This window comes from Mustela nigripes, chromosome 8 (assembly GCF_022355385.1).
Source record: "Mustela nigripes isolate SB6536 chromosome 8, MUSNIG.SB6536, whole genome shotgun sequence".
NCBI lineage: Eukaryota > Metazoa > Chordata > Mammalia > Carnivora > Mustelidae > Mustela > Mustela nigripes.
The window spans coordinates 46,887,969-46,960,057 of NC_081564.1; the positions used below are offsets into that span (position 1 = coordinate 46,887,969).

Sequence of the window (72,089 nt, forward strand, 5' to 3'; positions counted from 1 at the left end):
TGTCCAGTATTTTTAGTTGTTCTCAGTAGGAGATCTGGATCAAACCATCAAGACTGCCATTGCAGGAAGTCTCTGGGCATTAAACTGTGACATTGTACTGTTTTAATAAAGTATAAAGATAAACTATGCTTACTGTAAAAATTTTAAAATACAAATATAAAGTTTAATACAGTAACTTCTCTCTCCTTACCATGTCTCCTCCTTCTCTTTCCAATCCTTGGACTCCTGCAAAGAAAACCACTCGTGTCAACTTGATGTATGCCCTCTCACTCTTTTCTCTATAGATTTAAAGAAATATGTTTGCAGATACATTTAAAAAACATTTAAGTGGGCTCATCCTACATTTTTATTCTCCCTAATTTCTCTCTTACAGAATAAACGTTTTAGCTCAATGATTAATAACAAGAGTCAACATTTTTCAGGTGCTTATCTGTGATAAGTAATGCTTTCATAGGTTATTTGATTTGCTTTTTACAACAACCTTGTGAAGTCAGTATTTTTAATCCTCCTTTTATAGGTCAGGAAAGTAGGTTTTAGGGAAATGAAATATACCTACCCAAAGCCACACGGTTAAGTTGGGCTTTTTAAAAAATGTATTTGATTAAATTAGTATCATCTTAATTCCTGTCATTAGCAGAAAATAAAAATTTTCTCTTTCACAAGGCAGAAAATGAAAAAAACACAAACACCATTTAGAAAATTACTTATTTCCTTGACTTAAAACGACGTAAGATATGTGAGAGAGCGAAATGAAAATTTGCAATTTGGAGCTAAAGTGAAGAGGTTGAAATTTAACTTACCACTGGTGCTCTGACGGCTTGCGAAAACCGAAATATCTTCGAATTTCTCTCCGTGAAGCCCTAGCCTTGAGTGTCATTTTTAAAACCGGAGTGATTGGACACCATCCCAAGGGCAACACTGTAGTGGGAGGACTGGGAAGTGTGCACTAAGCACTAATGGTAGCAGAGGAACGCTGCCATCTCACAAGCACAGCCATGCCCAGGCAGGCGGAACAAAGACTTTTCAGTGGCACCGAGGGGGGTGGACGCCAGGGCTGCCAGAGGGCATCTCGCGGTAAGAGCACGAGCACTTCCGGGAGGCATCGCGAGGCTCTGGGCAAGCACTTCCGGGTGGCACGTGGCAGCCGGCGAGACTCTTCACGCGCTTCTCCAGAGCTAGCGTCGTTGGCGCCGCAGGAATTGGCGTCGGCCTGTGCCATGGCATCTCGGTATGACCGGGCAATCACTGTCTTCTCCCCAGATGGACACCTTTTCCAAGTGGAATATGCCCAGGAAGCAGTGAAGAAAGGATCCACCGCGGTGAGCGATCAGCTTCTCCACCCTTGCTCCCGGCCGTGCCTTCCTCACCCCGCTGCCCCAACCCAAGGCCCTGATGGAGGGGGGTCAGAAAAGGAGAGTCTGCCGCTTGTGAGAATCGATTCCTAATTTTTATCGAGAGAGAGGCCCTTTCTGAAATTAGAAATACGCCAATTCTGAAAAATGGGTAGATTTCGTAGGTGTGCAGCTGCTTTCGAAAAACTATAGCTACAGACACAGAACTAGGGTGTGAGTGGAAGCCTTGATTTTAGAAGAGACAGTAATGCTGTGTCTGACAATAAGGGAAGAAAAAACTTCATCCGCTTGGTCACCGCCTTTCTGGATGCATATGATCGGCTTCCTCGGGAATCCACAGATGCTTGGAAAAGTAACAGTTCCTTCACGTGGGTACTGTTGTTTAATGGTGATTACATTAAAAATAGGACATGCCTGCCTCCTGAAATAGGGACAAATCAATGTAAAATTGAATCTGTTGGCGAAGAAATGGTCAAAAACGCTAAGCCGGTTATCACACATTTCCTCCTGTTGAAAGTAATTGTCCTAAGATTTTCCACCACATATTTGGCAGCCTTTTAGAGGCTCTAAGCCCCAAGAATCTGTGTTCTTTTGCCACATTTCTTTTTCTTTGTTGTTCAAATAATGCTGGAATTCTTTGAGAGATTGTACCCTATTTTACATTTAAGTATCCATATTTCTGAAAACTTAAATATTCAAGGTAGCAGTAATACTCCTGACAAGTTTTAATTACATTTAATAATCATGGTGATTTAGGGGCGCCTGAGTGGCTCAGTGGGTTAAGCCTCTGCCTTCAGCTCAGGTAATGATCTCAGGGTCTTGGGATGGAGTCCCGCATTGGGCTCTCTGCTCCTCGGGGAGCCTGCTTCCCCACCCCCATTGTGATCTCTGTCTGTCAAATAAATAAATAAAATCTTTTTTTAAAAATCACGATGACTTATAAAAATTAAAAAGGACAAAATTGCCATAGTGACCAAGGATCTATTACCCCAGATCTTCTAAATCCTAACTTATGAATTCAGAAGGATACAATTTTTTTTTTTTTAGGTTTTATTTATTTGTCAGAGAGAGAGAGAGAGAGCGCACGAGCACACAAGCAGAGGGAGCAGCAGCCAGAGGGAGAGCAGCCTCTCCACTGAGCAGGGAGCCAGATGCAGGGACCTGATCCCAGGACCTGGAGATCATGACCTGAGCAGAAGGCAGATGCTTAACTGACAGAGCCACCCAGGCATCCCTGAAGGATACAAATTTTTTAAATCTCTCGAAATGAGAATACACCGTGCATTTCTGAGTCTAGCAGTGTCTCTATTTTCCTCACTTTCCATACCAACTTAATTATGGAAGGAAATAATTTGCTTTTATTATAAATCTATCAAATGTAAAGTGGTAAAAAAAATAACACTAGAGGGCGCCTGGGTGGCTCAGTGGGTTAAGCCGCTGCCTTTGGCTCAGGTCATGATCTCAGGGTCTTGGAATCAAGTCCCGCATCGGGCTCTCTGCTCAGCAGGGAGCCTGCTTCCCTCTCTCTCTCTCTCTCTGCCTGCCTCTCTGTCTACTTGTGATTTCTCTCTGTCAAATAAATAAATAAAATCTTTAAAAAAAAATAACACTAGAAAGAATCTTATCATTTTTAAACTATTTTTCTATTTAATTGGGCCCTCTAGTTTTGCTTCTGTTTTATAAGTAATTTTTTTAGAATTGTAAATTTAAGAAAATCCTGATGTAGCTTAAACCAAAAGGGTACCATTTTGATAAAAACAAAAAGTTATATAATCCCCAGCAAGGCATGAAGCATATGGTTAGAAGATAATGCCCAAGTTTTAGAGCCTAAAATAAAGAAAGTAATGGGAGAAGACTGGGGTATAATAAGAAGCCACACTGGCTCATTTAAAATGTTTTAAGAATGCTATAGAACTGATTGATAGTTCCTTTGTAATGAGCTGTAAAAGGGTATGGATATAAAAATACCTATAGTGGGCATTTTTAAAGATACATTGAAAGGATGAGACAGTTTTTGTCTCAGGTTTCTGAAATTATAATTTGCATCTTTGTATGGAGTTGTTCATTGTGTTTCCTTGAGGGTGCTATGACCTTTTATGTGGGGTAAAGTTTATAATGGCACTTGTTTATTAAAATATGTTACAAAATATTCTGCCTATAAGCAACATTTGTTATGACGAATTGCAAATAACCAGTTTTGACTAGTGTGTGGATGCAATATTATTTAGTAATACAAGAAGTTATGAGTAACTATAAGTTACTTATAGTAATACAAGAAGTATACAATTAGAGGCTTGGGTTCTACTTCCTTCTTGGTGATTATCTTATAGCATGAAGTGAGGCAAGAGGCCTCTTTACTTTTTGCTTTAGTTCCCTTTTCTGTAAATGAAAAATATGTTTTAATAACATTTGGAGAGGTAATACCTTTCTTCTTAGGAAAAAAAACAATGAATCCTTTACAGTTTTCCCATGAAAAAGATAAGATTTATTACCATTACTCATTCTGTCCTTTCCCTGACCCCAAACTGTTACTGCCTCCCTCTTTACTGCTTTTTCAAATCTTAGCTTCACGTTCTGGCCATCACTGTCTTCCATAATCCTTATCCACCTTCTTTAATTAAGGGGCAGCTTCATGGTTTTACTCACATATGTTTGTCAGTAGAGGAGAAAACACCTTTATTTATGCCACACTCCCTCTTCTGTATCCTCCAAGAAGCTCTGTACATTTCTTCTCCTTGATGAAGCTTTCTGGATCTGCTCCAGCCATTGTGACCCTTATTCTTTTTCTGAACTTAAAATCTGTACCACATAGCATTTTAGAATATCTATTTGGTTTCATATTCACTTTAATTTCAAGTATACTTAATGGTCTTCTCACAGCAACTAGATAATAAGATCTTTAAGAATCTAGGTAGCATAGGAATGCCTGGGTGGCTTAGTTAAGTGTCTGCCTTCAGCTGGGGTCTGGGATTGAGTATCCTGTTGGGCTCTTTACTCAGCGGGGAGGCTGCTACTCCCTCTAACTGCAGCTCCCCCTGCTTGTGCTGCCTCTCTCTCTCAAACACACTTTCTCTCTCACTGACAAATAAATAAATCCTTAAAAAAAAAAAGTCCTAAAAATCAGGTAGCATAATTCCACTTGTATTTTTATCACACGATATACTACAGTGGAGGGGCAAGGTAAGAAGTAAACATTTAAGTAATATTTAAGTAATATTTCTTTTGTACCAAGTATTTTAGTATGTTATGTAATGTTAAGGATAGTATTTAATCCCCAGCTAGAAAGTGATGGAGCCCATCTTCACACTTAATTTTTTCTAGTTCCAAAGCCTCTGCTCTTTGCATTGTATCATGCAATTTAATATTTGTCTAATAATTAGCTATCATATCTTGAATGTGGAAGCCAGGTATATATCACACAAGCAATTAATTTCTTTAAGCTGTAGTTTCTTTAATAGTAAAATAGGTACCAAAATAACACCTGCTTTGTAGGGTTGATGAAAGAATTAAATGAGGTAATAATATGTGTTAAACATCTTTCACGGTGTCTGGTTCACAGCAGATATTTAACAAAAGATAGCTCTTATTATTTACTATCCCTTCATTTTACTTTTCCCTTCACTTTTGTCTGTGATTTTTCCAGTGCATTCATTTATTATTTCAGGATGTTTTTGTTGAACACTGATGTATGCCAAACATACTGCTGGGTCCTAGGGTTTCAGAATAAATAAGACTCACTCCCTATCCTCAGAGATCTTAATATCTGAAAGGCACATTAGATGATTAAGTAAATAGTCTCAGCAAGGCCTAAATGAGTATTATGATGGGGAGAGAATGGGGCAGTATATGGAACTCGAGGTGTTAGGAAGATTCTCCTGAGGAAGTAATATTTAAATAGACACCTGAAAGATTGAAAGTGGGAAAAAGGAAGAGTATATGTTAGACAAAGGAAATAGCATGTGAAGACCAATCAGCAAAAGACAACTATATTCTATGAATTGGAAGGCATTCCAGATTACTGAAGCAGTGTAAAACCAGGAAGAGATAAAGCTAGAAAGAGGGGCTGGATCATAGAATGACTTTAAGGAAATAAGAATATCTGTTGTCATTCTCTAGATTTTTACCGATTTATCCTTCTAGTAACAGACTGCATTTAACTAACCACAGAGGTATTTGTGACCCAGGTAGAATAATGCATAGTTTCTGTCCTCCTGGACACAATGATGACCATGTGACTGAAATCTAGCCAGTGTAAGTCCATCCTTAGGACTTTTTAAACTAGGGATAGTGGTAGCTTTTTTCCTCTGGGACAGCTGTTGGGATGTGTGTCCAAGATTGCCAGTGGCCATTTTTTTTTTTTTTTTCCGTAACAGAGAAAGCTTCTCTTTATTAAGAGAGCAAAAGGCCAATATGCAAAGAGTAGATATTACAGTACCTAGATCTTTCTGTTCAGGTCCAGTTCTGTGCTGTCTCAGTTTGCTTAGTGAGAAATGCTCCTTATTAGTACAAGCTTTTAAGTAGAGGAATGGCACATTCAGATTTTCTTTTTTTCATATTTTTATTTTTCAAGATTTCTCAGACTCCAGTGTGGTCAGTGGATTAGATAATATCAAGACTGGAAGTCGGGAAACCACGTAGGAGTCTTTGAAGCAATCCAGATGAAACATAATACTTTTTACTATGGTTGGGACAGAAAGGAGAATAAGGCAGATTCCAGAGAAACTTAAATGGTATAGTTGAAACAATTTGCTTATTTAGATGGTATTGGGGCAGGGGGTGGGGAGAGGAGAGTAGGAAGGAATCAAAGATAGTACCTCTGCTTCTGGATTTAGCCTCTTAGTAAATGGCCCTGCCGCTTTTTTAGAGCATATGAAGCTCTAAGTTTGGCTGAAGGATTGAGGTTCAGACTTGTTGAGGTTGAGATGCTGTGGAAACTATAGTAGGTAGCCTCTAAAATGACCTCCAATGATCCCCACTTTCTGGTGCTCATGCCTTTGTGTAGTCCTCTCCCCCTTGCATGTGGGCTGAATCTAGTTACTGGTTTCTAGGAATCCAGATAGGCAAAAGTGATGGGATGTCACTTCAGAGGTTAAGTTACAAAGAGATGGTGACTTATGTCTTGCTCATCCTCTTTGATTCTGACTTGCTTATTCTTATGGAATATAGCGGCCATTTTTAGTTGCACCATGGAGGGTAGCAAGGAACTGAGCAAGGAACTGAGTCCCAGCAATGAGTGAGGAACTGAATCTAACAACCATGCAGGTGAGCTTGGAAATGGATCCTCCCTCATGAGCCTTGAGATGAGTGTAGCCCTGGAGGGCAATTTGATTGCAGGCCTGAGAGAGACCCTAAGCTAGAGGATAAAATGCCCATACTCCTGACCCACAGAGACTGTGAGGCATGAGTATACATAAATATACATGTTTGGAACTCAGAAGATTGATATGGACTAGAGATAGTAATTTTGAAGTGCATCATTTGTCTCCCCTTCTTAAAATATATGTTGAAGGTGAAGTGAGTAAGTATTCTTGAGTACTCTTCTTCTCTTGAAAAGATGAAATGTAGACCATAGACTAATGGACTGTGTAGAGCATAACCTACAACCTTGAGGGACCATTACCTGTGTGTGGTCTACCTTGACTAAACTCTGGGAGGAGTAGGGGTAGAAACCATGTTGCCATCCGCTGAAGGATGATGACAGTATTGGGGTTTGAAGAGATTCAGAGAGGGATGGTATTGAAGTGAAGTAGTCTTTAATAATTTGTTTAAGATAAGAGAGACTTTAGCATGTGTTTAAATTGTTGGTGAGAAAAGGCCAGTAGAGAAATTCAAGGTTTGTTTGTTTTGTGTTTATTTTATTTATTTTTAACTTTTTATTATGGAATATTTTGAACACACAAAGATATAAAGGGAATACCGTATTGAACCTCTGTATACCCATTACCCAGCTCCAACAATTACCAACATTTTACCAATCTGTTATATCTTTCCCCAACTTTTCCCTCTTTCCTGCAGAATAATTTTAATTGATTTTTTTATTGAGATAATTGTAGATTCACATGCAGTTGTAAGAAATAATACATAGAGATTTGAGGGCACCTGGCTGGCTCAGTTGGTAGAGCATGCAGCTTTTGGTCTTAGGATCATGAGTTTGAGCCTCATGTTGGGTGTAGAGATTACTTAAATATATAAACTTAAGGAAAAAAAAAAGAATACATAGGACTTCTTGTGTACTTTATCCATTTTCTGCCAATTCTAAAAACACTTTGCCTCGATCCCAAAATTTTTCTCTTGTAATTTTTCCTAAAAGTTTATAGTTTTGCATTTTACATTTAAATTTATTATCTATTTTGAGTTAATTTTTGTTTATAGTGTGAGATATAGATTAAAATTCATTCTTCAGTGGAGTATTTTTTTTAAGATTTTATTTATTTGACAGTGAGATAGAAAGAGCACAAGCAGGTAGAGTGGCAGGCAGAGGGGGAGGGAGAAGCTGGCTCCTCACTGAACAAGGAGCCCGATGCAGGGCTTGATGCAGACCTCGATCCCAGGACCCTAGGATTATGACCTGGGCTGAAGGCAGATGCCCAACTGACTGAGACACCCAGGTGTACCTTAAGTGGAGTATTTCAAAACAAATCCCAGATAACAAGATATTTCATCGTTTCAATAAAGTTGTCTCTTAAGACCGTTATCATTCCTGATGAAATTAACAAAAACTCCTTTATATTTTGTAATAGTCTACATTCCGATTTTCCTCATTGCTCACAAAAAGTCGTTCTGTAATTGTGGTGAGTCTGAATCTAAAGTCCGTGTACTGTGCTTAACCCTTAGGTATCTGTTTCATTCTTGAACAGGATCTCTTTTTTCATGGCTTTGACTTCTTGAAGAGACTATGTTAATTGTTCAGTGGAACGTGCCACTTTCTAGATTCCTCTGATTGTTTCCTTGCCCTCAGAGATACTACTATTTGGAGAGACAAGTATAATAATAATTATTTTTTAAAATTTAAAACAATTTTTTTTTTTTTTTTTTTTGACAGAGAGAAATCACAAGTAGATGGAGAGGCAGGCAGAGAGAGAGAGGGAAGCAGGCTCCCTGCCGAGCAGAGAGCCCGATGCGGGACTCGATCCCAGGAGATCATGACCTGAGCCGAAGGCAGCAGCTTAACCCACTGAGCCACCCAGGCACCCCAAAACAAATTTTTTAATAAAATAAATAAACAATTGTAAATGTGCTGACTGAAAGAACAGAATTGGTTGTTATTTAAAGAATAACATAGAAGGACTCCTTGAGGTGAAATTGGAATTGAGACTTGAAATAGGAAGAGAAGCATTCCAGGCAGAGGGAATATTACATGTGAAAGTTCAGAAGAGGGAAACAGAATTGTGCTTGGAAAAAGTCTTCAAAGAAGGTAATGTGGCTGGAGTTTAGTGAATAACAAGGACATACCATCGGAGAAGTAGGCAGGAGCTAGATCATGCCCAACTTTATAGCCACAACTAAAGAGTTTAAAAAGATTTTCTAATTGCAGAGGAGTGCTGTGGGAGAATATTTAATGTAGAGTAATCTGGCCCTACTGATGTTTTTAAATCCTCACCCTGGCAGCCTTGTAAAGACTGATTAGCAATACAGGATGGGGATGGGAGAATGGAAAGGAGGGAACAAAGGTAGAAAGTGGGAAACCTATTAGACTATGCAGTCATGTATAGTCCAGGCAAGAAATGATGGTTCCTTGTATTAGAGTGTTGATGGGGAGCTGGATAACTTTTGTAGGTAAAATGGACAAAAACAAGGTAATTGATTGGAAATGGATGGTATGAGAGGAGGGGCTATAAAGGATAACCCACTTTTGGCTTGAACAGAGGAATGGATGGTGACTCATTTTCTCAGATGATTTCTTCCTGCCAGTTTTATAGAGATCATCAGTAGGCCTGAGCAGTGGAAATGTAATCAATACAAAAGGACTCACAGTGACTCCCAACCCCCTGGCTGAAACCAGGCAGGCCCATCAAGCAACTCATCTCAAAATATCCATAGGCCATACCTAATCAAAGGGCTACTTACAACCAGGCACAGTTACCAAAAAAGGGAAAATCCCATACATCCCCATATCTCCTCACGTTCCTTCTTTATTTATTTATTTTTTGTTCTTATATTTGAGAGAGAGAGAGAAAGAAATCTTGAGCAGGGGGGAGGGCCAGAGGGAGAGAATCTCCAGTAGACTCTGTGGACTCTGTGCTGACCATGGAGACTGACACAGGGCTCAGACCCACCTCCCTGAGATCATGGCCTGAGCTGAAATCAAGAATTAGATGCTTAAGGGCACCTGAGTGGCTCAGTGGGTTAAGCCTCTGCCTTCAGCTCAGGTCATGATCTCAGTGTCCTGGGATCGGGTTCCGCATCAGGCTCTCTGCTTGGCAGGGAGCCTGCTTCCTCCTCCTCTCTCTCTCTGCCTGCCTCTCTGCCTACTTGTGATCTCTCTCTGTCAAATAAATAAATAAAATCTTTAAAAAAAAAAAAAAAAGAATTAGATGCTTAACCGACTGAGCCACCCAGGCATGTTTTTCTGTATTCATAAATTGTATTTGTAATCATCTTGTTTAGAATTTTGGTATCAGCTTTCCTTTTTTTGTTTTGTTTTGTTTTTTGACATGAGATTTCCTAAGTGAAAAATCATTAATACTTTTCTTTATTTAGAAAATGTTTTATTTGCCAGATTTTAAAATTGTTATATAACTTTCCAAAACAGAGTTAGGAACATTTCCATTTTCATCTGTACCATGGAATAATTTTTTTTTAAGATTTTTTGAAGATATATTTATTTATTTGTCAGAGAGTAAGAGAGGGAGCACACAAGCAGGGGGTGGGAAGCAGGCCGAGGGAAAAACAGGCTCCCCACTGAAACAAGAGCCCTTAGTGGGACTCAATCCCAAGTTGAACTGACTGAGCCACCTAGGCATCCCATGCATGGAATAATGTAAATAACATAGGAGTTACCCATAACAGAAGATCAGGAAAAATTCATCCGTGAACTTCCTAGGCATGAGACTTGTTTTTGAAATTATTCCATGTTTGTTAGAGAGACTGTGTTTTCTATTTTTTTCTTGAGTCTACGTGGGCAGTTTTTAATTTTTCTAGTTTGTCATCCTTTTCACTCACGTTTTCACATTGATTAATTTAGGGTTATAATTTTTAAGTTCCTGGTTTTTCACAGTTGTATATAATTTTTTACACTTTGCCCCTTTTGGCTGGATTAACTGAGACATCTCTTCATTATTACTTAAACTGTCTCTTGGCATCACTTATCAATTTTATTGTTTTTTCCATAATCATTAATTTCTGCTTTTTCCTTATTTCACCTTGTAAGCTTAGTTTAAATACTTTTGTTCCTTTTTGAGCTTCTTGAATTAATTCATACTTAATTTTTATTTCATTTTATAAAATGAAATTATGAATTTTCTTGTGAGAATAATTTTACCCACATACAAAAGGCTTTGATATTAGGATTTTTATTATAAACATTTTCTAGGGCTCCCGGGTGGCTCAACTGGTTTAGAGTCTGCCTTCAGCTCAGGTTATGATCCCTGGGTCCTGGGACACAGCCCCACCTCAGGCTCCTTGCTCAGTGGGGAGTCTGCTTCTCCCTCTACCTCTGTTCCTCCCCCGTGTTTGTGCTCTCTCTCTCTCTAAAATAAATAAAAAAACTTTAATAAACAAACAAACATTTTCTAGATACTCTGTGTTGGAAGTTTTAATTCATAATCCCTGTAGGTTATAAAGTTCAACATGAGTCTCTTAGATGAAAGTGGGAATGTTGAGGGAGAGTTGTTGATTTTAGAGAGGGTGATTAGGGAAAGGCCTATCAGGTTAATTGACAGACTGCAGTGAAATGAGGGAACGGTAAGAGCAAAAGCCTTGATAAGTTGTCTTAAATTTTATTTAATTGGAAGATGTAATCTCAGGTCTAGTTCTGTATTTAACCTATTCTGTATTTCCACTTCAATGATACTAATTCAGAGCCCACCTGTTTGCATAATTAGTACTAATATCACACTTGGCTACGAGGCAATCATAAACACAAATACCTGTATCAGAATATTTAGATTACCAGTGTAATACGGAATTTAACTTCTCGTCTATTACTCTTGAACCCCTGAGAATATGGGCATGTTTCCACAGAAGTCCCAGTTTGAGAACTAGTATTCTTATACATTATTCTTTAGACATTTTCCTACTTCATTCCCAAGGGAAGGGATAGAGGGAGGAACAATAGTTATTCGTCTTGTTGTATTCATGTTTGATTAGAGTTTTTGTTGATCAGTAACTGTAGTGAAGGCATTTGGTCTTTCCCTTGGCTGCGTATAGCCCCTGAGCATTGTCCCTCCAGATTGTGAGATACATGGGAGAGCTTTCAGAAATTTATCTACTTAATTTTCCATACTATTTATGCTATCAGTACTCATATTGCCCATTCTCTAAGCAATCCATATGGATTACCAGCATTTTCTTTCATTTTGGTTAAAATTGTTCTGTATCTGTCTTCAGGTGTATTGCTTGAGTTCAGGACATTCATGTGGTTTCAGCATTGGTGGTATATTCTTCCAATTTCCACCTATTTTTCCTCTTTGGTTTGTGTTTGGAGAATGGACTTCTAGTAATCCTGCACCTATGCAGCGGTTTTCTTAGAAGTCTACTTTTCTCAGTTTTACTGAATGGTTAAGGAAAAGTCTTTTCCTCTAAGTCATGTGTTGGGATAACTTCATTTTAATGTTAAAACTGACAATTAATTATGTTTTTTTTAATTGTTTGACAGGTTGGAATCCGAGGTACTGATATAGTTGTGCTTGGAGTAGAAAAAAAATCTGTTGCCAAGCTTCAAGATGAAAGAACTGTAAGGAAAATTTGTGCCCTTGATGACCATGTGTGCATGGCCTTTGCAGGTACTTATAGAACTACAGTAATAATACAGAGTATCATAGTGTAGTAGGGTAACACAGTTGGCCCCTCCTTCAGTCATCCTGCTACGCTTATGCAACACATGGAGATATGCTCCATTTATTTATTTATTTATTTATTTATTTATTTATTTTAAGAATCTATTTATTTGACAGAGAGAGATCACAAGTAGGCAGAGAGGCAGGCAGAGAGAGAGCAGGGGAAGCAGTCTCCCCACTGAGTAGAGAGCCCGATGTGGGGCTCGATCCCAGGACCCTGAGATCATGACTTGAGCCGAAGGCAGAGGCCCAACCCACTAACCCACCCAGGTGCCCCCATTTCTTAACACAAACAGTATATCATATCTTTTCTGGAAGATCACATCTATATAAACATGGATTTTGATAATTAGTTTTGATAAAGCAGTAATGTTAAAAGATATATACAGTACCTTAATTATAACTTCAGGTAGCTGTGTTTTCTTTTTAAACTCTTTATTTTGAAACAATTACAGGTACTCAGAAAGTCATTTTAAAAAAGGGGGTGGGGGGCGCCTGGGTGGCACATTGGGTTGAGCATCCGACTCTTGGTTTCAGCTCGGGTCATGGTCTCTGGATCGTGGGATCAAGCCCTTGATCGTGGGATCAAGCAGTGCGGAGCCTGCTTAAGATTCTGTCTCCCTCTACCTACCCCTCCTGCTTGTGCACTCGCTCTCTCTCACTAGCTCTCTCTTTCTGAAATAATCTTTCAAAACAGAACAAAACACAGGGAAGTATCCTTTATACTGCGTTTCCCCCAATGGTAACATCTTCAAAAACCAGTAAAATGACATTGTTACAAGCCACAGAGTTTATTCAGATTTAAACAGTTTTATATGCATTTATTTGCATGTGTACATGTGTGTGTAGTTTTATTAGACTTATCACATGTGTAAGTTCATTTAACCATCACCACAATCAAGATACACAACTCTTGCATTAACCCAAGACTACCTCATGCTATTCCTCCTCGTCTCTAACCTCTGGTAGCCACTAATCCATTCTCTTCTCCATCTCTATAATTTTGTCATTTTGAGAATGTTTAGTGAATAGAATCCTGTGATACATATATAACCTTTTCATCTTAGCTTTTCTTGTTCAACATAATTCCCTTGCCATTCATCCAAGTTGTTGCATATATTAATAATCACTTGCTTTTTATTGCTGAGTAGTGTTCCATGATATGGATGTACCACACTTTTGTTAACAACTCACTGGTTGAAGGACATGGATTATTTCTAGTTTTTGCCCATTAAAAATAGAGTTGGTGTGAACATTTGTGTGCAGGTTTTTGTGTGAACATAGGTTTTCCCTTTTTTGCAATAAATGCTGAAGAGTACAGTTGCTGGGTCATATGATCATATGATAATGCATGCTTAGTTTTATAAAAAGCTGGCAAATTGTTTTCCAGAGTGCCTGAACTATTTGCATTCCTACTAGCAATGTATAAATGATTCATTTTCTCTACTCCTCAACAACCTTTGGTGGTGTAACTGTTTTTAATTTTAGACATTCTTGTAAGTGTATAGTGGGTTTAATTTGCATTTGACTCATGGGTAATGATGTGGAATAGATTTTCATGTGCTTATTTGCTTTTGTATTTTAGCAAACAAGGCATGTTTCTTGTGTGTGCGTGCACATGCATTCATTCCTTTTTTTCCCCCTGAAAAAAGACTTCACTGTACATAAAGAAAGCTAACATTAGCGACAGAGAAAGGAAGAAGGGTGGGGAGCCCAGGCAGCCCAGGGAAACAAGGGAATATGGAGACAAAGCCCTTATGGAAAAGGAGACACCTGGGAGAGAAGGAGAGCTGAGGGTGGGCCAGGCAGGGAGAGGCCCCATTCTTGCCTGGTGTGGGTCCAGGGCAATGTCAAGGCAGGCTCTTGCTTCATCACACTGGTCCTCTTCTGGCCTCTGTTCTATGCTCCCTTCTGTTCCCTGAGCCCTTTTCGCTTCCCACCAGAGCCAAGAGCCTGAGGCGAGCCCCACCTTGCAACTTTAGTCTTTCCAGGGCCTCCTTTAGTCTTTCTACTCTTTCACAGGGCTTGGGGCTGGCACTGGGCCAGCAGCTCCTGCCAGCAGATATAGGTGTAGGCAACATGGCCTGGGGGCTCTCCTGGATATGGGTGCTAATATGGAGGCCCAATTGCATGCATAGCAAGCTGCAGTTCTCCCCACTGGTCTGGGATGGGGAGTCTTGGCAGCTGACCACCACCCTAGGCAGTATCAGAAGCTGTGGCACAGGTGATCTAGCTCAGCACTGGCCTTTGGCTCTTGCTTCTGGTAAGGTGGCAAGGTCTCAGAGCCCAGGTACTACCAGAGGGATTATGGCCTCATGAGGCTTAGGATCTGGCTGAGCAAAGACAGCTGGGCCTTCTCTTGCCAGACAGGGAATGTCTCTTGCTAGTCCAGGATCTGGGCAAAGACCACAAGGCTAAGCTGGCTTCACAGCTGTCTGCTCCAGAAGGTTACATCCAGGAAGAACTTCATGAGTGCCAGCAGTTGTAATGGTGATCTGACACATTGCTCAGGGTACAGCACAGCTGCTGGAGCTTCCCTGGCCACTCCTGGATGTTCTTGAAGAGCAGGAGCAGAAACTGCTGGAGATTGGTCTTGTGTGGCAGGCAGAGCCGCCGCCCCCTGCCTCCCACACCAGCTCAGGACAGAAGCTCAGTTTGGCCCAAGAGGTCCCCATCAGTGGAGGCCCCTGTCTATGCAAGGGTACTCAGTGACAGGAACTTAATAGAGATAGCTCAGGCTAATGTCTCAGCCAGTCTCCAGGGGGCTGTTCTGCTGCTCACTCCAGCTCAGGCTAGTGTCATTTTTAAACACTCTTCCACCATGCTGACAGGGCCCCTGCAGTCCCAGAGCAGGATTGTGGCCTCCCAGTCTGTGAAATCCCTCCATGACCTCTTGCAGTGAGGGCCACAACCAGTGCTTATCTCCATCAAACTGATGGAAGAACCTATCCATACTAAGATCCCATAGGAAGCCAAAGGCTCCTGAACAAGTTTCTGGAGGCCACATCAGCCGCTGGAAGAGCCACTGGAGCAGAGGCATCAGGCAGTCAAGGGTGCACAGGTAGAGGTTGGTCATGAGGCCACTGTGCGGGAAGGATAGCTGCTGGGCCACAGGGCATCTGAAGAACAGTCCCTTCAAGGAGCTATGTGGCTTCAGGTGTGAACAATCCAGGATACAATGCAGGAGGTGACACCTGGGTAAAAGCACTGTCTCACTGGGATGTACTGATAGGATAAGGCTTTCAGGTAACAGTAGGCTATCAGTAGTTAAGTTTTTGAGGAGTCAAAAGTTATATGCAGACTTCAGTTGGGGGAAAGGATTGGCATCCCAACCCTTGTGTTGTTTAAGGATCAATATTCTCCTAAAAAACCCATGCGTCAAAGAAGACATCAAAAGAGAGGCACCTGGATGGCTCAGTTGATTAAGCATCTGCCTTTGGTTCAGGTCATGATCCCAGAATCCTGGGGTTCCCTGCTCAAAAAAAAGCCTGCTTCTCCTTCTCCCTCTGCTGCTCCCACTTCTTGTGCTCTCTCTCCCTCTGTCAAATAAATAAATAAAACCTAAAAACAAAGACAGGAGAGAAATTAGAAAATATCTTGAGCCATGAAAATGAAAACATATCAGACTTATGGAATGCAGCAAAAGCAGTGCTAAGAGGAAAATTTGAAGCCATAGCTGCTTAATTTTTTAAAAAGAAGAAAATTTTCAATTAACTAGCCTAACATACCCTAAGAACTAAAAAAAGAAGACCAAACTAAACCTAAGGCTAGCACAAGGAAGGAAATAATAAAGATTAGAGATACAGAAAACAGGAGAACAAAAAACATAAATCAGTAAGACCAATAGTTTTGTTCTTTGAAAAGATCACCAGTATTGGCAAACCAGTTGGCAAACTAGTTGTTGCCTATGAACAAAAGAAGACTCAACTAAAAGCAGAAATGAAAAAGGAGACATTATACTAATGATTTTACAGAAATAAAAAGGATCATCAGAGGGTACTATGAACAGTCATAAACCAACAAATGAGAAGAAATTGACACATTTCTTGGAACATACAAATTACCTGGTTACTCAAGAAGAAGTGTGTGTGTGTGTGTGTGTGTGTGTGTGTATCTCAACAGATGTATAATATAATAAGTAAAGAGTGAATCAGTAATCAAAAACCTCCCAATAAAAAAACTCCATGACTCTCTGGTGAATTCTACCAAACACTGAAAGAAGAATTAATACCAACTCTCAAAGTCTTCAGTAAATTGAAGAAGGAATGCTTCCAAACTCATTCTATGAGGCCAGCATTACCATGATACCAAAACCAAAGACACTACAAGAAAAGAAAACTACAGACCAATATCCCTTATAAATATTGATGTAAAAATCCTCACAAAAATACTAGCAAACCAAATACAGCATATTAAAGGAGTTATATACCATGACCAAGTGGGTTTATTTCTGGAGTACAAAGATAATTCAACACATGAAAATCAATATAACTATACCACATTAACAAAATGAAGGACAAAAGTACATGATCATCTCAATTGATTCAGAAAAAGAATTTAACAACATTCAATATCCTTTCATGATGAAAACACTCAATAAACTAGGAATAGAAGGAAAAGATCTCCATATAATAAAAATCATTTATGAAAAACTCAAAAAGAACATCGTAGTTACAAAAGACTCAAAGCTTTTCATCTAAGATCAGGAATTAGCCAAGGATGCCTACTTTTGCCATTTCTATTTTAGTGAAAGTCCTACCCTGAGCAATTAGGCAGGAAAAAAAAAGGCATCCAAATTGGAAGGGAAGAAATAAAACCAGCTCTGTTTACAGATGACATGATCTTGCATATAGAGAACTCTATAAAGAGTCCACAATAAAGGGGCAACTGGGTGGCTCAATCATTAGGTGTTTGGGTTCAGCTCAGATCATGATCCCAGAGTCCTGGGATCAAGCCCCACATTGAGCTCCCTCTCTCACTCCCCCGATTGTGTTCCCTCTCTCACTGTGTCTTTCTCTGTCAAATAAATAAATAAAATCGTATTAAAAAAAAAAAAAGTTCCATACAAAAAAAACCTGTTAGAGGTAATAATTAAATTGAACAAAGTTGGAGCAAATAGTATCAACACAAAAAATTCAGTTGTGTTTCTGTACACTGATGGTGAACTATCTAAAAAGGAAATTGAGAGGGGCACCTGGGTGGCTCAGTGGGTTGAGCCGCTGCCCTCAGCTCAGGTCACGATCTCAGGGTCCTGGGATGGAGCCCCACATCAGACTCTCTGCTTGGCGGGGAGCCTGCTTCCCCATCTCTCTCTGACTACCTCTCTGCCTACTTGTAATCTTTCTCTCTGTCAAATAAATGAATAAAATCTTTAAAAAAAATAAAAAGGAAATTAAGAGAAATGATTCTACTTAAAGTAGCATCAAAAAGAATAAAACACTTAGGAATAAATGTAACCAAGGAGACAAAAGACTTGTACACTGAAAACTATAAAACGTTCCTGAAAGAAATCGAAGAAGACACAAATAAATGTAAATGCCCCATTTATTTAAAATCTCAAAATACGTTTTTTTTTTAAAGATTTTATTTATTTATTTGACAGACAGAGATCACAAGTAGGCAGAGAGGCAGACAGAGAGAGAGGGGGAAAGCAGGCTCCCTGCCGAGCAGAGAGCCCGATGTGGGGCTCGATCCCAGGACCCCGGGACCATGACCTGAGCCGAAGGCAGAGGCTTTAACCCACTGAGCCACCCAGGCGCCCCTCAAAATACGTTTTAGGTTAAGTTCCACACATAAGAATTTTAGTCACATCATGTGCCCAACACTTCCTATTTAGTTCCTTATGCAGCTCAGTCAGTTAAGCATCCAACTCTTGGTTTCAGCTGGGTCTGTAGAGTGGTAGAAAAATATTTGCAAAACTGTATCTGATAAGGGATTAATAACCAGAATATATAAAGAATGTGTGGAACACAACAGCAAAGAAGCAGACACCTGAATTCGAAAATGAGCAAAGAATTTAAATAGATATTTCTCCAGAGATAGATACAAATGGCCAATAAATCCATGAAAAAATACTCGATGTCACTAATCATTAAAGAAATGCAATCAAAACCCCAATGAATTACCACTTCACATCCATTAGGATGGCTATTACCAAGAAAACAAAATAAGGATTAACAAGACTGTGGAGAATTCCAAATTTTGTGGACTGTGGGTGAGAATGTAAAATAGTATAGTCACTATTGAAAACAATATGGTGGTTTCTTAAAAAATTAGATATAGAATTACCATGTGATCCAACCATTCCACTTCTGCATATATATCTGAAAGACCTGAAAGCAGGGACTCCAAAAGGTATTTGTATACCCATAATTGTAGCTTATAGGTAAAGATGGAACCACAATAGGTAAAAGATGGAAACAACACATGTATCCATCAGTGGATGAATGGGTAAACATAATATGCTATATACGTACAATGGAATACAGTTAAGCCCTAATGAAGGAAATTCTGACACATGCTATGATATGGATGAACCTTGAAGACATTATGGTAAGTGAAATAAGCAGTCATAATGGGATAATTACTTTATGGTTCCATTTATATGAGAATACCTGGACTAGTCAAACTCATAGACACAGGAAGTAGAATGGTGGTTGCCAGAGGGAGAGGGAGAATGGAAAGTTATTTCATGAGCTCATAGTTTCAGTTTGGGAAAATAAAGTCCCAGAGATGGATGGTGATGATTTTCCAACAGTATTCTTAGTTCCACTGTACTCTTTTTAAACTTAGAAATGGTTAAAATGATAAATTTTATGTTATGTACACTTTACTACAATAAAAGAAAAAAAAATTTTTTTAAGATTTTATTTATTTGACAGACAGAGATCACACGCAGGCAGAGAGAGAGAGGAGGAAACAGGCTCCCTGCTAAGCAGAGAGCCCTATGCGGGGTTCGATCCCAGAACCCTGGGATCAAGACCTGAGCCAAAGGCAGAGGCTTAACCCACTGAGCCACCCAGGCTCCCCAAGAAAAAAATTTGTAAAGAAATCATCTTAGTATAAATGATGTGAATGCTTTAACTTCTGGTATACCTACTTTTTTGACTTAATATAAAATTTTAATATGAGTATGACTTTTTAACAGAGAAAATAAGCATTTACTAATATTCTTCCCCATATGTTAATTGGTTTTTGTAATTGGAAAATGCCTAAATGTCTAATACTGGTGAACTAGCATAATCAAACATGGTATAGGCTCTAGAACCATACCAACCCGGTTCTAAGCCAGACTTCCTTGCCCACTACACCTGTGACTGTGGGCAAGGTACTTAACTGTTCCTTGCCCTCACTTTAATCTTAACATGAAGCTAATGATAGTGTTATCATTATTGATTTATTACAATAATTAAATGAGTTAATACATACGAAGCATTTTTAACCCACTGAGCCACTCAGGCGCCCCCATATGAAGCATTTTTAACAATGTCTCGCATGTATTATTAATATTACCACTACAATTACTACTACTACCATGTTATCATTCTTACTATTTAGGAGCAGTTTAAAAAGATCATAGTCCACAACTAAATGGTCAACTAATCTCCAGCAAAGCAGGAAAGAATATCCTCTTTCTTTGAAAGAGACTTTGTTGAAAGTCTCTTCAACAAATGGTATTGGGAAAACTGGACAGGGTCATGCAGAAGAATAAAAATGGGACCACCTTCTTACACCATACACAAAAATAAATTCAAAGTGGATGAAAGACCTAAATGTAAGATAGGAAACCAGCAAAATCCTAGAGGAGAAAACAGGTAGCAACCTCTGACCTCAGCCTCATCAACTTCTTACTAGATATGTCACTGGGGGCAAGGGAAACAAAAGCAAAAATGAACTATTGGGACATTATCAAGATAAAAAGCTTCTGCACAGTGAAGGAAACAGTTAACAAAACTAAAAGACAACTGACGGAATGAGAGAAGATATTGCAAATGCCCTATCAGTGGTAAAGGCCTAGTATCCAGAATCTATTAAAAAAAACTCGCCAAAACAACACTCAAAAAATAATCCAGTTAAGAAATGGGCAGAGAACATAAACAGACATTTCTCCAAAGAAGACATACAGATGGCTAACAGATACAGGAAAAGATGCTCAACATCACTCATCATCATGGAAATACAAATCAAAACCACAATGAGATCCACCTCACACCTGTCAGAATGGTTAAAATTAGCAACTCAGAAAACAACAGATGTTGGTAAGGATGCAGAGAAAGAGGAACCCTTTTGTGCTGTTGGTTGGAATGCAAACTGGTGCAGCTACTCTGGAAAACAGCATAGAGGTTTCTCAAAAAGTTAAAAATACAACTACCCTACAACCCAGCAACTGCACTACTAGGAATTTATCCAAAGGATACAAAAATGCTGATTCCAAGGAGCAAACACACCCCAGTGTTTATAACGGCAACTATCAACAATAGCCGCCTTACAGAAAGAGCCCAAATTGTCCACTGACTGATGAATGGATAAAGAAGAGGTGTGTGTGTGTCTGTGTGTCTGTGTGTGTGTGTATAGGAAATTTACTCAGCCATCAAAAACAGTGAAGTCTTGTCATTTGCAATGATGTGGATGGAACTAGAGTGTATTATACTAAGCAAAATAAGTCAGTCAGAGAAAGATGAATATATGATTTCATTCATGTGGAATTTAAGAAACAAAACAGATGAGCACAGGAAGAAGAAAAATAAAGATAAAAACCTAGAGGGAGGCAAACCATAAGAGACTCTACAGTTAAGAGAGCAAACAGGGTTGCTGGAGGGGAAGAGGGTGGGAGGATTTATTAAATGGGTGAAGGCACTTGTTGGGATGAGCACTGGGTGTTGTATGTAAGTGATGAATCACTAAATTCTACTCCTGAAACCAGTAACACTCTATATACTAACTAAATTGAATTTAAATTTAAACAAAAGAGGTCATAGGATCTATATGTATTGACATGAAAAGTATTTACAATATATATTAAAAATAGTGGATTATTGAATAATATGTATAATATTGTTTTGTTTATAACTTGTGGAATTATATGGTAGCTTTTATTCCCTCTGTTGGAATATTTTACAATGAGTACATATCAGAAAAAATATATCATCTTGAAAAAATCACATTCTTTTGTCAATGTTGTTATATTGCACTTTTAATTTTTAGAAAACAGCCCTTAGGGAAAAAAAAATCAAAGAATTTGAAAAAAATAATTCTTTCATGTGCCATGTAGCATTCCATTTAAAAGTAGAAATTTTACACTGTGAAAGTAATTTCAAGATACAGTTTTGGTATGAATTCAAAAGCACTAGAGGGGCACCTGGGTGGCTCAGTCAGCCCTGCGCCTCCCTTTGGCTCAGGTCATGATCCCAGGGTCTGGGGATCCAGGGTCCTGAGATTAAACCCCTCAGCAGGCTCCCTGCTCAGCAGGGAGTCCTTTTCTTCCTCTAGCTCTCTCTTGCTTGCTCTCTTTCTCAAATAAATAAAATCTTTAAAAAAACAAATGAAAGCACTAGATGGAAGACTTGTTTCTTTTATAGATTGCTTATATATAAACACAGTGAAATTGCAGTTGTTTTAAGTTTTTATTTAAATTCCAGTTAGTTGGGGCACCTGGGTGGCTCAGTGGGTTAAAGCCTCTGCCTTTAGCTCAGGTCATGATCTCAGAGTCCTAGGGTTGAGGCCCTCATCAGGTTCTCTGCTCAGCAGGGAGCCTGCTTCCCCCCAACCCTGCCTGCCTTTCTGCCTACTTGTGATCTCAGTCAGATAAATAAAATTTTTAAAAATCTTTAAAATAATTTCCAATTAGTTAACATATAGTGTATTATTGGTCTCAAGTATACAATATAGTGATTCAACACTTTTTTTTTTTTAATTTTATTTATTTGTCAGAGAAAGAAAGAGCATAAAGCAGGGGGAGCAGCAGGCAGACAACAGGGAGAAGCAGGCTTCCCGCTGAGCAAGGAGCCGGTTGTGGGACTCAATCCCAGAACCCTGGGAACATGACCTGAACTGAAGGCAGATGCTTAACAGACTGAACCACCCAGGCTTCCTTGATTCAACACTTCTTAACAACACCCATTGCTAATCACAAGTGTACTTCTTAATCCCCATTTCTATTTCACCCATCCCTCAACCCCTCTGCTAGCCCTCACTTTATTCCCCATAGTTAAGAGTCTGTTTCTGTTTCTTGGTTTGTCTCTTTTTTTACCCTTTGCTCATTTGTTTTGTTTCTTAAGTTCCACATATGATTGAAATCATATAATACTTACCTTCTCTGACTTATTTTGCTTAGCATGATATTCCCTATCTCTAGCCATGTCATTACAAATGGCAAGATCTGGGGCGCCTGGGTGGCTCAGTGGGTTAAAGCCTCTGCCTTCAGCTCAGGTCATGATCTCAGGGTCCTGGGATCGAGTCCCACATCGGGCTCTCTGCTTGGCGGGGAGCCTGCTTCCTCCTCTCTCTGCCTTCCTCTCTGCCTACTTCTGATCTGTCTCTGTCAAAGGAATAAATAAAATCTTAAAAAAAAAAAAAAACAAATGGCAAGATCTCATTCTTTTTATGGCAGAGTAATATTCTATTATGTATATATATGTATATACCACATCTTTTTTATTCATTCATCAGTCGATGGAACTTGGGCTATTTCCATAATTTGGCTATTATAAATAATGATGCTGTAAACATCAGGGTGCATGTATCCTTTTGAATTAGTATTTTTATATTCTTTGGGTAAATATCTAATAGTGTGATTACTGGATTATAGAGTAGTTGTATTTTTAACTTTCTGAGGAATCTCCATACTGTTTACCAGAGTGGCTGCACCAGTTTGCATTCCCACCAACAGTGCAAGTGTTCCCCTTTCTCCACATCCTTGCCAACACATACTCTTTCTTGTGTTGTTGATTTTAGCCATCCTGACAGGTGTGAGGTGTTATCTCATTGTAGTTTTGATTTGTATTTCCTTGATGATGAGTGATGCTGAGCATCTTTTCATGTGTCTGTTGGCCATCTGTATGTCTTCTTTGGAAAAATGTCTATTCATGTCTCTGTCCATTTTTTAGTTGCATTATTCATTTTGGGGGTGTTGACTTTTATAAGTTCTTCAAATATTTTGGATACTAACCTTTCTCAGGTCATTTGCAAGTATCTTCCATTTTGTAGGAAGAACAAATATTTTTAAAATGTCTATAGTACCCAAAGCAATCTACATATTTAATGCAAGCCCTATCAAAATACCAACAGCATTTTTCACAGAGCTAGAACAAAGAATCCTAAAATTTGTCTGGAACCACAAAACACCCTGTATATAGTCAAAGAAACCTTGATAAAGAAAAGCAGGGATCACAATTCCAGACTTCAAGTTATATTACAAGGCTGAGTGACCAAAGCGGTATGGTACCGGCACAAAAACAGACATATAGATCTGTCGAACAAAATAGAAAACCCAGAAATGAACTGTTGGTCAATTGATCTTAGGGAGAATAGGAAAGAATAGCATGGGAAAAAGACCGCCTCCAAAAAAAAAAAAATTCAACAAATGGTGTTGAAAAAACTGCAAAACAACATGCATAAAAATGAAACTGGACCACCTTCTTACACCATACACAAAAACAAATTCAAAATGGATTAAAGACCTAAATGTGAGACCTGAAACCATAAAAATCCTAGAGGATAACATAGGCATTAACTTCTTTTACATTGCCCATAGCAACTTCTTTCTAGATATGTCTCCTTAGCCAAGGGAAACAAAAGCAAACATAAACTATTGGGACTTTCATCAAAATAAAAAGTTTCTAGGGACACCTGGATGGTTCAGTTGGTTAAGCATCTGCCTTCAGCTCAGGTCACTGATCCCAGAGTCCTAGGGTTAAGTCCTGCATCAGGCTCCTTGCTCACCAGGGAGCCTGCTTCTCCCTCTATATGCAACTCCCCCTGCTTGTCTGTTCTCTCTCTCCCACTCTGAGAAATAAATAAATAAAATCTTTAAAAAAAAAACAAAACAAAAATAAAAATCTTCTACACAGCAAAGGAAACAAGAAAACTAAAACATAACCTACAGAATGTGAAAATGCAGTTTTCAATGCTATCTTTAAATTGAAGTTGTTCTCTTTTTCCTAGACATTTGGTATTGATTAGTGTAATTGTTATTTCTTATGTTAAAAACAAACACAATCACATAAATGTATTACTTATACGGTTTGGCAAATTTATCACTAATTTTTTTTTTCTTGAATCAGTTATATCACTACTTTTTAAATATACTTCTATGTTTCTGTAGTTTTGGATCATATTTACATTGTAAAGGAGCTCCTTTCAGGTCACATTTTCTAATTGAGTGTAGCTTTTAATCCATAGGATAGGTAAAGTGAATCTCTTCTCATTTCTTTCTCTTGTATAACATTTTTAAAATAACTTTTAAAAACTGTTTTTAAAAAGTAGAGTCCCCCCAACATGGGGCTCAGACTCACAACCCCAAGATCAAGAGTCACATGCTCTACAAACTGAGCCAGCCAGATGCTTCTCATATTTTGCAGAGAGAAGAGAATAGAATCCATTTCTCCCTCTTCAGCTACCCTAAAATTTGCACCTCAATACCCATGACTATTGGGGTGATTCTTAGTGGCATATTGTGACAGGTTCTTTATTATCTTCAGGGATTGACCATTCTTCCATTTGTAGAAACACAATTTGAAATGGTGTGGAAGTGGAAAATGAGTTTGTGAATGCAAAAGACTGATGATTATTTGAGAAATGACTTACAGAGATTTTGTGAATGCATTTTCCTGGCAGTGTGCTATTAAGAGAATGGGGAAAGAAACAAAATGGCCATGTAAAGGACAAATGCCAGAGAAGTCTTTAATAGAAATTTTTGCAACTGTTGCATTTAAGTTTTGGGCCAGTTGTTGTTTTTATAGAATCATATTCTATTCCTTATGGAAATGTGGAAAATTAATTACATGAGGTTTTGGTATGGCAAAAGGAAGACTATTTTCTTTTTCTGTTTTAATATTCTTGATTTCCAAACCCTTAATAATCTTAGACAAAAAGCTAATAGAAATCACATGTCACAGTTATATTGAATGCAGTTTGAATTCAATGGGTATGTGTTTGATAATGAGTATATTGATTTTGGAACCAGAATAAACCATCAGCCTTTGATCAGTCTGCCTTTGATATCTTCCCCAAAAATAGGTTTTAAAAACATGACTATAGAGATTTTTAGAAAATGTTCAATAAAATCTAATAAACAGACCAACCACTGTGAGTTAAACCATTTTGATCTTTCGAAAATAGTTTACTTAGCGTCAGTGTTTATTTTTCTTTAAAACCATTTTTAAAAAGATTTCATTTATTTGAGAGAGAGAGAGCATGAGAGGGGGGAGGGTCAGAGGGAGAAGCAGACTTCCCACTGAGCAGGGAGCCTGGAACTTGATCAAGCCAAGGAACTTGATCCTAGGAGTCCAGGATCATGACCCGAGCTGAAAGCAGTTGCTTAACTGGCTGAGCCACCCAGGTACCCCTAAAACTAGTTCTTTTAAAAGTAAATAAGAATGTATTAGATTAAGTATTAAATGTTGGACGAGTGATATTCTGTTTTGTAGATTATTTATTATTTATAATGGACGTATATTGAAAAAACAATGGATATTATAAGAAAGATTTCATGGTAGCTAAAAAGAAAAAAACCCTTTTGACAAAAGTCATTCTTTTTTGAAAATGTATTACCTACTTTTATAGGACTGACTGCTGATGCTAGAGTAGTAATAAACAGAGCCCGTGTGGAGTGCCAGAGTCATAAGCTCACAGTCGAGGACCCAGTCACCGTAGAATATATAACTCGCTTCATAGCAACCTTAAAGCAGGTAAGCCACTATTCCAACAGATTTCTAAAGGTTTTCTTCTTTTACATCATTACGGTTCCTGTTATGAGAATACTACAATATTTCCAGTCATTTAATCTATTTTTTTTAAAGATTTTATTTATTTGTCAGAGAGAGAGAAGGAGCGAGAGCGAGCACAGGCAGACAGAATGGCAGGCAGAGACAGAGGGAGAAGCAGGCTCCCTGCCAAGCAAGGAGCCCGATGTGGGACTCGATCCCAGGACTCTGGGATCATGACCTGAGCCGAAGGCAGCTGCTTAACCAACTGAGCCACCCAGGCGTCCCTCCAGTCATTTAATCTATTAAATCTACTAAAACCCTTATTCTTTCTCACACTTACTTCATATTCATACTCTTATTCCAGTGGACTGCATTGATTTGAGCATTAGAAATCTCAATTACTATCAATTCTAAGAATTATATTAAAATTTCAAAGAGCAATAAATCTCATATTTTAAGAGGATTTCTATACCTCTAGTGATACAGTAATGAAAACTTTTTTTTTTTTTCTTAATATGTTTACTAAAGAAGCATGGTTCTTTTATCTACAAACCTAACCACAACTGAGCAGGTTTGGATATGACCTGTTTTGTTTTGTTTTAAGATTTATTTGTTATTATTATTTTTTAAAACCTAAGTTTTTTGTATTTATTATTATTTTAGAGAGAGAGAAAGAGTGCAATGGGAGGGGGACAGAGGAGAGGGAGAGAAAGAATCTTTATTTATTTATTTATTTATTTTATTAAAGATTTTATTTATTTATTTGACAGAGAGAAATTACAAGTACACTGAGAGGCAGGCAGAGAGAGAGAGAAGGAAGCAGGCTCCCTGCTGAGCAGAGAGCCCGATGCGGGACTCGATCCCAGGACCCTGGGATCATGACCTGAGCCGAAGGCAGTGGCTTAACCCACTGAGCCACCCAGGCGCCCCAGGGAGAGAAAGAATCTTAAACAGGCTCCACACTCAGCACAGCCCAATGCAGGGCTCAGTCCACAATACTGAGATCACAACATGAGGGGAAATCAAGAGTCAGATGCTCAACCTACTGAGCCACCCAGGCACCTCTGGATAGAATTTCTGAATTCATACACAGGTACATGGTTTGACATTAAGTATAATCACAATGTATATAAGTATTTGTTCTCTTTTATGTGTACTTTACATTTGTCAGCATAATCCTTATGCATGCTTCTCATTCTTACGAACTATATAAGACTGTTTCCAGTTGTTCACTGGTAATTATTTAGATTGTTTCCAGTTTCTTTCCATTTCTCATTCTCTTTCTCAATTTAGTACTTTAATAACATTACTCTATCTTTGTCACAGCCTTTATTTTTCTTTTTTGAATTATATTGCTAAATTAATTTTCAGTAAGAAATTACTAGATTAGAGATTGTAATTGGTTTTAAGACTCTTGTTATATGTAGCTAAATTGCTTGCTAAAAAGATTGAACCAATTTTTATTGTGCAACCAGCAAGGCATAAATGTATCCCTGAAGGATCATCAGCCTAGGGTTTTCATTTTTTTTTTTTATTTAGCAAATAAGTATAACATAGTACTGTAATAGTTGTTTTAATTTGTATTTTATAATTAGTAGTGAGGTTGATTTTTTTTCCCCCACATGTTGGTTTGCTATTTTCTTTTCTTCTAGTGTAAACTATATGTCCTTTTGACAGGCACTCTGGTGGTTAAAAATGTGCCTCCAAGAGCCAGAATTTGGGTGTTTTGAATCCTGGGTTTGTTACTTCCTAGTTAGTGTTGTGAGCACACTATTTAGCCTGTTTTGTCTTAATTTTCTTATTTATAGAATAAACATTAAAATAATACCTACTTTGTTGAGTTGTATTACGGATTAAATGATTTAATACATTTAAAGCATTTAGAACACTTTCTGGCATGGATTTTGCCATTTGTCCATGTAGAGATTTTTTAAATAAACTATATATATTCTAGATACTAAAGTTTTAAATTATATACTTATAAAAAGGTACCTTGTTTTTTTTTTAATTTATGTTGTAAGGAAGTCCAACATTTTTATATTATTTTACTTTACCTTTTTATTTGCTTTGATTTTCTCAGCAGTTAAAAAGTTATCCACTGGGGCGCCTGCATGGCTTAGTAGGCTAAGCATCCACCTCTTGATCTCAGCTCAGGGCTTGATCTCAGGGTCCTGAGTTCAAGCTTCCTGCTGAGCTCCACACTATATTCACCAAAAAAGCAAGGTGTAGAACATTGTGTATATGAGGTTCCCAATTGTGGTTTTTAGTTTTTCTTCTAGAAGAATAAAGGCTCCCACATAGAACTTTTAATATTGTAAACCTGTAACAGTGTGATTGCTACTGGGAAGGGATCTGGGGCTCTGCAACAAAAGAGATCCTTTATGTACACCTTTTGTACTTTTAAATTATTTTAAGCCTGGGCAAGTACTTTCTCATTAAAGAAAAAGAAACATGGTTGATTAAACAAATAAAGGGGTCTCTCCTCTGAGGTATATTTACAAAGCATCTACTTCATACCTCTGTGTGAACTAGGAATATTAGGAAATACAGAAGAATGAAGACAAATAAACCCAGTTCTTTAAGAATTATTTACATTTGTAGCCCAACTGTTTGCATTCAAAATTTGAGGTCCTAATAAAAATACATAATAATAAAATATAAAAATGGAAAAAGAGGTGTAAGTTTGAGCTTTCTGTCAGGGCTGCCCTATGTTCAACTTCTAAGAGCACCAGTCTTAGAATTAGTGTGAATTCCATTCTTTGGAGCACAATCCAGGAAGTTCTTGGCACTAAAGTAAAAAGAAATACAATTGGTTTCCAGTGCCCTGCTGTCTGGGAAGAAAAAAATGTGTTTTCTTCTAAAGAGACAAAAGGTTTCCTTGTTTGAGAAATGTCTTAGTTGAGTTTTCTGTAGAGATAACTTAGTATATAGGGAACAGAATATATTTGATAATAATAGTATCAAGTAAGAATATTGATTATAATGGTAGCAATTATTGTGTCTCTCAAAGTCAGCCCCAAGAACTCACTTCCAAAGTACAGCTCACTAAAATCAGCTTTACTAGGTAGTTCTCTGCTATATTAACAAGATTATAATCCAGTTATGTTACCAAAAAATATATAAAGAAACAAGACAATGGTTTTAAGACCATATATAAGCAAAGTTACTATTTTGTTTTATCCACCATATACATTCAAAGTTACTATTTTGTTTTATCCACTGTATACATTAATTTCATTAAAATTTCATCATGGATTGAAGTTAGTCCAGAAAAAGTCAGGAAGAGGATCTTAAATACATAATAAGAATCGAAAAAATTATTTTAGCAGGAATACTTTACTATTAAAAATTTTTTTTAAGATTACTTATTTATTTGGGGGAAAGAGAGCAGAAGCAGGCAGGGGGCAGAGGGAGATGGAGAAGCAGGCTCCCCACTCGGCAAGGACCCCTACATGGGGCTTGATCTCAGGACCCTGAGTTCATGACCTGAGCTGAAGGCAGACACTCCCATTAACTGAGCCACCCAGGTAATAATGATAATAGTGTCATTCTTTGTATGGCCTCATACAGAAAGTAATTATAAAAACATTAATATTTTTCAGAAATACACACAAAGCAATGGACGAAGACCTTTTGGCATTTCTGCCTTAATTGTAGGTTTTGATGATGATGGTATCCCAAGATTATATCAGACTGATCCCTCTGGTACTTACCATGCTTGGAAGGTAAGTCATGAATTTGTTAATGCATTTTAGAAGTTGAATACATGTATTCACAGTGAATGTCACTTTCAGGGACAGGACAAAAAAGTACGTTGCATTAAAGTATTGATGATGGTACAAACTTTACATAACTACTTAGCTAGTCAGCAACTATGATGTTTTGATGGATAGAAAAAGACTTTGGTGTTTTGTTTTTATATATTTATTTAACTGACAGAGAGAGAGAAAGAAAGAGAACACAAGAAGGGGGAATAGGCAGAGGGAGAGGCAGGCTCCCCGAGGAGCAGAGAGCCCGATACAGGACTCAATCCCATGATGCTGGGATCATGACCTGAGCCAAAGGTGGACATTTAACTGACTGAGCCACCCAGGTGCCCCAACACTTTGGTTTAATAATCACAGGGTCTTCTTTTGAAAAGATGTGACAAACCTAAGTATCTATAAATGGCCAAGTAAGAGATATATCTGATTCCTAGCATCATTCATTCTTCTAAATAAGTACTGCCTCATACAGATACTTGGTTTGAGTAGAAATAGTCTTTCTGCTTTTAATTGAATGAGCATTTAACCCCATAGTGAAATTTTTTTAATGTTTTTATAATTATTTTATTTTATGATTAGTTTTTATTCTTTTTTTTTCATTTTTATTTTTTATAAACATATATTTTTATCCCCAGGGGTACAGGTCTGTGAATCGCCAGGTTTACACACTTCACAGCACTCACCATAGCACATACCCTCCCCAATGTCCATAACCCCACCCCCTTCTCCCAACCTCCCTCTCTCCAGCAACCCTCAGTTTGTTTTGTGAGATTAAGAGTCACTTATGGTTTGTCTCCCTCCCAAACCCATTTGTTTCACTGATTCTTCTCCTACCCAGCCATAGTGAAATATTTAATGCATTCTCTATTCTAGGAGAGTTAGAGTACCCCAAACTATGAATCTCTATTAATATGGCAGTACATTACAGTTGTTCCCACATCATTCCTAGAATATAGCTTCTTTTCTGCATAAGTTACTATTCTTCTTTCAGTACCCCAATAATTTGTTTAATGGTACACTCAAATCTAATACAAAAGTCTAGGGTCTAGGGAAACTAGTAGCAATTTCCAGAAACAAATTTTTGTATATTCTCATATATAAAAATAGAAACACATTATAGAATCTGAATAATTTTTAGATTATTAGAAGTTTAAAGGGATGCCTAGGTAGCTCAGTCAGTTAAATGTCTGCCTTTGGCTTAGGTCATGATCCCAGAGTCTTGGGATTGAGCCTTGCGTTGATTCCCTGCTCAACAGGGAGCCTGCCTCTGCTTCTCCCTCTGCCCCTCCCCCCACTCATTCTCACTCTCTCTTGCTCTCTCTCAAATTTATAAATAAAATGTTTTTTAAAAAAGTTTAAATACCCAGGCTTTGAATATTTTCATGAAGTGTTTATTTTACTGTTATTAAAAGCCATATAAATTAATGGGTCTTTATGCCTGTATTAACTAAAGGAATTGATCTGAGCTGACCACACTCATGCTGTTTTATTAACCAATTAACCAGGCCAGTAAAACAGTGGATTATATTCTTGCCACAAAGATCTGGATACTGGTAGCCATACATTTTCTTTTAAGCTAACTAGACAAACTAATTGGTAATCAGAAACTATGAATTTACCTACTGCAGATACCAGACTTTTTGTACCAATTTAAGAAATCTTTTACATGTACTAGATTTCTTATGCCTCCTAAATCTATACCTTGAACAAAACAAGTTACTACCCTCAGTCTTTCTCTAAATATTTTAAAGTGTGCCATCTCCTGTTTGTATTAATCATTATATCATTATATTTCATTTCAATATCATAACAACAATTTCCAAGTTTACATAATTTTCCATTTTAATTTGATTGTTCCCTAGGGTCATACTGAGAACCATTTTATTTTATTTTAAAATCAACTAGTTAGGAAAATTATGGAATTTTTATTTTTCAATTAATTTTATTTTTATTTTTATTTATTAGAGAGAGAGTACAAGCAGGGGGAGCCTTACAGAGAGAAGAACAAGCAGACTCCCCGCTGAACAGGGAGCCCAACATGGGGCTTGATCCCACAGTCCTGAGATCATGACATGAGCTGAAGGCAGACACCTAACCAACTCGGCCACCCAGGCTCCCCCAAATTATGGAATTTTTAAATTGTTGGGTATTGATCATCTAGGTCTGAAACTATGCATTGCGGTGGTATTTGAAGGCCATGTATCATCATTTAACTGATTTCACATATTGTACTTTATTGTAAGATTTTGGTTGAAGTCAAATGAAGCTTTAAAAAAATCTATAACAAAAGACATCTGAAAACTTTTTTATTTTACATATTTGGTACACGAGACTCAGGAGTTAAGTGATTTTTTTTTTTTAAGTTCACACCACTAGTTAATAACAAAGCTGTCATTAGAACTCAGGGTCTTTTATAAATGAAACAAGATGGGATCTAGAGGGAGATAAACCATAAGTGACTCTTTTTTTTTTTTTTAAGATTTTATTTATTTATTTGACATAGAGAGATCACAAGTAGACAGAGAGGCAGGCAGAGAGAGAGGGAGGGAAGCAGGCTCCCTGCTGAGCAGAGAGCCTGATGCGGGCCTCGATCCCAGGACCCTGAGATCATGACCTGAGCCGAAGGCAGCGGCTTAACCCACTGAGCCACCCAGGCGCCCACCATAAGTGACTCTTAATCTCACAAAATAAACTGAGGGTTGCTGCGGGGAGGGGGGTCGGGAAAGGGTGGTGGGGTTATGGACATTGGGGAGGGTATGTGCTATGGTGAGTGCTGTGAAGTCTGTAAACCTGGCAATTCACAGACCTGTACCCCTGGGGATAAAAATATATTATATGTTTATAAAAATATAAAAAAATTAAATTTAATTTTAAAAAAAGAAGTTAAAAAAAAGAACTCAGGGTCTTCTGCTTTATTAGTACAGTGTTCCTTCTATTACATCAAGCTTATTCTGATATCTAGTCTTGAAAAATAGAAAAAATCTTCTGGCTTAATTTCTTTCTTTCTTTTTTTTTTTTTTTAAAGATTTTATTTATTAATTTGACAGAGAGAAATCACAAGTAGACGGAGAGGCAGCCAGAGAGAGAGAGAGAGAGGGAAGCAGGCTCTCCGCCAAGCAGAGAGCCCAACGCGGGACTCGATCCCAGGACTCTGAGATCATGACCTGAGCCGAAGGCAGCGGCTTAACCCACTGAGCCACCCAGGTGCCCTTCTGGCTTAATTTCTGTTTGGGGGAGACTAAATAGCACTTTAGCCATGAGATCAGGTGTTTTTTTGTTTTTTTTCTATGTTTTGTTTTTTACTCTGACCTACTAGTATACCAGTAGCCTGATAAAGTGATACAATGGGCTATTGAGGACACAGTTATGGTATAGTGACAATACTTTGTAGTGCTAGGGTGTAGTTTTACAGTGTACAGATAGAGGACATGTGAAATGGATAGTAGAAATAGAAAATCAAAATATAAACTGGCCACATGACTTGTAGCAGAAATGAGATCAGAAATCACTGATACTAGCTCTTTTTGGTTTGTTGGGGTTCTTTATCTGGCATTTAACACAAACTTTTTTTTTAAGATTATGGTCCATTACATATTCTGCCTTAATAGATTATAGAGCCTTCCATTAGCTTTTTTTCACTTCACATGAGAATATGAAGAGAGTTCCAGACATCTCCTCCCCAGTCCCATTGTATAGTAGTTACTTTATTTCCCTTAATAATCAGAATAAATCATACCATCCTCAGAGTAACCCATTATTTGCCTTCTGGTTCAAAGGCAGGAGGTGTCCAAAACTGCCAACAGGCAGTCTCAGCTTCTAGTCCAGTGACATTGTTATATCCCCTAGCAGAACACTGCCTCTTCCCCCTTCCCCACCATCCCACCAACTTGGGAACTAGGACCTTTAATACAACCCAAGAGGCAAAAATTTTACTGGTGCCCCATTAGGGGTTTAATGAGACAGGTATTCCTTGATTCCTAGATCTGTGGCTATAAAAGAAGGAAGTTACTGGTTCCCATGTCAGGGCACATACAGGATTTTAGCTCCATAAGATTCTACTGCTATAACTGAGTCTTCAGTTGGCCATTCCCCGTTTTTACCAGGTTGGCTTCTTTAGAATCAGAGAACATGAAACATAAACTAGTGAATCCCATGGCCATAAGTGTATTCTCTCACTTCCTCCTTGGTCACCAGCAGTGTTTTGTAGGATATCCTGATGGTGAAGAAAGCACTCAGCAAGTTCACAGAGGTGGGCCATTTGGTACAGGGAAGGGAAACTCATATCCAGAGTTAGTTTCTCTTCTACTGAGGGCATACAGCTGCCTTCCATAACAGAAGAGTATCAAGAAATCAGTTAGTAGCTCATGGGTTCCTGGGTGGCTCAGGCAGTTGAACTTCGACTCAGGTCATGATCCCAGGATCCTGGGATCAAGCCCAAGCCAGTTGCCCTGCTCGGTGGAGAGCCTGCTTCTTCCTCTCCCTCCAGCCCTACCTCCCCCCACCCCCAACTCATTCTCTCTCTCTCTCTCTCTCTCTCTCACTCTTGCTCTCTATCTCAAATAAATAAATAAAATCTTAAAAAAAAAATCAATTTCCCCTGGGGATAAAAATATATGTTTATAAAAAATAAAAAATTAAAAAAAAAATCAATTAGCCCAGTAGTTCTGGTAGTATCCAGACCAGTAGTGAGGGGACACTCTATTTGAAATATTTTTTCTTCTTTATATGTTTTCATATTGCAGAAAGTTTTTTTGTTTGTTTGTTTTTTTAATGTGGAGTAAGAGGTTCTGGGGTTTGGCACATTACATTAAATTGAATTAATCAAAAATTCTCCAGCTATAACCATGTAAAAAGCCAGAATGATCATTAACATGTTTTTAATGCATAGCTGAACTCATGAAAAAGACAGAAAATCCTAAGGGGCCAGAAATGAAGAAGGAATTGAGTACCAGAGCAGTAAGCATGTGAGTTGATATCTCTGTACTTAAGGATATCATAGTGTAGGATTCCCAAAGATAATTACCATCAAAAGTTACAAAGTAGGGGCGCCTGGGTGGCTCAGTGGTTAAGCCGCTGCCTTCGGCTCAGGTCATGATCTCAGGGTCCTGGGATCGAGTCCCGCATCGGGCTCTCTGCTCAGCAGGGAGCCTGCTTCCTCCTCTCTCTCTTTCTCTGCCTGCCTCTCTGCCTACTTGTGATTTCTCTCTGTCAAATAAAAAAAAAATAAAAAAAAGTTACAAAGTAAAATATATTAATAGTCTATAATTTAACAAATATTCAGTTTATACATATTTGAATTATATATCAAATATTGTTCTAGGTTTGGGGATACAGAGGTGACAAAAATAGGTACAGATGGTATTTATGTAATATAAGTCCTATGGGGGAAAAAAGATATTGAGGTTAGGAGGATAGAGTGTGATTGGTAGGTAAAGTAGTCAGGGAAAGCACCTTTGAAAAGGTGGTATTTAAAGAGTCCTGGAGCAAGGGAAGAAGCAGGCCAGGTACTTATTTCTGTGGTATTCCAAACAGAGGAACCAATCAGGGTAAATTCCAACATGGCAGTATGTTCCATATTTATAAGATATCAAGCTCTGTGTGGAGCATATGACTGTGCTTTGGTGAATTCAGAAAGATAGTCATGAAGGATGAGTAACAGAGGTAGGAGGGGCTAGATCTTGTAGGATCTGAAGGCCATGGATAGCACTTGGATATTAAAGAGAGTGATGTAGTGGCGGCTGGGTGGCTCAGCCTTTGGCTCAGGTTATGATCCCAGGGTCCTGGGATTGAGCCCTGCATCAGGCTCCCTGCTCAGTGGGGAGTATGCCTCTCCCTCTGCCTCCCCCTTCACATACCCACCCCTGCTTGGGCTTGCTTTCTTTCAAATAAATAAATAAAATATTTAAAAATAATTTTAAAAATAAGAAGAATGATATAGAAAGCCATTTGATGTTTTGGCATATTAAAGTAACATGATCTGACTTAACTATTTTTAAAGGATCTGTGTGGCTGCTGTATTGAGAATAGACTGTACAGTAGGGTAGAAGCAGGAAAACAAGTTAGGAGGCTGTGTCAAATAATAATCCAGGAAAGACCTGATACAGATCAGTATTGGACCAATGGAAGGTGGGGAAGGATCCAGCATAGTCTATGAAGAAGGAGAACCCAGAGGTGGGATGTCCTGGGTCAAAAGTAAAAACGGTATTCCAAGAAGAGTTGATCAGCTGAGCTACAGCCACTGATGGGTCAAGTAAAAAATAAAATGATTGGATAGGGTGATGGGCAGGTCATGGCTGACCTTGACAAGACATCTCATAGTGATAAAGCTTGACTGGAGAGGATTTAAAAGAGCTAGGAAAGATCAAGAATCATCAGGCTTTCATACTTTGTATTACTCATCAGCTAAGAAATTCTAATAGTAAATAAAGTATTCCTGCCAAAATCATCTTCTTTATTAATTTTAAATCTTTTTTTAAAGATTTTATTTATTAATTTGACAGAGAGAGATCACAAGTAGGCCGAGCAGCAGGCAGGGAGGAGGGGGCGGGAAGCAGGCTCCCCATTGAGCAGAGAGCCTGATGCGGGGCTTCATCCCAGGACTCTGGGATCATGACTTGAGCCAAAGGCAGAGGCTTAACCCACTAAGCCACCCAGGTGCCCCATCAATTTTTAATCTTTTTTTTTTTTTTTTTAAGATCTTATTTATTTTACTTGAGAGAGAGAGAGAATGTGTACAACCCTGGGGGAGAGGCAGAGGTAGACGAAGTAGCAAACTCCCCACTAAGCAGTGAGTCTAGCGCTGTGCCATCCCAGAACCCTGAGATCATTCATGACCTGAGCCAAAGGCAGACACTTAGCCAACTGAGCCACCCAGGTGCCCCATCAGATTTTGTTCTGTATATCTTTAAGATATACAAAGACTTATCTGTGAGGTATTCTGGCTCCAAACAACAGAGATGAGATGATTCTTAACACATAACAATTGACTTTTCTCCTTTAACGAGAAGTTTAAAGGTAGACAGTTGCGGTTATTTCTCTCTTATTATCTTAGTCTTTGCCCATGTGCTCAGAGTGGCTGCTAAATCTCCAGCCAACCTGTCTTCATTCCAGGCAATAAAGGTTTCACAAGTTCTACCCATTTTTTTCCACTTGTATATTCCTGTTGGTAACCAAGACTAGGAAATGATGCTTTTCAGCAGGCATATTTGTTCTGTCACAAAGGAAGAATGGATATTGGGGATGGCTGCTAATAATCTTTGCCATAGAAAATTATCATTAATTATAGGCATGCAGGAAAAAAACATTGCAAAACTAAGAGTCTGTTGTGATGGATTTGGAGGTAAGAAGATTTTAGGAAACCAGTCAAGTAGGTAAGAATTAAAGAATTTTACATTGCCAATTAGAAGAATTGGACAGGAAAGTCACCAGAAATTTATAAGGTAACCTTCTAAGGGTTCATTGAGATTTCTGGTTAAACCTCTACCTTACATCCTTCCTCTCTGGGCAACAACTAGTTACCCCCGAAAAGTTAGTAGCAAATAATACTTCAAAGTCATACCAGTCTGAAGTCTTTACCTTTGATCTTAGTGAAATTTCAAAGCTACAAAATTTAATTTAAAACTTCACAGCTGTTTTTTTTAACCCTCTGAAATATAAAGGAATAGAAAAAGTTCTGTGAAGTAAAAATAATATTCTCCTCACCAGAACAATACACTGTCATGTAGTACAAAAGGTATGCTTTCATGCTCACTTCCTAACATCTCTTTTGCGATCTCTTTCCTATAATCATAATACTAACCATAACCAGTTAGAACTGAGACATTCCCTTATTCAATGCCAGGATCCTTGAGCACAAGGATGGGCCTTTCTGCTGGTTCTTTTCTCTCTCTAAAGTCATCATAGCAAAGGGGTATGTGGCAGCATAGCATCTAGAGGTCAGAGCTTGGAGTGTCAATTCCGACTACTTGGTTTCAAAGCTCAGCTCTTCTATCTATCCCCTCTGTGATCTTAGGCAAGATTATTTAAAACACTGGTTCAAAAATAGGGGTGATTTTGTACCCCCTTAGAGACACATTTGGTTGTCACAACTGGGGTGGGGAGTGCTACTAACATCTAGTGGATAGAGGCTGCTAAACATCCTACAGTGCACAGGACAGACCCCCAGAGCAAAAAAAAAATTATTCAGCTCAAAATGTAATAGTGCTGAGGTTGATAAAGCTTATTTTAACCTTTCCAAGCCCCCATTTCTTCATTCATGAATTGGAGTTTATAATAGTAATTATTCAGTTATTTTTGTGATGGCTAAAGAAAATAATCCATGTAAAATACTTAGCATAGTGCCTGGTACCTCAGTGCTCTGTTATATAAGAATTACTATTCTCATCCTCATTATCATCACTAATACTTGCCTAGATATTTAGACTGAATTAAAAGAACATGCCTACCTGTGTCTATGAAGCCAGGGCATCTGATGAAAATTTCTAAAGAACAAAGAAAAATGCAGAATAGAATGGAAGAATCTTTTTTCCCTTATAGAATCAAAGATAATGAATCAATAATTAGGTGACCACTTTCTTCTAAGTTCTAAGAAAATGATGCACACAGTCCTATTCATGCAAACAGCTTTCTTCTTCAGGTCGATGTCCTTTTTATCCTTTTTCTTTCTTCCTTTGGTACTATATTGCAAAGTCCTACCTACTTTCCTCTGTACATCTTTTGAATTTCAACTCTTTCAGTCTTCCCTGATTATCAAGGACTTGGGAGCCATTAAAGTAATAGAAGGCATTGACCAGGACGAGGCACTGGGATGTTTGAAGATAAGTCACGCCACCATTATGGATCATTCACATAGTAACAGAATGAGCTGTGAAATGTTTGCTAAGTTTTCAAAACTACAATTTTCATTTGGTAATTATACTAAGAAATATCTCCATAAACTTTAAACTTCACTGAGTAACCATAAATTCTTTCATATTGCAATGATATTAATAATTATCTTATATTTTTCAAGGCAAATGCAATAGGCCGAAGTGCTAAAACTGTCCGAGAATTTCTAGAAAAAAATTACACAGAAGATGCTATAGCAAACGACAATGAGGCCATCAAATTAGCAATAAGAGCTTTGCTAGAAGTAAGTGATCTAATAAAGCATAGTCAGAAGAACATGGGGAGAGAAGATCTGTTCTTATCTACTTCCTTACTAAAAATAAGATTTGCTGAAGTAATTTTAATATTGTGCTTATTCTACATTAGGTTGTCCAGTCTGGTGGAAAAAACATTGAGCTTGCTGTAATAAGAAGAAACCAGCCTTTGAAAGTAAGTCATTAACCAAAGAGGGAAAAAACATCTGTAATATAAAATAATTTGACAACAGTTGAATCTTGTCAAAATGTTGACATCTGTGAGTCTTCATTAAAAGCCTGAAAAACCCGTTAGGATCCCACAATTGACATTATGATGTAATCTGTTTTGTTTCTACAGGCTAATGTTCACTAATTTGTATGTGTTTATTGCAAGCAGTTACCTATCTCTGGTCCTTTGTGAAGACTTAGAGGAGCTGAGATTTATATGTTGGCTTACCCCATTTACTATATATTCTTCTAAGTAGGAACCTCCACTGAGTCAGTCATATATGGGATTAGCATATACATTGTCTATGGACATTTATTCCCAGCTCCACATACAGCATACCTTGGAGATACTGAGGATTCAGTTCCAACCACCACTATTAAACCAATATTGCAATAAAGCAAGTCAAATGAATATTTTGGTTTCCCAATACATATAAAAGTTATATTTACACTATACCATTGTCTCTTAAGTGTGCATTATGTCTAAAAAATGTACATAATTTAAAAATACAGTGCTAAAAAATGCTAACCAGCATTTGAGCTATCAGTGAATCATAATTACTGATCACAGATCACCATAACAAATATAATAGTAATGAAAAAATTTGAAATATTGCAAGAATTACCAAAATGTGAAACAGATACAAAGTAAGCAAATGATGTTGGAAAAATGGTGCCAATAAACTTGATCGACCTAGGGTTGCCACAGACCTTCAATTTGTAATAAGCACAGGGCCGCCTGGCTGGCTGAGTCGGGAGAGCATGCAACTCTTGATCTCGGGGTCGTGAGCTCAAGCCCCATGTTGGGCAGAGAGCTTACTTAAAAAAGAAAAAAAGCCCAGCAATTTATAAAAAATGTAGAATCTGCAAAGCACAATCAAAACAAGGTATTCCTATAAAGAGCAGTTCATCTCCCTATCTTTCTAGATCTTTTGAAATCAAGATATGCTTCCTGGCGGTGTCGTTCAGCTATCGTGTGTTTAACTGTCGGGCCTCCAGGCTTCTAACGTAGTGTTAGCTTTCATTATGTCAAAAAACCTCCACCCCTTGACTTTTTTTTTTAATCTATTTTATACTGTTTTTAAAAAAATCTATTTTCTCTACTTTTCACTTAAAAATGCCTTGAGGGGCACATGAACATCTGCCTTCAGCTCAGGTCATGATCTCAGGGTCCTGGGATCAAGCCCCCATTGGGCTCTCTGCTCAGCGGAGAGTCTGCTTCTCCCTCTCACTTGCTCTCTATGGTCTCTCTCTCTCAATATCTCTCTCTCAAATAAATAAAAACCTTTTTTTAAAAAAAGGTTGAAGCTCTGTAAGTCTTAAATTTTAATACCTACTGTGATAACCTTTCTGTATTTCTTTGTGGCAAGACTGCCATTATTCTTGTGTACCCTTTGTTAGCCATTATGGGTTAAAACCACTGAACCACAAAATAAATCGTCCAGAGTACTATGACAGAGGACTCACTGGTAAAGAACATCTGAAATGTGGTTCATGCTTGTTCCTCAAGTAGGACTATATACAGTGCAGTCTGCCAGCTGTCTAGCTGAGAGTGTAAAAAGCAGTTAAAGCATGGGAAACTATATGAAAAGTGTACTAAAAAGTATAATTTTACATCACGTTTGTTTTGAAGGAAATAGTGTTAAAATCAGTGTTGGAGGGCGCCTGGGTGGCTCAGTGGGTTAAGCCGCTGCCTTCGGCTCAGGTCATGATCTCAGAGTCCTGGGATCGAGTCCCGCATCGGGCTCCTGCTCAGTAGGCAGCCTGCTTCTCTCTCTCTCTCTTTCTCTCTCTCTGCCTGCCTCTCTGCCTACTTGTAATCTCTCTGTCAAATAAATAAATAAAATCTTAAAAAAAAAATCAGTGTTGGATGGAGCGGTGGGGTTTTTGTTTTCTGAGTTGCATAGTTGCCTTGTTGGATACCACATTCCCACCGTTTATTAGCCAACCAGTAGATGGGAATATGAGGAATGAGAGAAACAGGGAGAGAGGTGTAGGTTCTGCCCTGCACAGCCCCACAAAAATAACCATGATGCTGAGCACAATGTATGGAGATGAGAACTGGGCCATGCTGTCACCCCTGCTGTTTAGGGTCTCAGAACAGACACGCCACAGCACAAGGACATAAAACCAATGAGGCCAGGGTTACCTCTCCAGCTCCAGCACATACATATATACCCAAATGGTCAAACCCACCCAGTCATGCATATATTCCTTACTGATGCGTGGTAGGATAATAGATGCACTGGCAGCAAAGTTAGACTCCCTCCCCCGTGCTGTTTCAGGAAATGCTGTGTGGCAGATACGGCATGGCCTTTAACTGGATAGACCTGGGTTTAAGTTTAGAGTTAGATAGACTTAAGTTCCAGCAAATTGATGTATGACCTTGAGCAAGTTGCTCCCCATCTTTAATTTTAAATATAATAAAATTTATTTGTATAAAATAAAATCTATTTTTGCTTTACACTTAGTGAGGGAATTATAAACAAAGCAGTGTAAGTCATCTTTTCCCTACTCTCTGGCTATTCCGATGGCTGAAACCCTATCAGATAATCATACAGTGGTGTGGAGAAGGGACTTCAATAATGAGTTACTTGCTCATGAACAGAATAAGCTGGCATTAAAATGTTTTCAGAATTATATGCATATAAGGGATATGTAACACTTTGCCCTGCTTTTTTAGCACAATAGTGGAAATATCATAGAGTTCAAATTTTGTCCGTATTTGTTACAAGTATTTTGCTGATATGTACTTCATTATATATTTGAAGATATAAAATTAAAGTTTAAATAGAAAATAGAAATGTATAAAATATAATTGGTTTCTTCATATTGGAAATATTTAGAAATTACTGGTATAATTGAAATTTCTTTTTAAAATATTTTCAGATGTTTAGTGCCAAAGAAATTGAATTACAAGTAACTGAAATAGAAAAGGAAAAGGAAGAAGCAGAGAAGAAAAAATCCAAGAAGGCTACCTAATTCTTAGGATGAACATTAGAAGTCTGTAATATTCTTTGTACTCCTTGGAATTACTTAGTGAAGTTTTAAAGGAATAAGTTGGTTTGTGGCATGACATTTACTAGTTATGTGCTGTTTTGAGGATGCCACATTTGTGGCTGTCTACAGTCCGCTATATGGACAAACATATCTTTGTATGAAGATTTTCTTTGAAAAGACACTTCAGTAATTTTTGAAAGCAGTCGTAATTCCACATAAGCCTGAGACTATACTTAATAACTTTTCTAGTGTGTTACTTTTCTTCATCTATGTAAATTTAAGAAAAAAACTGTAATTTTAAAAAAATTAGTAATTTATAAAAAAAATTAATAAAAAATTAATAATTTGTTGATGTTTGAGTATTGACTATCAGGTACAGAGATAGCTATTGCAAAATAAATTGAATTTTGAGTTGTACTTCTAGAGGAATGATAAAAACATCCTTATATTGATTAATTGCCAATATTTTATCAGAGCCTTCTTCATTTTTAAACATTCATCATTATTTATTTTACTTCTGTAATTTTTAAAGTTGCAGTGTGTTTTTTTTCATGGAAGATATTAAAAACATAATCTAAATAGGCAGCTAAAATAAAGTCTGGTAAGGGCTTATAAGGACATCTGAATAGGGTACTATATATAGGAAAACAAGGACAGAAATGAATACATAAAATTCTTGGTTTCAATTTTTATTTATCGTAGGAGTGTCCAGTGTATTAGATTTGTTACATGTTCCCTTGGCTGTCCCAGTGCTTACTATGCGGTTGGTATTGAACCAGGCTTATTGGGAGTAACAAAAGAAATATAAAAGGTGATCCCTGTCCACAGAGAGGGCCTACAAAAACAATGTGCTTAATGCCTGTTTATATTTTTGAAGACATAGGACACTAATAGGCATAAAAACAAAAGCCTACATATCTTACTTACATTACTATTTTAGAGCTTTGTCTTTCTTCTCTTTTTTGATGTTCTTTTTGAAAACAAGAAGGAGAGAGTTTAAGTTTTTGCAGAGGAATGAAAAGCTCAGGGTAGAAAGTAAAGAAAAGAATCAGTTTGGATAAACAGCTATCATACGAAGATTTCAGCCATTGGTGGTTGTGGTGTTCTGAGCAAGGGAAAAGGAAAAAGCAGAGTCAGAATTTCAAGAGATACAAAGACCTTAACAAAGCCACCACGCTGGTATTCCTCTTGTCTTGTACAAAATTCCTGTGGCCTGCTGCTGGTTTACTTCACTTCCTCGGACAAAAAGACTGCAGGGCATTTTCTAGGCAGATGGACAATCTATATTCCACTCTAACTTTACCCTGACTGCCTTTCTGGTGTCATTGGAACCATGGAATCTTATGGTTCCCTGTACTCTTCTTGTTTTGTTTTGGTGTACTATCATCCTTGACTTAGAGTCATACTATACTCTTCCTCTTTAAACCTTAGAATCAAAGACAAATACTTGTTCCCTGTCACTTCTTGGCACCTTTCCAGAAGCAAAGGTGATTCCCAAGCAGAAGGGCTGATAAACAAAATTTTGATTACTTTGGAAAAAGAACCCCACAATTTTTATAACTATCAGCTCCCACTGAAGGAATCGCTTTCAACACATGCATACCCAACATACAAAATAAAGGGCAGGGTGTTCATGTTACCCTACTGTCCTGCAGTGAGCACACTATGAATCCTTGATGCCTTTGAAACAATATTTGACAATAAATATTTAATAAATATTGAGTGCTTTAAGTGGCAGACACTGTTAGATGTTAGCGTTATAGTGGTAAAGAGCAGACTCTGATTTGTCCTCATTACCGTGTAGTGAAAAGGCAGGCCTTAAACCAAAATAATCATAATTACAATTGGGATTAATGTTGTGAAGCTTTGTGTCTGTTTTCCCTACTAAACTAGAAGTTCTTGGGGCGCCTGGGTGGCTCAGTGGGTTAAGCCGCTGCCTTCGGCTCAGGTCATGATCTCAGGGTCCTGGGATCGAGTCCCGCATCAGGCTCTCTGCTTGGCAGGGAGCCTGCTTCCCTCTCTCTCTCTCTGCCTGCCTCTCCATCTACTTGTGATTTCTCTCTGTCAAATAAATAAATAAAATCTTAAAAATAAATAAATAAATAAATAAACTAGAAGTTCTTCGGGAAGGGAGGGCTTGGCATTTACCTCTCTTTCATCTTTGTTTCTATAGCTTGCCTATGGTTAAGACTTAATACATGCTTGTTGAGCTGTGTTAATTTGCAGACTTTGTGGCAAATATCAGAAATTGGGAGTGGGGAGAGGAATCATCTAATTTCTCACTTGTTGTAGAAGCCAATTTGCTCATTTCTTTGCCCCTGGATGAACATTATAGTGATGGAAAGACATCACTACTCAATGAATATATTGCAGGCAGGCCCCTTGAAAGGATTCCAACCCTGGTGAAATAAAAATGGGAGGACTTCAGGAATAGAGGAATGTTGTTATGGCCCTGGGAAGCCTTTTAGAAGGTATAGTAATTTGAAGTTACATTGCCTAACCACCCATGCCTAATTGAACATTCCCTTTGTGCCGGGTACCAGAAATGAAGAAAATATGGTCCTTGTACTGAAGAAGTCATAGTCCCAAATAATTGAGCCCATTCTGACAAGTTATATGAATAACGAAAAGTGTGTTTCCCTTATAATCTGTGAATCTATTTTTTTTTTTTTTTTAAAGACTTACGGGGCACCTGGGTGGCTCAGTGGGTTAAAGCCTCTGCATTTGGCTCAGGTCATGATCCCAGGGTCCTGGGATCGAGCCCTGCATCGGGCTCCCTGCTCAGCCGAGAGTCTGCTTCCCTCTCTCTCTCTCTCTCTACCTGCCTCTCTGCCTACTTGTGATGTCTGTCAAATAAATAAATAAAATCTTTTAAAAAGGAGATTTTATTTACTTGTCAGAGAGCATAAGCAGGGGGAGGAGCAGGTAGAGGGAGAAGCAGGCTCCCCACTGAGCAGGGATTCCAGGGTCTTGGGATCCTGGGATCATGACCTGAGCCAAAGTCAGACGCTTAACTGACCGAGCCACTCAGGCTTCCCTAATCTGTGAATTTACTATGAAGCATGCTGCTAATGGTTCTGGAGTAATTTATTTAAATCTTCCCTAGTAAATGTGGCACACAACACTAATCTTTTTTTTTTTTTTTAATATTTTATTTGTTTATTTGACAGAGAGCTAGAGAGAGAGCACAAGTAAGCAGAGTGGCAGGGAGAAGGGGAGAGAGAGAAGCTGGCTATCTGCTGAGCAGGGAGCCCGATGTGGGGCTCGATCCCAGGACCCTGGAATCATGACCCGAGCCAAAGGCAGCTGCTTAACCAACTGAGCCACCCGGGCACCCCAACACCAGATCTTTTAAAAAGGAAATGAGACCTATTTTAAATGAGACCTATTTAAAGAAGGTGGTGATATCTCTCTCTGTCTCCCAATTTCTACCTCCAATCTGAGGACAGGACAGTCTATACCTCTGGATGAATTTGGCTATAAATAGATAAAATGTTAGTGACTCTTCTCTGTACCACTGCTCAGCTCTGTGGAGTCCATGCTTCTTAACTAGTGGTAATAGGGACACATCATTCAAATGGTATGGTTGTAATTCCACCCCTTGTTTTTATTTAACAAGTATTTATAATACTGCATATGAGACACTTGAGTTCTTTACAAGCATTAACTCATTTAATTCTCTTAACTCTCACGAGACACATAATTGATGTACATAGTGCTGATGCTTATATTGCTTTGCCATCACAGCTGTCCATCAAAATGGACACATTTTCCCACATCCCTCCCCACAAAGCTGTTTCAGGACAGGACTTCTTTTTTTTTTTTTTTTTTTTTTAAGATTTTATTTATTTATTTGACAGAGATCACAAGTAGGCAGAAAGGCAGGCAGAGAGAGAGAGGAAGGGAAGCAGGCTCCCCACTAAGCAGAGAGCCTGATGTGGGGCTTGATCCCAGGATCCTTAGGATCTTGACCAGAGCGGAAGGCAGAGGCTTTAACCCACTGAACCACCCAGGCACCCCCAGGACAGGACTTCTATATCTCACTGGTTTTTTTCTACCTGTAACAGGCATGAGGGTCTGACTGTTTTGGCTCAATTGCTTTATTTTACTTTGGAAATCTAAGTATTATTTTGACCAGGTTTCACTGACCTGCACAATGCAATTTTTTGTTTAATGTGAAGTTTTAACCAAAACAGAAGTTTTAACCAACGTGCTTGCTATTTAAAATGTCATTTTTACTTCTTTTACTGAGAGAAAGTTCCCTCATACTTAAGCACTTTGTGTTTTTTCTGGCTCAGATCCTCAAGGTGAGATAATCACAAACATTTGGTTTTAGGAATCAGCTAAGCAACTTCACTTTGTATCACTGGGTTATGGTTAAGTAGGCAGTCTGAAAAATTTCCTATTACAGGCATAGAAAGGCTGGATGAAATCTAACAAACATCCTTTTAAATGCATAACTGAGCTCACAAGGGAAATCCCTAGAGGCCAAAATGAGAAAGGGATTGAAAATCAGAGAAGGCATTTTGATAGATGCTGATGTTGCCCCCATGTGTATTGGCATAAAGAATGAAAGCAAACTAAGAATCAGGAAACAGAGCGTCTAGAAACACAACCACTCTTAGTGGGGTACTTGGTTTATGGCAGTATTGCATATCAGTGGGTAAGGGATAAGCTCTTCAGTAAATGGTGACAGGACAACTGGTTATCCATTTGAAAAGAAAACTGGACCTCTACTTCATTCTATTAAAACCAATTCCAGACTAATTAAAGACCTAAACATAAAAGATAAAACTTTTAGAAGACAATACAGGAAAATATCTTTAAGATCTCGGCGGTGTAAGGATAGATTTTCTAAACAAAATACAAAAAGTGCTATCACGTAAGGAAAAGATTGATAATTCAGCTACCTGAAAATACCGGCTCTTCTACACCAAAAGATGAAGGTGAAAAGACAGGCCAAAAAGGAGAGAAGATATTTGTAATATTACAACCAATGAAAGCTATGTGTCTGGAATTTATAAAGAACTATTGATTCAAAGGAATGAAAATACAATACAACCTGTATATATACATATGTATATGTGAAGTAATCAAATGTTCATGAATGAATGAATGACAATGTATTCACACAGCAGCATACCATATAGCAGGGGAAAGTCACCAGAGCTACATGCATCAATATGGACCCATCTCAGAAACATCACACTGAGCAAAAACAAAAGCCAATTGTGAGAAAGTATACATAACATAATGTTGCAGAAAGCCTCAAGACCTACAAAGCGAGATATTGTGTTTGAAAGATACAATGTTTGAGGTAAAACTGAAGAAAAGCAAGGGAATGGCTACTGCAAAATTCGGGAGAGTGAAAGAGTATGGTACCTCTGGTGGGAGCTGGGATAGCAAGGCACAAGGACTGGTGCCAGCAATGACTCTATCATCACTTCATACAGATTTTTAGTAGCTATTGAGGGGTTATAAAAATGCCTCATCTGAGGGGCACCTGGGTGGCTCAGTTGGTTGAGCAACTGCCTTCGGCTCAGGTCATGATCCTGGAGTCCCAGGATCAAGTCCCACATCGGGCTCCCTGCTCAGCAGGGAGTCAGCTTCTCCCTCTGGACCCTCTCCCCTCTCACATTCTCTCTCTCAAATAAATAAAATCTTTTTTTTTTTTTAAGATTTTATTTATTTATTTGAGAGAAGACAGTGAGAGAGAGCATGAGAGGTGAGAAGGTCAGAGGGAGAAGCAGACTCCCCATGGAGCTGGGAGCCCGATGCGGGACTCGATCCCAGGACTCCCGGCCTGTGACCTGAGCCGAAGGCAGTTGCTTAACCAACTGAGCCACCCAGGCACCCTCAAATAAATAAAATCTTTAAAAAAAAATGCCTTATCTGATTAAAAGTTACAGGGTTTTTCACTGTGTTTTTAATAGAGGGTTATAAAGGTGCATTATGTTTTACATATCACAGAAACAACAGGTGAGTAGAATTTTTTTTAAGATCTTGATTTCAAAAGGCATATATCGAAAACAGCATGAAGAAATAAATGCATATAATAATTTCCTTGAAGGGATTTTTAAAATATTATTATTTTGAATAATACTACATTTACATAGTACATAATTTTTTAATTGTTATCATCAAATATTCCAGCTCATTTTTGTCTCCCAGTGACTGAGTTCTTGGAAGCAACCATATTATCAGTATATTTCCACTAAGGTTTTCAATATACTCCGATGGATATATTATACTCATAGAAAAAATATATCTTTTCATGCAAATGGTACCATACTATATATTGTTAAGTATCTTGCTTTTTTCACTTTATGTTTGAGGATTTTCTCCAGTGAGGATATTCTTTCAGCGTAGAGATGTCATAATAAATTATTAACCAGCCAGTCTTCCATCGATGAACATGTTCATCAATGAACATGATGTTCATAGCAATAGTGTTGCTACTGCAGATGCTGCAATGAATATACTTCTGTTGGTCATTTCCCATATGTGGAGGTGTATTTACAGGATAAATCACTAGAACTGGAACTGCAGGGTCAAAGATATGCTACACAATTTTACAATTTTATCTTTCTTAACAGGGAGAATCTCTCCTTTTCTACACCTTCCCACTGTAGTTGTGCTGGATTTGCATGGCGTCAGCTCAGCTAACCTGGAACTGTTTCCCAGAATTCTCTTTCCTTTCTGGTTCCCAGCTTGAGTTGGCCACAAAAGAAATTTGTACAAGATTTGAAAGGCAGAAGGGAAGCAACTCAGTGTAGGGCACCAGGCACTACAGCCTCTCACAAAGAATGCTGGTTTACTGGCTCACTTTGTTAGTGTGGGAAGGCATCCAGGACCATAGCTACTCAAGTTCCTCCAAATCCTGCTGGTTTTTTTCCTTCCAACTTTTTGGGAACTGGGCAAGCTGCAAGGCATGCAGCTTCATGGCAAAGGTCACCAGCTTTTCCTGCAGGTCACAAGCATCCCAAGGGTGCAGGCAGTGAAAGATACCTGTGAGTACTATTTGTCTTCATGGGTTACTGTTTATTCTCACCCTCCCTTCTTCACATCTAATTTTCCTTCCTGACTACCAGGCTGAGCAGATCAGAGTGCCTTCAGCCCCAGAGACAACAGCCTTCCTTGCACAGACTTCTCCATCAACTCCCACAATTGCATGGGATCTAATTTATACAGAAAACTGCCAATTGCATGGGATCTAATTTATACAGAAAATTGCCAATTCTGTTCATAGTGGTTTTGCTTCCTTAACTGAACCTCATCAGATACAATAGTGCTTCAAACATTTTCTTTGCCAATAAATAGGTGAAACTGCAACACTTCTTGCATTTTCATTTTTTTTTAAATCCCAATATTCTATTTGTATTTTTCTTATTATGACATCAAACATCTTCATGTTTATTTAAAGGCCTTCGAATTTTCCTTCCACTGATTGTTCATATCCGTTGCCTAATTTTTCCCATGGATTTTGGGGTTTTTTTCCTCACTGTTTTATTACCAGCTTTCTATATATTTGGGAAATTACCCATTTGCTCATGTGTTAGGGCAATGCTGGCTGCTATAATGGATGAACCCACGCAGAAGTGTATTCCTTGAAGATCAATCACATTGCTTGGGCGCCTGTCTGGCTCAGCCGGCAGTACATGCAGCTCTTGATCTCAAGGTTTTAAATCTGAGCCCCATGCTCGGGGTAGAGATTATTCAAAAATAAAATCTTAAAAAAAAAAAAAAATCCCAGGGCGGCGGGGGGGGGCATCTGGGTGGCTCAGTGGGTTAAAGCCTCTGCCTTCGGCTCAGGTCATGATCCCAGGGTCCTGGGATCAAGCCCCATATCAGGCTCTCTGCTCAGTGGGAAGCCTGCTTCCCCCCTCTCTCTCTGCCTGCCTCTCTGCCTACTTGTGATCTCTGTCTGTCAAATAAATAAATAAAATCTTAAAAAAAAAAAAAATCCTGGGTTTCTGGGTGGCTCAGTTGGTGAAGTGACTGTCTTCGGCTCAGGTCATGACTCTGCAGTCCTGGGATTGAGTCCAGCATCAGGCTCCCTGCTCAGCTGGGAGTCTGCTTCTCCCTCTGACCCTCTCCCTTCTCATGCTATCTCTCTCTCATTCTCTCCCTCTCTCAAATTAAAAAAAAAAAAATCCCATTTGCTGATAGCAATCCTTCAAGCAAGTATTTAGGAACTAATACTCCCATTTTCTGGCTCTGCCACCTTCAACATACCATTTTCTTTTTAAGATTTGTTTGTTTGGGGACACCTGGGTGGGCTCAGTTGGTTAAGCGGCCTGCCTGCTTCTCCCTCTGCCCCTCCCCCTGTTCATTCTCTCCCTCTCCCTCTCTCTCTCAAAAAATAAATAAAATCTTTAAAACCAAAAAAGATTTTTTTTTGTTTATTCATTTATGTAATCTTTAAACCCAACACAGGGCTCGAACTCATGACCCTGAGATCAAGAGTCATATATTCTTCCAACTAAGTTAGCCAAGTGCCCCAACATGTCATTTTCAAACATTCCCGAGATTTCTGTGTGTCCATCTGCATTAAATTACCAAATAGGTAAAGAGTTTGGGGAATCATCTGTGATTAAAAACAAAACATGCAAAAAATAATTAAAAACCTCCAACAGTACACTAGAACTAGAGGGGAACTTCCTCAACACGATGAAGGACATTTTTTTTTTAAGACTTTATTTGACAGACAGAGATCACAAGTAGGCAGAGAGAGGAGGAAGCAGGCGCCCTGCTGAGCAGAGAGCCCCGTGTGAGGCTTCATCCCAGGACCCTGGGATCATGACCAGAGCCAAAGGCAGAGGCTTTAACCCACTGAGCCAACCAGGCGCCCAATGAAGGGCATTTTTGAATAGCTCATAGTCAGTGGCAAAAACCTGGAAGCCTTCCCCTGAGATGAGGAAAAAGACAAGGATGCCACTTCTACCACTTGGATTTAACATAGTATTGAGTACTGGAGTCTTAGCCAAAGCAATCAGGCAAGAGAAAAAACAGATATAAAAGGCATCCAAATTGGAAAGCAAGAAGTAAAATTATCTCTGTTTGCACATACTTCTTTCTTCTAACAGTTTTGGTCTTTTCTTATGGAATCTTTAGAGTACCAAGTCATAGGATAAAAAAATCAACATACAAATTTAGTTGAGCTTTACATACTAAAACTAAATAATCCAGAAAGAAAATTAAGAAATTCCATTTACAATAGCATCAAAAAGAATGAAATTCTTAGGAATAAATTTAACCAAGGAGGCAAATCATATCGTAGGTACTTAATAAATACTTTGTGAATAGTACAGAGCCATTTATTTAAATTAAAACTTAAAAATCCCAAGTCAAATGGGATGCCTGGATGGCACAGTGAATTGAGCAGCCAACTCCTGGTTTTGGCTCAGGTCATGCTCTCAGAGTGGTGGGATCAAGCCCTGCATCAGGCTCTGAGTCTGCTTGGGTTTCTCTCTCCCTCTCCTTTTGCCCCTCCCATCTCCCACACGCACACACATGTGCACACGGTCTCTCTAAAATAAATGTAAAAGTCTTTAAAAAAAATCCCAAGTCAAATACTAGTTGTCTCCATGCTTCTGACTTAAAAGGTATATATGAAACTACTGGCTAAGATGGTATTTTTTTTTTAAAGATTTTATTTATTTATTTGACAGAGAGAGATTACAAGTAGGAAAAGAGGCAGGCAGAGAGAGAGAGAGGAGGAAGCAGGCTCCCTGCTGAGCAGAGAGCCCGATGCGGGACTCGATCCCAGGACCCTGAGATCATGACCTGAGCCGAAGGCAGCGGCTTAACCCACTGAGCCACCCAGGCGCCCTAAGATGGTATATTTTAAAAATTATCTTCTTCTAGCATAAAGTTATATTTATTGATAATGGAGAAAACAACAGGAATGAGATTTTGGAAAAGTTCTCCAAATGATGTTTGTTTGTAAATTACAATTCTGTCTTTGAAATGCATATAACACATCAATATCATTCATTTCAGGCTGGCCTGGCTGCACTGAAATGCAGAGACAATTCAAGGGCACTTTATTCAAACATGATACTTGGATTTTGCCAGTTGTGCCATGATTTGTCTATGCCCCATTTTAGCTGAGATCTTTTGGTTAAAAGAAACAAAGATTCACTCCAAAAGGATACAAGGAAATAAGGGCTTTCAGGGGGAAGTACCAAACTCAGAACAATGGCATCACTTTGCCTCCTAGGAATGGCAGCATTAAAAATTGTCCACATCAAGAACTTTTGGGTCTTAACCCTAATGTTGAAGTAGTAAGTGGATCAGTTCCCTTCTGCACAACTGTTCTGTTCTTCTCCCTCTACTGTCAGCCTCATTTCATTTCTTCAACTCATTGCTTATGTTCACTCATGGTTCCTTTTCCCTTATAAGCTTCTAGCTCATACATGTGCATTATGGCCTCTCTAGCATCTGCTTCAATTATGATCTCTTATAGCTTTAACTTCCATAGTTCATTTCCCACCCTTTTCCAAGGTTCCCAAGTTCAATTCTGTGAAGAGTAAATGTGTTCAGACCACTGACCACCATAGTGGTCAAGACTGGCTTGGGTAGCACACACATGCTTTGCTCACTGAAAAGACTTCTGTCCTCCTCCTTTTCAATGATTGAGCTGACACTGGAAATTTCTTATGACTCAACACAGGTAGTCCTCCAAGAAGCCTTTCCTAAGGTTTGATCAGAGACCTGACCTCTGTGTTTCCATAGCTTTTTATTGCAACCTGTCTCATAATGTCCAGTAATTGTTTCATACTTGTATCTCCTACTAGAGTGTGAGTATCTCTGGCTTAAGAACTGAAACTTTACAGTTTGGGGCCTCAATTTAATAATCACTAAATCAAGTCTCTAAAAAGATTTTAACCTGATGGAAGTAGTAGGCAAAATCTATTATTCAATCCCCGAAAAAGAAGAGGGAGTAGAAGGAATTCTTTTTGATGGAAAAGTTAAGCCCATCATTGGTTAGAGGAGTTACTCTCCTTAAACACTGGCTCTGGTGGGAGCATATGTTGTATTCGGCAGAGAGGCTCAGCACAGTTTCCCAAAACTTATTCCACATAAGCTTTCTTTGTGCCATGTTAATGGGTGTCAGGTGATCAAAGCGTCCCTGGTTGGGGAAACTTACGAAATGCTGGCTTAACAGAATAAAGCAGTCTTCTTTACTGTAGTGATTATCAAAATTTGTTCTGTCTACCTCTGGGTATCTGAAACCATTTCAGAAGGTACATGGGGGTCTTAATTATTTCCATATAATACTAAAATGATTGCTTTTTTCACAGTGTGGGCATTTTGATGGTGCAAAAGCAGTGATGGGTAAACCTGCGAGAGCATTTATAAATCAGGGCAGTGAACCCAAACTGCTCCTTGTCATCGTATTCTTTTTTTTTTTTTTTTTTTTTTTTTTTTTTTTCGACAGAGAGATCACAAGTAGGCAGAGAGGCAGGCAGAGAGAGAGGAAGAGAAGCAGGCCCCCTGCTGAGCAGAGAGCCTGATGCGGGGCTTGATCCCAAGACCCTGGGATCATGACCTGAGCTGAAGGCAGAGGCTTTAACCCACTGAGCCACCCATGCGCCCCGTCATCGTATTCTTTACTGCTATACACTTACACTTTGTTTTTTTTTTTCAAGGGAGTTTCCCTTAAGAATGTTCTCCATGAGGGTTAGCCGGGTGGCTCAGTCAGTTAAGCGTCTGCCTTGGGCTCAGGTCATGATCCCACAGTTCTGGGATAGAGTCCCGCATGGGGCTCTGTGCTCAGCCTGGAGTCTGCTTCTCCCTCTTCTCTCCTGCTGGCTTGTGTGTGCGCTATCTCTCTCTCTCTCTCTCTCTAATAAATAAATAAATATTTTATTGAAATAATAATATGTTCTTGAAGAAGCAGTAAAAAGTGCATGTTTTTAAAATATTCTGTGTAATAAAGTAAGAATTACACAAAAAGTACCTCTGCTATTTACCAAAGTAAAATGATTGATTTGAGAAAAAGCACTTGTGCAATTGTTTGAATTGTCAGCTGAACTAACCACTTTTTTTTTTCATGGACTGTCATTTCTTCTGAGGAAGAAACTATGTTTTACAAACAAACAGTGTTTTGTCTGAAATATACTGACAAACTATTTTGTTTCCAGACTTGGGTATTTAGCAACTATTTTCTCAAAAATGAAAATAGTAAATCTGCCACTTCAAGACAAACTACTGACAGCATTTATTGCCAAGGACAAAATTCAACTTTCAAGAAAAAATTAGAATTGAAAGAACTGTATAGGGGCGCCTGGGTGGCTCAGGGGGTTAAAACCTCTGCCTTCGGCTTGGGTCATGATCCAAGGGTCCTGGGATCGAGCCCCACATCGGGCTCTGCTCAGCCGGGAGCCTGCTTCCTCCTCCTCTCTCTCTCTGCCTGTTTGTGGTCTCTATCTGTCAAATAAATAAATAAAATCTTAAAAAAAAATAACTGAATACACTACTATGAGATTGACAGCTTCCCAATACATAAAGCTGATAAGACTGGTGGTGTTATCGAGAAATAAAACACTTTCTGATATTGTATAATGAAATATGTAAATATTCAGAAGATCTGAGTAACTCAATGAACCAATATTCCCCAAAGACATGCACAATATAGCAACATGGTACATAGGTAAAAGATCCATCATTCAATGCAACCAAGGGAATTGAATGTAAGAGAGTATGAAAGGTTAATTGATATGATTTTGATTTCCACATTGCAACTGAACTTTAAAAACTGCTACTTGTAAAGTTTGGTGCGGCATCAAAAAAGAATGTCCCCAACAATCTGAAAAGGCTATTAAAATACTCTTCCCTTTTCCAACTCCCTATCTGTATGAGGCCAGATTTTCTTCTAGATTTGAACCAAAATAATATATTGCTGCAAACTAAATGCAAAGTAGATATAAATTCCAGCTGTTTTCTATTAAGCCAGACATTAAAGATATTCGCAAACATATAAAAGAATGTTATACATTCACTATTTTTTAATAGTTTTTTTTTTCATTTAAAGTATTTATACTAATACATGTGTTAGTCTTCTATCTTTCAGCCACAGATCCACCTTTCTTTGCCCTCTTTTGGGATAACAGAATTGGATTCTGAAAACATTTCTTCTTTGCCAGCTGGTGATATGATACACTTCGTCAATAGTGGGCACTGAAGAAGATACTGCTGAGCCATAGATCAGCAATGGCAGCCTTACCTAGAGCTGGATCCCAGAGTCCTGAGATCATGACCTGAGCTGAAGTCAGACACTTAACAGACTATGCCATCTAGGCACTCCAAGAGACTCTTACTCATAGGAAACAAACTGAGGGCTGTTGGAGAGATGAGGGCGGGAAGAGTGGGGGAACCGGGTGATCGGCATTAAGGGCACATGAGGTAATGAATATTTGCTGTTATGTATTTTTAGCTTCTACCTCTGAAGCTAAAAATACATTATATGTTAATTGACATTAAATAATAAACAAAACAAAACTGGAAATCCTTTTTTTCTCATATAGAAGTTCCTTTAAAAATAAAAAGAAGAGGAGATCACATCTTATTGGCTAACAATGAAATGAAATACAGAGGCTCCTGGATGGTTCATTCAGTTGAGTGTCCAACTCTTGGTTTCAGCTCAAGTCATGATCTCAGGGTCATGAGATCAAGCCCAGCACTAGGCACCATGCTATACAGCTCAGCAAAAAGTCTGAGTGATATTGTGTTCTTCTCCCTCTGCCCCTACCCCTAACTCATATACTCACTCTCTCTCTCAAAATAAATAAATCTTAAAAAAAATAATAAAATGAAATGTATTAACTGGTATTTCTTGACAGTACAGTGAAGATACATGGCAAAACTTGGTGAAACAGGGGCGCCTGGGTGGCTCAGTGGGTTAAGCCGCTGCCTTCGGCTCAGGTCATGATCTCAGAGTCCTGGGATCGAGTCCCGCATCGGGCTCTCTGCTCAGTGGAGAGCCTGCTTCCCTCTCTCTCTCTCTGCCTGCCTCTCCATCTACTTGTGATTTCTCTCTGTCAAATAAATAAATAAAATCTTAAAAAAAAAAAAAAAACAAACTTGGTGAAACAGAAGATAGAGAAGGGACTCTGGAAGGAATATGTGGAAACAGAGGTGATAGTAGGTGGGAGGTTTCAGCTCAGTTTTGCCTGGAACCTTGACCTTCTACCTTCCTACCATTAAACCTCATGATACTGTTCCCCCACACTGCAGCTTAAACAGCAAAATAACACAGGCTCCTTTTTTTTTTTTTAAGACTTTATTTTTAAGTAATCTCTTCACCTAATGTGGGGCTCAGACCTACAACCCCAAGATCAAGAGTCTCATGCTCCACTCACTGAGCCAGCCAGGTACCCCCACAGGCCCTTCTGAAAGAAACCCAGATTCTACTGGGACTTAGGAAAGTAAGGAATATACCAAGAGGATCTACCAAGAGGAAAGGAGAAACACATCGGAGGGTATTTGCTTGGGAGAGGGTTGAAGATGACTTACTTGGGAAAAGCTCTTCTCCTACCTCTTTGCCTGGCAAGAGGAGCACAGTATCATAAGAAGGCAAGTTTGAGAAAAGGGAGATGGCCAGAAGTGATGTCAACCAGGGATCAAACATGACAGGATTTCTATTCTGCATTTGGGTATTATTCTGGAGGCGCTGCGGGAAGGAAGGGCAATGATAGTGAGGGGGGCCATGCAAAGTTTTTGAGTATGGAAGAAACCTCAAATTTTTACCTTAGAGAGGCAAACACGAAATGACTAAACCACCTGAGGAAATATTATATTAAGAAGAAGACTAAGGGGGCGCCTGGGTGGCTCAGTGGGTTAAGCTGCTGCCTTCGGCTCAGGTCATGATCTCGGGGTCCTAGGATTGAGTCCCGCATTGGGTTCTCTGCTCAGCGGGGAGCCTGCTTCCTCCTCTCTCTCTCTCTGCCTGCCTCTCTGCCTACTTGTGATCTCTGTCTGTCAGATAAATAAATAAAATCTTAAAAAAAAAAAGAAAAGAAGAAGAAGACTAGGAAGCATATCATTGTAATTATTTTTCTGGAGATTGTATCTAATCAATGCAACACTATTATGAAAATACATGACTTACAAATTCATTCAGTCAGTCAACAAATATTTATGAAACACCCATTATGGGCCAGCCACTGTTCTAGTCTATAAGGCCATAGCAGCGAACAACAGTAAAAGATCCCTGCCTTCATAAAGCATCACTCCAAAAGAGACAGACTGAAGTCTCACTACCTCTCACCATTTCATCTAGTGAAACACCTTTGTCTTGGCTTCTTGACTTCACTGTTTTGGGTTGTCTTCCCTAACTCTCCAGTCCTTCTTCTTCCCTCCTTCCCTCTTCCTCTATTGGCTCCACTGACTGCTGAGGTTTAAAGGACGTTCTTCTCTCTTTACTGTACCTTCTCTCCCTCAGTGATAACATCCAGTCCCATTACTTCACGTACAATCTATACTGTGTCAGGAAGTACAAAGCAGACAGTAATAGGTAGTAGGTAATTTAACACCTACCTTGTGTGTCCCTTTCAAATTCCATCGGATCTTTCTTGAACTTGAACTCTCAATTTTTTCCATCAGAGCTGCTCCATCTCCCATCTTCCCCCATCACTGTGAATGAAATCATCAACCAATCAGTTTCTCAAGCTAGAAATGTGAGAGTGCTTCTTAACACTTCTCAGTCTTGGGGTGCCTGGGTGGCTCAGTTGGTTAGTATCTGTTTTTTGATCTCAGCTCAGCTTGGGTCTTAATCTCAGGGTCAAGAGTTGGAGCCCCACATGGAGGCTACTTAAAAAAAAAAAAAAAAAAGCAACATGACATTTCTCGGCCCTAAGGCTACCTTGCTCAATTTACCACAAAAATCCATAATTTTTTACCTTCAAGTATGTCCACTGCTAACACCCTATTTCTATATCCACTACCATCACCCCATTTCAAGCCACCCTCATCTCTCATGTGGTCTACTGCAAAAGCTATCTCACTAGCTTGTTTTTCTTGTACCCTCCCCAAGTCCACTCTCTGTATAATAACTAGAATGATCTTTTAAAAATATAAGTTACTCAGAAATTGATGGGAATTCATGAAAAGGATACAGGAGATAATTTAAGAGGAAATCCTACTGTCCAAATCTGGGATAATCTAAGAATCAAAATAATCATGGTAATAACCGGTTATAACACACTGGCTAAAAAAGAATATATAAATCCATACTGATATGTACAAAAGAGAAATGCAAAAACTACTTCTTCCAATAAAATCTCAAATGACAATGTATAAAAAATAAAAATGAGTTTTAAAATATCACCACTGTGCATCCATCCTAGTAATAACTGACTCAGCCAAGAGTCAGTAAAGAATGCTAAACTTCATCAAAGTTTGATGAAGAACAAGATATTTATGTAGTCTCAAAGTATGTTCCACAAACTTACTAATCACAAAGAGGAAAAACAGTAACTTTAAAATGAGAAACCCCAAACATACCAACATAAACAAGTGGTCAAATTTAAGACATATAATAAAACTTACAAACTTGTATCATGTGTCCCCTACTGTGATATAAAGAATATAGCTTTACTCATGTACTATTTCTGCCAAAATGTTAAACTGAATATGATCAGGAGTAAAAAAGAAAGAGATAAGCCTAAGCTGAGGACATTCTACAAAACAAATGGCCTATTCTTTTCAAAATTGGCAGTATCATCAAAAACAAAGAAAGGCAGAGGAACTATTCTAGATTAAAGGAAACTAAAGAGATAAAACTATATGCAGTGAATGATTTTGGATTGGATCCTGGACTAGGAAAAAAAAATCCAGGACATTTTTGAGACAGTTGCCAAAAGTGAAAAGACCTGTTGATTAAAGATCTGTTAACTAAATAATTGTATCAATGTTAAGTCCTAATGTTGTTCATTGTACTTTGGTGATGTAAGTGCATGTCCTTGTTTTTAGGAAATATACAATGAAGTATTTGAAAGAAGAGGGCAGGTCTGCAAATTAATTACTTTTAGGTAGTTCAGAGAAAAAAGTATATGTAGAGTCAATTCTCATGATTTATGGTAGTTATGTTCTATTAAAGTTATAAAATACAAAATTAGCTAATAGTCAACCAAGACTCCTAAGGGAAGTACAGGGTTAGGTTCCTTTAAGCCTTTGCTCTTACTATTCTTCTCTATCCATCAATACATAACCTTGTTTTATGTGTATTTTTGTTTAAAGACACCTTACTTAAAGTATGTTATTGATTCAGTAACACTGAACTCACAACCACGAGCACTATAACTTACACCAGAACTACACTTATCTAACGTATATATTTTCCTCTGTACAGCAGATCACAGCCTTTCTGTGCTTAGGAAAACCAGGCAGCACTTTAGCACTATGCCAGCACTATGTCTGTCACTAGCAGTGACATCACCAACAGAAAACACAAAAATAAGAAAAACATGGCACGAAGTAGGTAGCAAAATGGATAGCCGGTTACAGTAGGGGAGCTGAAACAAGAAAGCAGAGCACCTCATTGTTTGACCTCACCTGGGAACATGCACATTGGGTAACTCCAATTTTCTGTTGTTCTCCACATGCCTGTAAAAGGCTTCGAAAGTCCTAGTAAGTATTGCTTCAGAGAGCACCACTGATGTAAGTTTTATGAAGTAGGTGAATTAAACATGGAATCTGTGGGTAATGAGGATGAGTGTGTATGTGTGTGTATCTATATATACATACATACACACACACACACACAGAGGGAATGATAAAAGAAATCAAAATGTTAAAATTGGTAAATCTGTATGAAGAGGATATCGGAGTTATAAATGCTCTTTCTTGCAACTCTTCTCTAAGTTTGAAATTATTTCCAAATGAAAAGTTTAAAATGTTAATAAATTTGTTTTACTCCTCTGCTTAAAATATTTGTTTCTTTCATTGGCACATCATATGACCGCTCTCTGACTCTCCAACCTCATTCAGGCAACTGCTCCTCGGGTTCACTCTCTGCCAGTCTCATAGGCTTCTTTTAATTCCTGGAACACTTTCCTAACTCCCTAGCTAAATTAGACACTGTCCATTATCCTCTTTCAAAGTACCTTCTTTTCTTTTGTAGTATTTATCATAATTCATAATTATACATGCAAACAATTATGTGTTCTTGTTTAATAAATATTATGTATAAAATAATCATTATAAAGACATTTTAGAAGCATGAAATTATGCACAAGACCTGATTTAAATGTTTAGTTTAGGCTTGGAAAATTATTTAGATACACTTGGCTCTAAATTATAGGGAAAACCATATGTATACTTTACGTGAGAGTAAGCATATAATAGACAAGGAATAGAAAGCAATATACAAAAATGAGAATTCAGCTGAAATGATAGAATTGTAAATAGTTAAAAATAGAAATTGTTTTCTTTTTTTAGGTTCCTTTCAGTAAGAAAGAAAAATAGTCCTAAATCAATGAATGATGATAATAATTATAATGTTAATTTTTAAAGGAACATTTTAGAAGGCAGCTATGCTCACCACTATACCACCAGTGCAGACTAAAGAAACATTTTTTAATAAAAATCTGATTGCAGACCACAGAATAGCACAAAGCAGGAGCAAGTCTGGAGTTATACAGCGAGTGCAGTTAGCATAATTAAATGAGCATACATGGGCTTGAACTAAAAGTGACAGTGGAAATAAGAGGAGTCAATGGATTCCAGAGATATATTATTATAGATATGATGTCAGGATTGCCAGGATCTAATGAAACAGGTGAAAAGAGAGGGAAACAGGTGAAAGGAAGGGAAAAGTCAAGGTCAATTCCCAATTTTACATCCTAGGCAACTGGAAGGAGATTGTCTCACTGAGATAGGGATTAGAGGAGAAAAAGCAAGCTTGAAGGTAAGATTGTAAATTTAATTTAGTTTTGGGGTGTTTTTGTTTTTGTTTTTGTTTGTGTGTGTGTGTGTGTGTGTGTGTGTGTGTGTAGTTTAGTTTGAGCCTGTGAGACACCCAGGTGGATATAGTAGGTGACTGTCTATATAAGACTGGAGGACAGAAGAGAAATCTGGGCCAAAGATAGATAAATCCAAAAGTCATAAATATATAGATGGAAATTAAGCCATGGAAGTAAAGTTATCACTCAAGGCAAATACAGACTGAAAACAGAAAGCTGAAATATGAACTTTCTATTACTGTATGGAGTAACTGTATTACATACAATACAATGTGCACCAGGAATGTACAAATGAGACAAAATCCTGTCCCTACGTGCCAGTCTAGAGGTTGAGAGTGGGACAGAAGTCAGAAAAGTACTCTCTTTGTCAAGTATATGCTTATGTATTAGGTTCTCTCTTCTGGTTCTGAGATGAACATGACCTCAACTATGAAGAAAATACACAATTTAGTGAGACAGGATAGGCAAGAAAAACAACTGAAATGACCATAATATAACAAATATCATGGGAAAGGTGAGACAATGAATTCATCCAGTGTGGGTTATAGCCTTTGGAAAGCCAAATAAGAATTGGCAAGGTAGAACATGAGTTTCAAATGTGTAAAGTCTTTGAAGGGAGGTAAAGCAATGTATGAAAAGGCACAACACTAACAGAGAGCTTAGGACATTTAGGGTATTTCTGTAGTCATCTATGGTGCCATTGGAAGGTGCCCATGGGAACACAGCAGAGATCCCTTGGGCAGTCCAGCAAGTGCCAGGTTGTAATGAATTTTGTATGCCATCCTAGCTATTTGACATTTTAACCTGTAATGGGAGGATGTGAAAAAGTTGTTAAGTGGGAGGCTACGTAAGTAGATTTGCATTTTAGGAAGATTGTTCTAGAAGCAATAAAGGGACATGGATGGGGATGGAAGAAAGGAGAAAGATTAGAAGAGAATTTCCACAAATTCCCACCATCACAAGTATCTATTTACCAGTGTCTGTGGCCAAGAACTCTAACGTTGGCTTCTGTTGCCACAGATGAATGGTCCACTGCTTATAAAAGCTAGCTCACTTGTGCCCTAGATTCCATCTCTTTTGACTTTCAAGGACATGGCTCTAGCAAGTCTCCCCTCTTTACTCTGCTAATCAGTAATTTCCCTCCCTACTGGATCATGGCCATCAACATATAAGTATGATGTTATCATAAAGAAAACCTTTCTTTACCTCATCCCCGCCATCTACAGCCCCATTTTCCTGTGCACTCTGCATCAAAACTTCACAGTCTTCAAACCCTTTCCATTCTTTCTTGAAATTACTCCAGTCAGGCTTTTACCTCTACCTTCCACAGAGACTTGTCTCTTAGCAAGGCTACCAATGACCCTGCACTGTGTTGTTGTATCTACTGGGCATTCATCAGTCCTCATTTTACTCAACCTATCAGTGGCATTTGACACAGTTGATTCTTGTCTTTATCTGAAACTTGGCTATTTCTTGGCTTTTGGGACTCCTTACTCTACTACTCTTCCTCTTATCAGTAGAGATTCCTTCTTCACCACCTGTTGCTGGGTCCTCTTCATCATCCCAACCTTTAACATTAGAGTACCCAGGACTCTGGTCTCTTCTCTTCTCTGTATTCTCTCCCTCCTTGGTCATACTGAGTCCAGTGGTGTGAAAAATACCATCTGTACGCTGGTGAATATATTTTTATTCAACTTGGACCTCTTCCTTGAACTCTAGGTTTGTAAACCAGCTGCCTACCCCAAACCCTCTTTGGATATATAATAAGCATTTCGAATTAAAATATCCCAGGGGTACCTGGGTGGCTCATTTTGTTAAGCATCCAAGTCTTGATTTTAGCTTGGGTCATGATCTCAGAGTAGTAAGACTGAACCCTGCATAATACTCTCTCTCTCCCTCTGCCTCATTCTCTCTCTGGCCTCTTTTCCCCCTCTCAAAATAAAATAAAATAAAATAAAATAAAATATCTCTGGTTGGGCACCTAATTTCCCAACTACCATTGCAGTCATCCCTATTCCAGTCAATAGCCCCTCATGCTTCCAGTTTGCCTTGACCAGAAACCTTTAAACTATCCTTAACTCCTTTCTCATACTTCACACTCAATGCATCAGGAAAACCTGTTGGACCTAACATCAAAATATTTCCAGAATTTGACCACTTTTTACCACTTACCCCAGTATCACCTTAGTCTAAGCCACCATCCTCTCTCACTTGGGTTTTCCAGTAGCCTCCTTAAATAGTCTCTCTAAAATTATCTCTATATTATTATCCTGGTATATTATCCTATTATTATCCTAGCTAGTTAGCCCTCTAGGACTATTTATACAGCAGTCAGAGTGAAGTTTTAAAAATATAAGTCAGATGATGTTCCTTTGTTGCTCAAAATCTCCCCATGCTTTTCCATCTCTCAGGGTAAAAAACAAAACCTTATCAGGCCTACCCAAGGCGTGATGTGATTTGGCTGCTTTCTCTTTCTTTCTTCTTCCATGTACCAATAGTACTTCTCTTCCATTTGTTTGACTTCCTTTTGCAGGACATGAATCACCATCTAAGATACCATATAATTTACCTTTTCATTTTTTATTAACATTTTTATAATTTACTTTTTTACATTTTGTCTGTTTCCACTGGAATGTATGGTTTACAGGGACAGGGATTTCTGTCTTTTCTTTTTTTTACTGATATATTCTCTGCTGCCAAGCACACAGTAAGCATACAATGAACACTGGTTATATGAATGAATGATTACATTCATTATATATGAATTATATGAATATGGTTATATGAAAGAATGACTGAAGGAATTGGGGAGGAAGATCTTCTAAGAAGACATAATTCCAGAAAATGAGAGCAAAAACAGACAATACAAGTAAAAAGTTCTGTGAGTGCAGAATCTTCTAGAAAAATAAGATTATTTCTGAGATTATGGCTTCTTAAGTAGGCATTGCTTTTTGCACACTTACTATGAATGAAAAAGAGGGAGTACTTCCACTTTTAGAAAACACCCATCTTGCTAGGTTAAGGCACTGATTGTAATTAACTTAAGCAGGTTAACATAGTTACTCAGCCTCATGACGTTCAGTGGTTTCCTGAGTGCTACAGGAAGGAGACCAGGGAGTACTTAGCTGTACTTACAAGATTACAGTTGTCACTAAGATTATATATTTTAAGAAAAAGCTTGTATTAGTTTTTGATTATGCAAGCAAATTAGAATATACACAAATATAAACAGGAAATGATCACTTAGAATGTTTCCAAACAGATGTCCTCTGTTAAGAGTTTGGTGTGTAATCCAGATTTTCTTCTGAGCATGTATCCACCTGCTTTTTGGTTTATTTATTTATTTTTTTAGCTTACAAAAAAATGGAATCATTCTTTCTATACTATTGTCTATTCTATACTATTCTATTCTATACTATACTATTCTATACTATTGTCTCCTTTTTACATTTAACAATATACCATGATCATTTTTCCAATAATGTACCTCTACAAGTATAAATCTGAGTGGCTGATTACTAGTCCATAGTGTGATGCATCTCTTATGATAGGATCTTTCTGTCATATCCACTTTTTGTAGGACCATGAAAAGTGTCTCAGACTTCATTAAACCTTTAGTGAAGGCATAAAAAATGGAAGTCATTAATGAAGTCAAACTTCTTAAGACTTTAAGCTGCATTTATTTAAGAGGACAGAAATGACAGACTGGTGTTGTAGGAATGTGTTGTACTGCAGAAAAGTATTTAACTGTTTTGAGGTAAAACCCCAGATACTGGCCTAGGTTCGAAGTATAGAGCTTGAGGCTATTTGTTTCTGACTCAATTTGAAGCTGAGGCCGTAACCATCTTAGCCAAATAGTTAGGTTTTCTCAGGCAGATTTTTCAGTTGATTTCATTTCACGGATTAAGAAAGCTTCCTGTTTAAATTCTACAGTGTAGTAAATTTTTATTCATTTTCTGAGGAGACCATAGACTTAAGAAAATCAAAAGGATAGTAAGGGTAATTTGCATTGTCCACCGAGTAATTGTACCCTTAGCCTTTGGTTTTGCCTAAATTAAACTGCCTTCATGTATGTGTATAAAATACCGAAATTTGGAAATATAAATTGTGTTTGTTCACAGTTTTATTTCACTACCTGAGTTGATGAGCAGAGACTGTGGTAATTAATGACTTAATGAATTAATGTCCCTCATTTAGAAGGTCCTATCTGGTCTGCATATTTGTGTCTCCCCCAAATTCATTATGTTGAAATCCCAACTCCCAAATGTGATGGTATTAGTAGGTGGCCTTTGGGAGGTGATTAAATCATGAGGGTGGGACCCTCATGAATGGGATTTGTACCTTTTGAAAGACCTCCAGAGAGGTTCTTTATTCTTTCTGCCATTTGAAGATAGGGGAAGCCTGTGGAAGAAGAGAGGAAGCCCTCACCTGACCATCCCGGCACCATGATCTCAGATTTCCAGTTTCCAGAACTGTGAGCAGTTAGTTTCTGCTGTTTATAAGCTACCCCTCACCTAATCCCCAGAGGTATAAACATCAGTTACAAAATAAATCATAAGTCATGAGGATGTATTAATATACAGCATAGGGAATAGTCAGTAATATAATAACTTTATAGTGGCAATAGCTAGTCCTATCAAGGTGATCATTTCGTAACGTATAAAAATACTGAATCGCTGTCATACACCTGAGATTAGTATTGTATATCAATTATAATTCAATTAAAAAACTGTCTGTGGCATTTTGTTACAGCTGCCTGGATAGACTAAGACAGAAGATAAATGAGTAAGTGTTTCTCAACATCTTTAATTTTATGAATATTTTAACTGATAAACATAATAAAAATCAAGGTATAATCCTCCCCTGCATTTTTTTTTTCTCACATGGGGAGATAAAATGCTTTTTGCTTCCCTATGTTTACTGTTTAAGCGCAAGTTTCTGTAGAAGGAAAATGTAGCAAACATGATAATTACTAAACTCCAAATTCAGGAGAGTAGTTACTTGTGCCAGGTAAGACGTATATTCTTTGTAACTAGAAAACTAACGTTTCCATCAATGAGACAAATAATAGAGAAAATTATAACAAAATGTTCAAGGTCATTTTAAAGAGAAAGTGTATTTCCTCAGCCAAGCCTCTTTGTAATTTGATTGAGGTTATTTGCATATCTAAACAAAGTATGTGAGTTGGGGGTGGGGTTTAATTAAAGTTCAGAGAGGGAGAGTCCCCAGAGCAAACTCTGAGCCTTCTGTCTACAAGGGTTTATTGGATTACACAATGTGGAGAAAAAAAAAAAAAAAAACAAGGCTAAACAATTTGCCCAGCTACTAAAAAGCAGATCTAAGATTCGAAGCCTCTAGACCGTATAGCTTCACTGAAAATGTTGCATGGATCTATTTAATTCATTTAGCAAATATTTATTAGACACCTTTTATGTGCAAGGCATTTTGCCAGGGACATATGGGATATATGATGAATTAGGCATTTGTGGAGATATGGAAAGAGATGCACTTTGGTTTCATACAGACTGTTTTGGATCCCAGTTCCTTGGAAAATTACTCTTTTAACCGCAGTTTTTAAGTCAATACAATGAAATTGCTGTTAAAAACAAAATAAAACAAGAAAATGTTCCTCTTAGTGACCAGCACACAAAGGGCCCTTAATAAATTTATCCTTTCCCCAACTCCACGGTATTTTCTAGAGGCCACGTGATCAGTGAGCCTTCATGAATGGGGAGGGTTGTAAATGACTGGAATCAGAGATGGGCTGATTTGGACTGGTTGAGATGGGAAAGACAGCAAATGTAGTGAAGTGTGAGGGCTGTGAAGATTCTCTCCACTGGCTTTTACAGGAAGGGAGAAAACCAGCAGCTGTAAAGATCGCCTTGCTTGCCTACTTGCAAAATCTCCTTAAGTTATAGTGTCGGTTCCTATAAACATAATCTTCCGACAAAAGCCTGAAATCTAGGCATCCTCTCTAACTAGATCCCTAAGGAGCAAGTTTTTCCGCTTATTACTGATTCACTTAACAAACACTTTCCACTTTTTCAAGTAATATTTAGGATTGCAGTTGAAATCTAATTGCTAGAACCTGAAGAGGCAGGAATCAAAAGACACTGTCCCAGTTTTCAAGGAGACAGAACGTAAACAATTTACGATTGGAGGTGATAAGAGATACCTATAGTCGCCCAAAGGAAGAAAACGATATTCCCTTGGGGCAGCTCTACTCTAAAGTCATAGGAAAACAGACATATTTTGCCGACTATAAAAATATACGCCATTCTTAAACATTTAAAAGAAAAACTGACAATTTTTTTTCAGTGTCAATTTTAACGCTCATTTTGCGACGCTTTAAGGCAAAGCTCGCAGAAAAACAGAGGAAGCGTGGTTTTGTCTGAGTTACCGTTCTCTGAAGCCAGTCCCCATTTTTTCCTCAAAGTAAAAGCGTGTAGCAATCACACTCCTGGATTTTAAAGGAACATACCATTGGGGACACAAGGAGAGGAACCCGAATGTCGCAGTTTTCCAAGTGCAGTCTGCCCCTCCCACATGGTAGGTTTTTGGCAACTTGACCCTCCTTCCTCCTGATGCCGGGGAAGAGTCTAACGCCCTCTGGAGCCGTCCCTAGTGACGTCACGAGCGCGATTCCAGTCTGTGGCCAATCACAGGGCCGGATTCCGGGGGAAGCCCGGGGTGGCGGCGGCGGCCTGTGCGCGTGCGCGAGGTCTCCGCGTGGCTATATAAACATGGCTGGCGTGGCCGCGCGGTGGGGCCATGCCGAGTGTGTGTAGGGGGCTTTGGGGCGCTCGGGTTTGTAGTTTTGAAGTTTCTGGCGGGGGAACTGGGGCGCAGAGCTTTGCTGGATGGTGGGAGCCGAAGTGACGCCCTCCGGGCTCTGCTGCTGCGGGACCCGATGCTGAGGCGCCGGGCTGAGCCGGCGCACGTGTGAGCGCTGCTGAGGAAGCGGCGAGCGGCCGAGCAGGTGTCGCTGCGGCCGGGGCCGCACGGACCAGAGTGAGGTGCGGGACGCGCGGGTCTCGGTGTCCAGCCGGCGCCCGTCACCGACTTCTGTGTCGCGGCCCCTGCGCCTCTCCCTAGCGATGCTGTGGAGCCGGAACTGCGCTGGAGTCGGCTGCCGCTTGTCAAGCCTACCCTAGCCTCTGTTCCCGGAACGGCAGCGTCGCAGCTGCCGCTGATCCACCTGGGGATGCCCGCGGGCCTCACGGAACCGGCCGGCGCCGCTCCTCCAGCCGGTGTGAGCGCCTCCGGGACCGTGACGATGGCCCCTTCTGGGACTCTGCCTGTCCGGGTGGAGAGCACCCCAGTGGCCTTGGGCGCCGTGACTAAGGCTCCTGCCAGTGTCTGCGTTGAGTCCACGGTGTCCCAGCCCCTGCGGTCCCCCGTGGGTACCCTGGTGACCAAAGTGGCTCCTGTCAGTGCTCTTCCTAAACTCAGCAGCGGCCCCCCGCTGCCTGCTCCTCAGATAGTCGCTGTGAAAGCCCCCAACACCACAACAATCCAGTTGCCTGCTAATTTGCAGCTTCCTCCAGGTATGTCGATCACCTTTTCCAGCTTACCTATCCGTCCAGCCAGCGGCGACACGGGAAACGTCGCAGCTCTGGATTGTGCTTTCTTGCTGGTAGCTCCAAAACAAAACAAAACAAGAAAAAAAAAAAAAAAAACTCAGCTAAGAGAACCTTTCATAATCGACTTTGCAGGGCAGTGGTTTGGCTTTACAATTCATATAGCCTCTTTGAATCATTACTGCATAGTTCTTTCCATATTTAAGGAAAGAATTTCTTCACCCAAGTGACACAGTAAACGCTGGAGCAGTATATTCAGGAGGGCCTTTGAGGCACTAGCTCGTAGGTGCGAGAAGGTAGAATATAGCTAAAGTTTTTATTTTTACGTGGAGAAGAGACCAATTTATATAACCACACGCTTAGATAGCCATATTTTTCAAAAAAGTTTAAGAAGTTCTTGTGTGTTAAGACTGAAGGAAGATTTTTAATTTAAGCAAGCTAAAATAATTTCACTGCTTTTCTAGTACCAGAAATGAATAATGCTGCTTTCTGCACAGTCTTGAGATGTGTGATGATTGTAATTTTCAGTTAGAAGAATACCTGTCTTAAGGGAGCGGTGCCAAAGTTGATAGATCAGAGACATGGGGTTACATTGGAAGCGGGGTTGTGATGCTACAGTTGATGAGTCTGTGACTACTTTTTATCTGGGGGTTTACATGTTTGGGCTGTTTTTCATGGTTTATGCAAAGATTTTGCTTTGTGATTACTCAGAATTTGTAAAATTTGAGTGTTCTACCTCCTTTCTTAACTCAGCTGAAAGTGTCTTGGAATTCCAGTGGGGAAAAAAGGCACAAATCACATTCTTTGGAGTGAACTCTATACTCCTGATTATATCGTCTCCTATTTATTTTGCTTAGCAGTAATTGGAACTCAGACCCGCAAAGATGGTAAAGAAGTGAAACATTGGATTCAAGATTTTAGTATCCCCCAGCAAAATGATAGGGGCTTTTTTGTAGCTAATGTTCTGATTGATCATGAAAATTGTAGAAAGATTATGTTTTTTACTTTTGATGAAATTCAGTTTTTTATGGTACAGGATGTACACACACTTGAGGCTGTGATGTATATGCCACTGGATACATTTTCTGACAGTTCTGAATTGTCAACCTACTATAAAGTAGTTATGAATGTGTTTGAATGAAATCATCTCCTAATTTGGTAAAAATTAAATTCCTGTCTAGTCACTGAAGATTGTTTAGAAACAATTTAAAAAGTATTAAAATAGAAAAATTATCAAGAGTAAAAACTTGAGGGGGGCGCCTGGGTGGCTCAGTGGGTTAAAACCTCTGCCTTCAGCTCAGGGTCCTGGGACCAATCCCCGCATTGGGCTCTCTGCCTGCTTCCCTTCCTCTCTCTCTGCCTCGTTGTGATCTCTGTATCAAATAATTAAATAAAATCTTTAAAAACAAAAGAGTAAAAACTTGGTAAGTGAGAACTGATCACTAATCGAAGGCATACTGTGGTATACACTTTTTATATATTATTTATATATTTTGTTGGTCATAATAGGTAACAAAATGAGAAAGGTCTCTAAGGGCAAATAACTTGCCCAATGCTAGACACCTCATAGGTGTCAGAGGTAATTTGAATCCAGGTTTGTATATTCTTTATACAATGCTGTGCTTACCACTTGGTGTGTGTGTGGTACCGGGGCTAAATGGTGACAGAGAATTTTAGAACCTAATCTTTTGTATGCAAAGAAACCAAAACTGAAACTTGCCAGAGTTATACAGCTGCAAACCAGGACCACATTCTAGGTGTGCACTACACTAAAACATTTTAGATAATTGACCATGGAAAAATTTACAGGAGCAAGGAGATAAATTGCCTTTAGGAATTGTTACAGAGGAGGTGAGGAGGTGCTTTGAAGAGCAGCTTTTGGGAATATCTCAATTGACATATGGCAGATGACCATACTAACTTTTGTGCTTTCATTGATGGACAATAAGGTAACGAGTAGTTGAAGAATAAAATGGAAACACTGATTAAAGTAACTTTAAAAAAATTATAAGTCTTGTACTGTTTATTTTATATCCTGAGGATTAGTAACTGATTACTTAGGGATGCTTAAATCACATAGAAGTCAGCTTTGCTTTTTCAAGATAATGAATACTTTAAGTATTTGATTTCTTCTTACTTCAGAATTTCCTCAATGAAAAAAAGTGGTTTTCAAAAATATAGATACGCAGCACAAGTTTTTTCTAGGGAGCAGGGACTGGAAATAAAAAGGGGGCGTCATTGTGAAGAAATGAAAGAAGCTATAGCAAAGCTCTGAAAATTACTCTGTCGAATGTTTTCGGTAATCTCTTTCATCTTCTCAATCTTCTCTTTTATGAACATGTGGGATTTGGTGCAAGACTGCGGTTCTTTCTGTTTGTGGTATTCTGTGTCTCTTCTATCACTTGTTTGAGAAAGATGATCAAGGTTTGGTTGCTTCTGCTAAATCATAAACTGGTAGCTTCTGATGGTCGTACTGTACAGAAGTCTGTGAAAGTTACTTGTAAAATGGTTCAGGTCTTTTTTGTCAACTCTTTTCATGCTGAGGCATGGCATAGGATTTTGGATCTTTCTCAAATTCCTGAGCCAGTTCCTGGATAAGTTAGCAGTTCTTGTTTTCACCCTGGCTTTATCAAAAGGATATTGTGTGAAGATAGGGACTCTGTTGCTAACTTTATTACCCAGGGTTTATTAAGTTCCTTGCTCAGAGAGGGCACCTGAGTAATTGAATGCACACATTAGTGTATGTGGAGAAAGAAGAGGATAGTAGGGCTGCAGCCCCCAAGGGATTCCAAGGGCCTTTACACATATCAGTGCATTTTATTTTTAATTTCTTCGCTCATTCTGCTTACAAAAGTGGCATATGTTCATGTAAAAGAAAAAAAGCATTACTGAAATATAATATACCCCCTTCACCAGATTTATTGCTATTAACAATATTGTCCTTTTCATGTTAGTACCTATAAATTTTCCTCATTTTTTAAAAAAGATTTTATTTATTTATTTGACACAGAGAGAGAGTACAAGTAGGCAGAGAGGCAGGTGGAGAGAAAGGGGGAAGCAGGCTCCCCGCTGAGCAGAGAGCCCGACGTGGGGCTCCATCCCAGGACCCTGAGACCATGACCTGAGCTGAAGGCAGAGGCTTAACCCACTGAG

At 38.7% G+C, this 72,089-nt stretch overlaps 2 protein-coding genes and 1 pseudogene across 7 annotated transcripts in view; 2 read left to right on the forward strand and 1 right to left on the reverse strand.

The window, feature by feature from the left end:
* Positions 1–1,114: 1,114 nt before the first annotated feature.
* On the forward strand, positions 1,115–42,370 carry PSMA8 (proteasome 20S subunit alpha 8). Of its 3 annotated transcripts, XM_059410035.1 has the most exons (8): positions 1,115–1,319; positions 12,169–12,295; positions 21,353–21,362; positions 26,124–26,256; positions 29,877–29,999; positions 39,049–39,168; positions 39,291–39,353; positions 42,278–42,370. In XM_059410035.1, the coding sequence occupies exons 1-8, from the start codon at positions 1,218–1,220 to the stop codon at positions 42,368–42,370; spliced, it is 771 nt and encodes a 256-aa protein (XP_059266018.1). In that variant the 5' UTR covers positions 1,115–1,217. The 3 variants fall into 3 exon arrangements, with proteins under 3 accessions (XP_059266018.1, XP_059266016.1, XP_059266017.1); XM_059410033.1 differs by lacking the exon at positions 21,353–21,362 and having other exon boundaries at positions 1,218–1,319; positions 26,132–26,256; XM_059410034.1 differs by lacking the exon at positions 21,353–21,362 and having other exon boundaries at positions 1,218–1,319; positions 12,169–12,181; positions 26,132–26,256.
* On the reverse strand, positions 14,221–18,653 carry LOC132023728 (protein FAM178B-like; annotated as a pseudogene).
* Positions 42,371–68,079: 25,709 nt separating the features above from the next.
* Positions 68,080–72,089, forward strand: part of TAF4B (TATA-box binding protein associated factor 4b) — a 151,039-nt gene continuing 147,029 nt past the window's right edge. For all 4 annotated transcript variants that reach the window (XM_059410038.1, XM_059410037.1, XM_059410039.1 and 1 more), the window contains exon 1: positions 68,080–68,903. In XM_059410038.1, coding sequence (XP_059266021.1) covers positions 68,561–68,903 — 343 coding nt within the window. In that variant the 5' untranslated portion in view covers positions 68,080–68,560. The remainder of the gene's footprint in view (positions 68,904–72,089) is intronic.

Excerpts from the sequence above, each read along its gene's own strand:
- PSMA8 (XM_059410035.1), top strand. The coding sequence starts at position 1,218 with ATGGCATCTCGGTATGACCGGGCAATCACTGTCTTCTCCCCAGATGGA. Across the intron at positions 30,000-39,048 it reads GTACTTACCATGCTTGGAAG|GCAAATGCAATAGGCCGAAG; the intron begins GTAAGTCATGAA and ends ATATTTTTCAAG. Across the intron at positions 39,169-39,290 it reads CAATAAGAGCTTTGCTAGAA|GTTGTCCAGTCTGGTGGAAA; the intron begins GTAAGTGATCTA and ends ATTCTACATTAG.